Source organism: Hyla sarda, chromosome 2 (genome assembly GCF_029499605.1).
Source record: "Hyla sarda isolate aHylSar1 chromosome 2, aHylSar1.hap1, whole genome shotgun sequence".
Classification (NCBI taxonomy): domain Eukaryota; kingdom Metazoa; phylum Chordata; class Amphibia; order Anura; family Hylidae; genus Hyla; species Hyla sarda.
The window spans coordinates 232,092,396-232,164,484 of NC_079190.1; the positions used below are offsets into that span (position 1 = coordinate 232,092,396).

A 72,089-nucleotide genomic window follows, 5' to 3' on the forward strand; every position below is an offset into this window, starting at 1 on the left:
AATTTAAGCTAACGATACTTCTCATTTAACAGAATTAGTGAATGGAGCTCCCCACTCCGATATGAATATAGACTAATACTTCTCCTTCCTCCTGCATTTATCTCTGGGTTTGCTAACAAAAACAAATGGAAAAATTGCCTTAAAAAGCTTTGTGACAAAAAAACCACTCTTAAGCCTTTTGGTAAAAGTTGGCAAGTATATAATTTCTGTAATGAAATGCAGTCTTCGCAGGCGGTGGTTACAGTGTGAACATATCCCTGGCAGCGGTCAGGTCTGAAGCCAAGGTATAGAGCGCTGAGCACTCGGCGGGTCCTCTATGAGGAGAACGTTATCTGCGAATCATTGTCTGAGCTTTCTGAAGCCTCATTCAGTTTGTGCTGAGAACAGGACTCAACCATTTCCCGCATAGGGGGGCGCACTTATTTTCACTTACTGCCTTGCTCTTGTTTATGGTTCCGATTTCTTGACTATTGGACTCCCTGTTTATTTTTATATTCTTTGTGCTCTATTTTGTGCGGTAAACTCGTAAAGCCTGTGTATATGACATCGCTGTGACATATTGGATGACAACCCCCCTTCTCCTTTGTGGTGGGCAGTGCCTGCTCCCGGCTGGTCTGTAAGCTGTACAATCCGCTCAGCTGCTCCAGGGAGAAACACACAGTCAGAGACATCGGGGCTGCCTTACCGTACGCGCTCACCTGGAGGAACGACAACCGGTGCTAAGCAGGTTCTCACAACGACCGAGGGCGACCACAGCCCGGGCACAGCCGCTCCATACAGGTGCACGGCAGCGTCCATCCCGGGGCTCTGGAACATTACATCTTGACACGAGAACAGGACACCGGAATAAGGTAACACAGAGGTATAGCCAGGGAACGGGTGTCACGGAGCCGTATAGTTAACCCTGTCAGTGACGGGAGCCGGGGCTAGTTCCGCATGTGTATATAGGTAAACTTCTTCCCTTAGCCCTTCTCCTCATAGCCGTTCATACAGCAGCACCTCCGCCCGGTAAGCCTGTCCCAGCCGTCGCCGTACACCCCTGACATTGCTTGGTCCATATGAATTGGGAAGTGTAATACCCCTAGCATTGTGCATACATTATATAACGTGAATTATGTAATAAGGCATAGCAGAGAGGGCTATGGTACACAGCAGGGCTCCCCTGGCATCAGATGGGTGCAGGATGCCAATGCCTCTACTGGGTGTGTGCATCCTGGTGAAAGTGTGCTGGGTACATGTCACTTCATGGGGAGCAGCACTGCCAATGGTCTTCTTCATCACTGCTACATGGTGCACAATTCCAAATGTGAGGGCATCTCAGGGGTTAACCGGGTAATGTGCTGCCCATTTACTTGTGCAACCCTACCAAAGAGGAGAGCTAGCTCCATGGGCTCCCCCAGGAACCCCCTCTCCCTTAGGGGTCACATCTGCTGAGTTTGGTGTCCAGAGATCCTCGGCACATGCCAGCTGTGCTGAACAGCTGTACCAGACCCTGGGATAATCCGAGATCAGCCAGCCGGTAATGAATTCCCATCACACACAGGGAGGAGGTGACTTGTCTTCAGCACAGACATCCACCAATGGATCAGGCACTGGCCTCAAAGCAAATATACATTTGACTGTATATCAATACGTTATGTACTACTGTACACTCATTAGCAATATGCCGCTTAACGCCACCATGCTCAATTACCAAATGCTCCAGTCATAATTGGGGAAATTAGAGAGGTAGGCATATGTAGATACTTCCTTTTCCCAGATCCCGTTTGTGCCTACACACAGTCTGTGTATGAAAAAGGGGGATCAGCAGGGTACAAAGATGTTGTCTCTATCTCTGGTTATAACACTAAGCACTTTGCAACATCAGCAGCGTGCCTTGTGCTCCATTATCCAGTGGTCACATGTGGCCATAATATCAGGCCATGTGTAGATATAAAAAATGACAACGATGAGTAATTTACAAACATACAATGCACTCAAATACTTAAAGGGGATCTCCAGAGGGGGGTCCAAACTATGCCAATTGTGTGTGATATAAAAAAAATTTACTCTTTTCTTACCTCGAGCAGTCTAGCGGTACTTCCACTGTCCTGCTCCTGTCCCCCGATTCATTTGGCTTTCTGAGCTGCAGCGTGATTGTTGGGTCCTGGAAGCACCTGGGCACAAGGTGTCATACTGATGATCAGCAAATCGCTGCTCGCTGGCGGGACATTCGCTTAGCTGCAGTATGACACATTGGGCCTGGATGCTTCCTGACACCTCACGCTGCAGCTCAGGAAGACAATCGGAGCAAGACACTGGTGGCATTGGAGGTTTATTTTTATTTTTTTATACAACATACAGTGTACATAGTTCGGAACCCTTCTCCTGCTGGATAACCCCTTTAAGACCCTTCTTGTTTTTTCACAATCAAGTTTCCCCTATCATTCTGCACTTAATACCACATAATGAGAAGAATTTTTCTTAATTTAATAAAAAGAAAATTTTTATATGATTCTTAAAATGTAGCTCTGAGGTCCTCCCATTTCTCTTAATCATCTCTGAGCTGTTTACACTCCTATATTGAAGTCACCTGTAATAATTCAGGTAATTGGACCAGATTTGGAAAGACACACCCCTGTCTATATAAGGTCTCACAGCAGATAATGAATATTAGAGCAAAAATCAGGCCATGAGTAGGAAAGAACGGCTTGCAGAGTTCAGACAGGATTGTGTGGGGGCATAGATCCGGAGAACGTACAAAAACATTTCTGCTGCCCTGGAAGTTCTCAAGAGCACAGTGGCTTCAATTATTTTTAATCAAAGAAGTACTCTTCCTAAAGCTGGCCAGCCCACCAAACTAAGTAATTGGGGAGAAGGACCTTGGTGAGAAAGATGACCAAGAACCCAATGGTTACTCTGGCAGAGTTCCAAAGGTCCTGTGTGCAAATCGAAGAAACTTCCAGAAGATCAACCCTCGCCGCAGCACTCCACAGATCTTGGCTTTATGGCAAAGTGGTCAGAAAAAAAAGACTTTTTTAGTAAAAGACACAGGAAAGCCTGCCTAAAGTTTGCAAAAAAAAGCACCTGAAAGACTCTTTAAGAAGATATCAGGATTAAACTTTTTAAGCAGAATGGGGGTCGTTTATGAAGCATTTTACTCAGTTTTTGTTGGGTATATTTGGCAAAATCTCTAAGCGCAGTATGTTTTTTATTTTTATTTTTTTACAACTTTTTGTGCGACTTTTGTGTTCTTGTTTTTTCTGTGGTAGACATGTTTTGAGTTGTGTGTTTGTAGTGGTCAGGGATTTATGATGTGCAACTTTTTAGTTTGCCGCAAAGTTAGTTGCAACATGAATGAATGGAGTAAAAACATGTTCACCTACTCCACTTTTCATGAATACCCACCAATGTCTGTAGGAAACCTGCCAAATACCATCCCAACAGTGAAGCATGGTGGTGGCAGCATCATGTTATGAGGATGCTTTTTAGCGGCTGAGACAGGATTAAGGGAAAGGAGAATGAACTACAGTACGGAGTTATTTTTATGGAAAACCTGATCTAGAAATACCTGAGCTGAAGGTTCACCCTCCAACAAGACAATGGGGGAAAGTTATCAAAACCTGTGTAGAGGGAGAGAGAGTGGTGCAGTTGCCCAAAGCAACCAATCAGATTGCAGATCTTTTATTTTTAAAAAGTCCGCAGAAAAATGAAAGTGATCTGATTGGTTGCTGCAGGCAACTGCACCACTTTTTCTCTAAACAGGTTTTGTTAAATCTCCCCCAAAGACCCTAAGCACACAGGAGTGACTTAGGACCAATATACAGTTCAAAGAATAAAGCGGATGCACTCACCCAGGAATTCTTGCCAGATGAAATCTTTATTCAGTTATCCGTAAAACGGTGTAGCGGGTAGACGCAGAGGAGCAGCCTCGTTGCTCGGAATGCATTGTACATTTATTGCTTTACTGCCTGTAAAAACTATATAGCAATAGGCATGTGCCAATGTTATAAATATTTAGCATACTGAAAATGACCACAAACTGAATCACTGGGTTCTTCTGTACTGCCCCTGGAAGGACCAGACCGACCCTGACCCTAGATCCTGAGTGGATGTAACCTTACTCCTTTTCTCCTCTTCCAGAACAGCAAAGGTTTTATACTTCAATACACCTCATTTCTATTTATGTAGGGATTGTAAAATAAACTCACAGATTTCGTGTATAAATTCTAGTAGTCGGGTCACCAGTGCTACAGAAGCGCTGATACCTAACATTTCTTATGTACATTTTTTAACGTGGGCGCACATTTGTACTTTTCTTAGGTAAAGAGGTCTGAATAATTGCACATACTAAAAGGTATTGAGAAAATAGAACTGATGGGACTTTACAGCAAAACGCTATCATAAATTCTACTACACAAATAATGGGCCTTTCAGTTCTGAGTGGACACTTATGGAAACTCATATTTTTTTCTCCAAGTCCTTCCTAAACATCCACTCTCAAATCGCGAGAGCATACATGTTTACCACCAAAGGCTACGTAGTATTTTACATCATTGTTTGTAAGCCCAACTAAGAGTTTGCCTACACAGTGGAATCTGTGGTGCTGGAAATGAATGGAGTGCACATGTGTGACCATAGCTCCTTTCTTCTGGGAGATTAGGGACCCCTGTTTACAATTATACACTTATCTCCTACTCTGTGGATAGCAATTATACGCGTTATCGGTGGTGTCTGGAAGTTGCTCATCTCCTTAAGAGCGAAATATGCTTTCTTTCTTTTATTTAATGGCTGAGATGGGTAGACCAAACACAATATTGAGCAGACTAGATTAGCCAAATGGTTCTTATCTGCCCACACTTTCTATGTTTCTGTATCAGTTGGTAAATGAAGCATCAGCTGAACATTTCAGCTCTTTTTTTAAAATGCTCATACAACAGTGCCCCCCATAAAAGTCACAGCTTTTAACCCCTTCCTGCTCTGTGATGTACTATTATATCATGTTAAGTGAGGTGACCTTATAGTGTCACTAAGGGTAGGGTCACATGTAGCGCCTCTGCAGCGTATTTCAAGTTCAGGATTCACCAACGGCAGTCACGAGCGAGCTTCCTGCTGTGGCCGGGTCCGCTTGTAGCGGTGGATATTTCCCGCTGTGCATCTTCAACGAGCAGGCACAGTCTCCACAGCAGAAAATCAGCCGCTGCTAGTGGACACACACAGAGCTACCCAGCCACAGCAGGGAGCTTGCTCTTTTGGCTGCTGTTGATGAATCTGAAGCAGGAAATACCTACTCTCAAACTGTTTCTTTTTCAATTTTAGAATACAATCACAAAAAGACAGTAACGTATGAAAAGTGAAAGTTGTTTAAGGTTCATAGTGGACATTGTAAGCAACAGATGACCTGAAAGTATGTCAGTGGGATGGCATGTGCATAACAGTCCCACCACAACTGTACTATGCAACTAACAGATAGTATTTAAAAAAAATTGTATGATACTCCAAAATGGTACCAATGAGAACTACAACTCATCCCACTAAAAACAAGCCCTCACAAAGCCATGTTGGTGGTGAAGTAATTAAAGGGGTTATCCAGGGAAAAACTTTTTATTTATTTATTTTTTATCAACTGACTCCAGAAAGTTAAACAGATTTGTAAATGACTTCTATTAAAAAATCGTAATCCTTTCAGTACTTTTGAGCTGCTGAAGTTGAGTTGTTCTTTTGTCGTAAGTGCTCTCTGATGACACCTGTCTCAGGAACTGTACAGAGTAGAAGAAAATCCCCATAGCAAACCTCTTCTACTCCGTGCAGTTCCCGAGACAGACAGAGGTGTCAGCAGATAGCACTGTTGCCAGACAAAAAAGAGCAACTCAACTTCAGCAGCTGATAATTATTGGAAGATTTTTTAATAGAAGTCATTTACGAATCTGTTAAACTTTCTGGAGCCAGTTCATATAAAAGAGAAAAAAAGTTTTTCTCCTGGATAACCCCTTTTAATGGTAACCTGCAGCATAACACAGAGACAGACCTGCTGTTTCCAGAGTCAGAGGTATTCATGAGGGACCGCTAGCTGCACATACCAGCCCTGCCCACCCATTGATGATAGGAAGTTTTCTCCCTTGCTAGCGTCTCCTCATAAATATCTGTAACTCTTATACTTGACAGACTAAAGGAAACTGTATCTGTCGCTATGCTATGTGGCTCTCACATTGACAGGTTCCCTTTAAATTATGGCTCCCAGAATATGGTGACACCACACTTTTGTAGTGCAGTAGTAGTAAAATATAAACGGTATAAACTTGGTATTGCCATAGTAATTAGGGATCGAACTATATCGTTGTTGTTTTTTTTAGGGCCGATACCGATAATCTGTCGAGGTTAAGGCCGATAGCCGATAATTTATACCGATATTCCGGTATAAATTAATACCGATATTCCGGTATAAATTATCGACTATTTCTCTCTCCCCAAACCCCTCCCCCCGAAGCAGATCATTGATTTAAAGTGGGCGCTTTAAATCAATGAACTGTAGCGGCTTTTGCGGTGCCAGAGACCGCCGCCACCACTTGCTTCTCTCCCCCTGCCTGTATAAAGCCCCCCCTGATTTATGATGCCCCCTGTCCTGTGCCCCTCATATATAATGCCCCCTGAGGGTGCAGAACAGGGGGCATTATATGTGAGGGGCACAGGACATGGGGCATTATATATGAGGGGCACATGTCAGGGGGCATTATGTGGGGGCACATGATGGGGGGCATTGTATGTGAGGAACACAGGACATGGGGCATTATATGTGGGGGTCACATGACGGGGGGATTATATGTGAGGGCACATGACAGCCCACCCCTGTCATGTGCCCATATAATGCCCCCCCTGACTTATAATACCACCTGTCCTGTACCCCTCACATATATTGCCCCCTGGCAATTTTTAAGGAAAAAAGGGGGCTTCCATTTCTACGCAGTAGTACATTTTTCGGTAAAAATGACACCTTATCTTTATTCTGTAGGTTCATACGATTAAAATTATACCCTACTTATATAGGTTTGATTTTGTCGCACTTCTGGAAAAAATCATAACTACATGCGTGAAAATAAATACGTTTATAATTGTCATATTCTGACCCCTATAACTTTTTTATTTTTCCACGAACGGGGCGGTATGAGGGCTAATTTTTTGCACTGTGATCTGAAGTTTTTATGTGTACCATTTTTGTTACGATCGCTTTTTATTCTTTTTTTTTTTTTTTTATGGCATAAAAAGAGACCAAAAATACTCTATTTTGGACTACGCGTACACCATTGACCGTGCGATTTAATTAACAATATATTTTTATGGTTCAGACATTTACGCACGCTGCGATACCACATATGTTTGTTTTTATTTACACCCTTTTTTTTATTTATTTTTTTATGGAAAAGGGGGGGGGGGGGTGATCTCTAGGGGCTGTAACATTGCATATACTGATTGCAGGCACTGTTCAATGCATTGCCATAGGAATGCATTGATCTGTGTTTTCTGCACTTGATTGCTCAAGCCTAGATTTCAGGCTTGGAGCAATCAAACTGCAATTAGACAGCTGGGAAGCGATTTCACAGCGGCGGTCCCGAACAGCTCCGCTGAGCTAACTGGCAGTGTATTCTCCCGTTTTTAGACGGCGTCTAAAGGGTTAATACCGGACATCAGCCCGATCGGCGATGTACGGTATTAGCCGCGGGTCCTGGTTGCCTATAGCAACCAGGACCCCGCAAATACAAAGCGCGCTCAGCTTCTGAGCATGCTCCACAAATCGTGAGCAGGCCACAGGGTGTAAATATACGTCCGTGGTCGTTAAGGACGGACCCATTTTTTATACCTTTTTTAAAGGACGACTGTAGTGACTTTTATATATTCCTGTGCCCCGGCCTCAAAAATAAACAAAATAAACTTTAACCTTCCTACGTGCCCCCGTTGGTCCGGCACAGGCCTCACGGTCCAGCGGTGTAACCTCATTCATCTTCCTGGGGATGCCGCAGAGCCATCGGCGTATCACCGGCCACAGTGATGTCCTGCCCCGGCCGGCGATAGGCTTAGCCCACTGTCATGTAAGGAGCTCTGGCCGGCTTCTTACATGACAGTGGGCTCAGCCTATCACCGGCCGGGGCGGGACATTGCTGCGGCCGGTGATACGCCGACGGCTCTGTGGCGTCCCCAGGAAGTTGAATGAGGTTAGCGCTGCTGGACCGTGAGGCCTGTGCCGGACCAACTGGGGCACTTAGGAAGGTATGTTAACCCCTTAACGGTGAAGGACGTATATTTACGTCCTCCGCCGGCTCCCGCAATATGCCGTGGGGTCACGAGGTGTCACCGCGGCATATCAGGTCGGTCCCGGCGGCTATCAACGGCCGGGACCCACGGCTAATACAGGACATCACCGATCAAAGCTGACCACCGCTTCTGAAGTGAAAGTGACCCGGCTGTTCGGGACCGCCGCGGTGAAATCGCGGCATCCCGAACAGCTTACAGGACACCGGGAGGGACCTTACCTGCCTCCTTGGTGTCCGATCGACGAATGACTGCTCCGTGCCTGAGATCCAGGCAGGAGCAAGCTGGCGCCGATAACACTGATCACAGGCGTGTTAATACACGCCAGTGATCTGTGTAAGAGATCATTGTGTGCAGTGTTATAGGTCCCTATGGGACCTATAACACTGCAAAAAAAAAAAAGTAAAAAAAAGTGTTAATAAAGGTCATTTAACCCCTTCCCTAATAAAAGTTTGAATCACCCCCCTTTTCCCATAAAAAACTAAAACAGTGTAAAAAAAAAATAAACATATGTGGTATCACCGCGTGCGTAAATGTCCGAACTATAAAAATATATTGTTAATTAAACCCCACGGTCAATGGCGTACACGTAAAAAAAAATTCCAAAGTCCAAAAAAGCGTATTTTGGTCACTTTTTATACCATTAAAAAATGAATAAAAAGTGATCAAAAAGTCCGATCAAAACAAAAATGGTACCGATAAAAACTTCAGATCACGGCGCAAAAAATGAGTCCTCATACTGCCCTGTACGTGGAAAAATAAAAAGGTTATAGGGGTCAGAAGAGGACATTTTTAAACGTATACATTTTCCTGCATGTAGTTATGATTTTTTCCAGAAGTGCGACAAAATGAAACCGATATAAGTAGGGTATCATTTTAACCATATGGACCTACAGAATGTGTCAATTTTACCGAAATATGCACTGCGTAGAAACGGAAGCCCCAAAAATTTACAAAATGGCATTTTTTCTTCGATTTTTTTTCCTGTTTCGCCGTGAATTTTTGGGTAAAATGACTAATGTCCCTGCAAAGTAGAATTGGAGATGCAAAAAATAAGCCATAATATGGATTTTTAGGTGGAAAATTGAAAGCGTTATGATTTTTAAAAGGTAAGGAGGAAAGACGAAAGTGCAAAAACTGAAAAACCCTGCGTCCTTAAGGGGTTAAAGTTTATTTTTGAGGCCCGGGCACAGGAATATATAAAAGTCTTGCACTACAGTTGTCCTTTAATGACCAGGCTTTTTAAAAAAAAAAAATATTTTGACATGTTTCTTTAAATGGTAATAACTTTAGAACACTTTGTCTGAGCAGAGCGATTCTGAGAGTTTTTTCGTGACATATTGTACTTTATATAAGTGGTGCATTTTTGTTGACACATGCAGCATTTTTTGTGAAAAACGCCAAAATATTGTGAAAAAAATGGAAAATTTTAGGTGTTCACTGTGCGGTAAAAGTGATGTTATATTTATTCTGTGGGTTGGTACGATTATGGAGATACTCATTTTATATAGCTTTTTTTCGGTTGCCTTTTCTGAGCAAAAATTTTTTTTTCCTTTTTTTTGTGTTATTTTCCGACAGCCGTAACATTTATTTTACGTCCGACGCCATTGAGTGAGGACTTATTTTTTGCGGGACAAGCTGTACTTTTTATTGCTATCATTTTTGCAATACATGTTACCTTTTTGATTTTTTTATTCCGCTATTTTTATTCTGCTATTTGCACCAAAATTGGCGACTCTTGCGGTTTTTTTGTTGTTTTTTTACAGCGTTTACCATGCGGGATAATTTACAATATAGCTTTATAGTGCAAATCATTACGGACTTGGCAATACCTAGTATGTATATGATTTAAGGGGAATGTTTTGTTTTTTTCAATACAGGGCTTTTATTGGGAAAGGGGCTTTTTTTTTTTTTTTTTTTTACAGGTTATACTATGCTGCAATACATTTGTACTGCAGTACAATATGACCTGATGAACTGCACACACTACAGCCTGTTTGATCCAGCCCCTCTGTAGCCATACAAAATGCATGAGTCCTCTATAAGAATAACCACGGCTTTTAAGGAAAGTGATATTCAAATCCATAGTAAAGACTGTCATGTTTATTTCCTCTGATATCCCTCATTGCTGTGAAAGAAAGCGACATGTGCGTGTTACTTCCTTTCACAGCGCTGATCCTATCAGCAGAGTTTACCATTCAGTAGGGGTGGCCATTGCCATACAGTCATGGCAGCCACAGGAAGTCCTGATCTGCAAGTATTTTTCTACTATTCTATGATATGATGATATATGTCTGTATGTCCGCATTAGGGCCTCCCCCTGTTCAATGTTATTGTACATGCAGTCTGTCGCCTTGCGGCAGAGAGTTTCTTTGGAAGACTGCCTTCTGCAATCAGTTTGCCTTGTTAGGCCAGGGTAAACTGTGTTATCTCTTCATTTCTGAGCTGTGATGGAGTGAGCATAACAAATGTATTTAGCAGAATATTTATTTCTTCTGTCATGGGCAGATGGGAAAGAACCTCATTTCATGCTTAATACATCAAGTTTTAAGTGTGAAGACATTGCTCATATCAACTAGATTTCAGCTGTCAGTGTAAAAATACAAAGGCGTAATCTGATTGGTTATTAGGAGGACACCTCCACAATTCTGTAATTCTGCTGATTGTAGATGACTCCTATAGTGTCACATGTAGCATACCTGACTTCGGCTGTCCGGGCATGCTGGGAGTTGTAGTTTTGCAACAGCTGGGGGTACCACTGGTCTAGGTAGAGGACAGGAGCTTCTTCAGGGTCCTGTATAGTACACAAAGTGTCCCAAAAAGTAACATGGAGTCGCCCTCACCTGGTGTCCAAAGGAGCAGATAACCCTGAGACAGGTAGACTGTACATTTAATACCTCCCTGTACTGTAGGGGGCGCTACCAGACACCAGTCACTGCATGCACTTCAGTAATACAGGGGTTTTACCAGTGAATGCCCATTTTGCTTGGTCGGTTCTTCCGGCCATTGACACATTTCACAGATCTGGACTGTCTGTACATTGTTTGTTGAGTCTGGTTTCAACTTACAATGGTCCAGAATAGACCATTGTATGTTGAAACTATTGTATGTTGAGGCCGTTGTAAGTTGAGGGATCACTGTCCAAAAAAACTAAGCACAGTGCAATGCCTGTAAATCCCCACTCACATTTTGGAGGCATTGTGTGGAACTTAAAACTACAGCAAACCTATTTACAAATTTTCACCCACAATTTCAGAACTGCAGAACCATAGCAGAACCTGCTTGTAAAAAATCTAGATAGTTTTCCACCGCAGTTAAACTGAAGGTTCCATACAGCAGCTCATAAAAGAGGAACAATTGCTTATAGCTATACCTATTTATACAATTCCCAGGTGGACCCCAAGTTTAGTTTAGTTTACCTGGTACATCCCATTAAGTGTGAAGTTTTGAACAGAACGCTGCACATTGAGACTTATTTCTCAGTATAAAGCTTAGTAACTGACACAAATTCTACTGTCAGCTTTTACTTGTGAGATGACAGTCTGATCTCTATGGACTACACTGAGATAGTTATTTCCTAAGTCTTCTTACTTAATTATGGCCTTGAGTCTTTCATTTGTCTCGGTAGAGTGAGTTACAGATGTTCCTCCTTCCAGAGGAGTAATAAGTCATTCTTTACCCTTCTGTGGGATAATGATGATTGTTAAAAATGGAACTAAACTATCTGCCAGGCTTTAGAGGGAAGTCCCTTTGGATGTCATGAAAAGTAGAGACTGACACAACCTTCCGGATCCATGGCCAAATATCCACAGTACATTAGTGATTTCTGCCTTAAGACTAATGGCTACTGTCCTCACTGCTTAACTTGGGACCAGTCTATTTGTGCTAAAGGTCTTTCTGTCTCCAAGAGACAGGCCAACCTTCTTGTTGGTAGCCGAGGGTGGTTTTACAGGATTTTTATAGCCTTTGCTACTTGAGACCATAGGGCATGGACTTCTGGTTGACTCCATGAATTGAGGCTAGAGATTCATATATATTCATGGCCGTAAATGTTGGCACCCCTGAAATTTCTCACAGAAAAGGATTGCAGTAACACATGTTTTGCTATACACATTTATTCCCTTTGTGTGTATTGGAACTAAACCAGAAAAGGGAGGGAAAAAAGCAACTTGGACATAATGTCACACCAAACTCCAAAAATGGGCTGGACAAAATTATTGGCACCCTTAACTTAATATTTGGTTGCATACCCTTTGGGAAAAAAAAAACTGAAATCAGTCGCTTCCTATAACCATCAATAAGCTTCTTACACCTCTCAGCCGGAATGTTGGACCACTCTTCCTTTGCAAACTGCTCCAGGTCTCTCTTATTGGAAGGTGCCTTTTCCCAACAGCAATTTTAAGATCTCTCCACAGGGGTTCAATGGAATTTAGATCTGAACTCATTGCTGGCCACTTCAGAACTCTCCAGTGCTTTATTGCCATCCATTTCTGGGTGCTTTTTGACATATGTTTAGGGTCATTGTCCTGCTGGAAGACCCAAGATCTTGGACGCCAACCCACCTTTCTGACACTGGGCTGTACAGTGCGACCCACATTCTGTTGGTAATACTCAGATTTCATGATGCCTTGCACACGTTCAAGGCACCCAATGCCAGAGGCAGCAAAACAACCCCAAAACATCATTGAACCTCCACCATATTTCACTGTAGGTGCTGTGTTCTTTTCTTTGTAGGCCTCATTCCATTTTCGGTAAACATTAGAATGATTTGATTTACCAAAAAGCTCTATCTAGTTCTCATATGTCCACAAGACGTTTTCCCAGAAGGATTTTGGCTTAATAAAGTTCATTTTGGCAAAATATAGTCTTGATTTTTTAGATCTCTGTATCAGCAGTGGGGTCCTCCTGGGTCTCCTGTCATAGTGTTTCCTTTCATTTAAATGTCGATGGATAGTTTGCACTGACACTGATGCTCCCTGATCCTGCAGGACAGCTTGACTATCTTTGGAACTTGTTTGGGGCTGCTTATCCACTTTCTGGACTATCCTGCGTTGTTACCTTTCATCAATTTTTCTCTTCTGTCCACACCCAGGGAGATTAGCTATAGTGCCATGGGTTGAAAACTTAATGATAATGTTGCGCACTGTGGGACAAAGGCAAATCTAGATCTCTGGAGATGGACTTGTAACCTTGCGATTGTTATTTTTCCACAATTTTGGTTCTCAAGTCCTCAGACAGTTCTCTTCTCCTCTTTCTGTTGTCCATGCTTAGTGTGGCACACACAGACACACAATGCAAAGACTAATTGAACTTCTCTCCTTTTTATCTGCTTTCAGGTGTGATTTTTATATTGCAAACGCCTGTTACTTGCCCCAGGTGAGTTTAAAAGAGCATCACATGCTTGACACAATGTTATTTTTCCACAATTTTGAAAGGGAGCCAATAATTTTGTCCAGACCATTTTTGGAGTTTGGTGTGACATTATGTCCAATTTTTCCTCCCTTTTTTGGTTTAGTTCAAATATACTCAAAAGGAATAAACATGAGTATAGCAAAACGTGTGTTACTGCAATCCTTTTCTGTGAGAAATACTTCATTTTCTAGAAAGATTTCGAGGGTCCCAACATTTTACTGCCATGACTGTAAAATGTCCATTAGACCCTGCATTTGACATGATGTTTATTTACCCTTATGTGCCATGCTTTATTGTAATTACAACCTTCAGTGATGCCATTCCCTGATCTTTGGTATTGTAAACGTTTCAAAATGTTAATAAAAAAAATGGCCATTATAGCGCCTCTGCAAAGAGCTATATTGGAGACATAACTTAAACACACATATGACAGTAGCACACTACAAGTACTAATATATATGTATTTTAAATAGCAATATCGCTATAGAAAAAAATTTAAACTTCAATTTTTTTTTATAGCAGTATTGCAATTTGAAATACATATATCTTAGTACTTGTAGTGTGCAACTGTCATTTTTGTGTTTGTACTTGTATTTCAGCCAAGGCAGTGTGCATTTGCATATTTAAAAGTTATTTTGGATGTGCTGCCCTATTTTTTTTGTTTTTCTATAATAAGTGATATGCAGATGGAAGAGACATTATTATTTATTTTTCCATTGTCACATGTCTTAATGTTTTATTGTATGTCCTTGCATTTTGGCCTGTGCAGGCAATGGGAAAGCAGAACAGCAAACTCCGTCCAGAGATGCTGCAAGACTTGCGGGAGAATACAGAATTCTCAGATCACGAGCTGCAGGAGTGGTACAAAGGCTTCTTGAAGGACTGTCCATCTGGCATTCTCAATGTGGAAGAGTTTAAGAAGATCTATGCTAACTTCTTCCCATATGGAGATGCCTCTAAGTTTGCGGAGCATGTATTTCGTACGTTTGACACAAATGGTGACGGGACTATAGATTTCAGGGAGTTTATCATTGCCCTGAGTGTCACCTCGAGGGGAAAACTGGAGCAGAAACTCAAGTGGGCATTTAGTATGTATGACCTAGATGGCAACGGCTACATCAGCCGGGATGAGATGTTGGAGATAGTACAGGTAAATAAAGAATGAAAATGCAGTTTTAAAATCATTTTTTTTCTTTCTAAACAAGGGAAATGACAATGCGAGCAACAGCAAAGTGTTAAGGGGTCTGACCTAAGGATATGCCATCAATTGTATTAGCCCAGAAACTCCCTTTAATATATCAAAATTCATATATACAGTATTATGAAAAGGTAGATATGCACAAGCATGTGCTATGTGTGTTGGTTCTCCTTTAGTCATATACTAGGCATAGGAACATTGTATGTATATATATATGTGTATCTGTCTTTGTCTGCTCATCTATCTAGCTTCAAAACTGATGCCGGTTATAAACCATCGGCTGTATGAAACCACTACGAGAAGTCAGGCTTGTCTAATTTACTTACTTACGCTCCTCCAACTTTTCCATACAGCCCATTCTCCAGTAAAAATCCTTGCAGACCGTGCAAACCTATATACACCTCTACTGTAAACCAGTTATTTTCCCTATTATTATTCATATATTTTACCATGTAAACATAAATAGAAAGGATGAGCCAAGCCTTGAAGTATAAATTATGTGTTCAGTTGTAATAGGAAATAACCCTGCAGGGAAACAGCCTGTTTTCCTGGCTACTGATCAGTCTATCGATTTGACTTGATGATTGCATACTCTATATTGGGGACATTGTTTTTGGAGGGATGCTTACAAGGATAGTACATGATGCACTGCATAATGCAACATACATAAATACAATTTCTCCTGTGCAAATATTAATACTCACTGTATGCTTTGGAAAGATTTTTGCAGCCACAGAAGCAAAGGTTATTAAACTGAGCACAGAATGAATTGAAACTGCAGATTGATAGCTCATTTAATTAGATGTTAGTATTATTGCCCCAGATGCCTCTTTAATCATTTGTATATGGTACAGTACCCCTCACAAACCATATTTAGTTTGGTATAGAGCAGCAAATATTTTCAGTAAGCAGTCTTCTATGGGTGAGGTATGCATGCATGATTCAGGGCTCAGCTTTTGGCCTGACTTCTAACGTTATGCATGATTCCTGTCTGACTTCTGTTAATAGGCAATTTATAAGATGGTTTCTTCTGTAATGAAAATGCCAGAAGATGAGTCCACACCAGAGAAACGCACAGAGAAAATATTCCGACAGATGGACACAAATAATGATGGTACGTTGGAAGCACAGAGCTGTCCTTTCTTCATCCCAGCTACACGAAGTATGACCTGTCATGTTTGTGACAGTGTGTTTTACATAATGCCTGGTGTACTGTGTATGTGTTCAGAAACAAATGAGCTATGTTTTTTTTGCTCTCTAACCTGGGAAGGAACATAACATATTGATCTCTGCTACACATGCCATACGCTATGTCCAGTGTCATGCTTGCTCCAAAGTAGCCTTTTATTTTACACAGAAACTATGGAAGTAAACAGAAGCTGAGCTGCAGTCAGTACAACTCTGGCTGGCACCCAGTGCCTACATACATATGCAACACGTCACATGTTTTGGAGCTAATGTCGAAATTGACAACACTTCATCTGCAGCCACATTTATGGCATTAAATTTATGCCATAACATTTTAACTGGCAACATTTAAAGGGGTTATCCAGGATCAGATAATCAGAGCTGATTTCTTGAAGAAGGAAAAAAAAAGCGTTACAACTGTCTTCAACACCTTTTGTGTAAGATATTGCAGCTCTGTTCCATTGAAATGAATGGTAACAAGTAGAGATGAGCGAACTTACAGTAAATTCGATTCGTCACGAACGTCTCGGCTCGGCAGTTGATGACTTATCCTGCGTAAATTAGTTCAGCCTTCAGGTGCTCCAGTGGGCTGGAAAAGGTGGATACAGTCCTAGGAAAGAGTCTCCTAGGACTGTATCCACCTTTTCCAGCCCACGGGAGCACCTGAAAGCTGAACTAATTTATGAAGGAAAAGTTATCAACTGCCGAGCCGAGAAGTTCGTGACGAATCGAATTTACTGTAAATTCGCTCATCTCTAGTAACAAGTTGTAATACTGCACACAACCTGAGGACAGATGTGGTGGTGGTGCTTTGGAAAAATTATTAACCCCTTTAAGTATGAGTATGTAAGTATGTATGGTATGTTAATATAAGTAAAATATCCCAGGCAAAACACTTTGATATGCCAGTCTTGTTCTATATCTAATGCTATGTCTATTCGCCCCAACATATTATTTGCTCATATCGTTTCAGGTAAATTATCCTTGGAAGAGTTTATAAAAGGTGCCAAGAGTGACCCATCTATTGTACGGTTACTGCAGTGTGATCCCAGCACAGCCTCACAGTTCTGAGCCTTGTTGCAGCCTGGGAAACCTACTTTTCTTCCAGTGGCCGTGCCTCGCTTTTGCATAGCGGCATGTCCCAGATACCCTTTGGGCTGTAGATGGACATGAATGCACTGCCAACCAATCAGCCCATTTCCTACCCCCCTTAATTTATTACTTTAAATCTTGTATTATGTTTTATTACATGGAGTAACCATGAGTTGCATGGAGAATTTGGGCACAAGGGAAGGGTGGGGTGGGCAGTTTTAGGTGTGACCTTGGACCAGAGACACCTTGCAAGTTTAGATTTGCTGTAGAGTAATGGGTCTTCAGCTGTTCTGCTTTGTGGGAGACAAGGTGGTCTAGTGAAATGAGCAACGGTGGGTAATGGATGCACTAAAAGCAGGGAGTTACTATGCACGCTACTGATATATAATATATTTATTAGGGGAAGGGAGGGTAGATTATTAGTTTCCTATCTTGTTTAGAATTGCACTTTGCTATGTTTCCTTCCTCTCAATAGAGGGAGTGTAGTTTATCTAGTATCCTTTTGTTATGGCTAGGTTATCTGTGAATTTGATCCCGCTTCATTTTTCTACTAAAAGAATCAGCTCCATTAAAACATGCCAGTGTTTTCTGTAAACTCATTTTGAGGTATCAATAAATAAACAATATGCATTTCTTTCTTGTATATAACAAGTTTAGGGACCTTTACAAAACTAGAAGGCTTAAATGATGTGTACACAAGACCTAAAGCTACACTTGTTTAATTTATTTATTTTTTGTGTTTGAGTTTTTTGTTTTTGTTTTAAGTTATTCATTATGAACATGAACAATTGATATGTAAAAATGAAATCCTGACTGAAGTACACAAGAAGTGTCATTTTAGGATTACACAGTATTTTTTCTCATGACAGTTGAACCACTTGGTGGCACTACTGAACACAAGGCTACTACCCCCAATTTGTAGAATAAGGAGTGGATATGAGTAACAGACCAATTTAACAGATATGTTAGTTTGAGTGTTTTTGTTTGTTTTGCTTGCTCTATGTGCTTAACTATTGAGGCTGAGCGCATTCAGAAGTTCTTATGTATTCTTACCCATAGAAGGCAACTTTAAGACTTCAGTGTAGTGTGGAATGGCATGACTGTCATTATGCTTTGTTCTTTTTTTTAGCAGAATTAGCGAATTAGCTTTCATGTGTTGTAATACTTTTATTGTTGATATTTCTAACTGGACTTTTAAACCTGGATTCTGTCCACTTTTTACATGTCTTACTGTCTAAACATTATTCAGAGCTCTGTCCATGCAGACATTTCACCAGGAAGCAGGAGCCATACTTTTATTACTGTAGTTTAGTCACATTTTTTAAATGTAAGTTTTATTGCCCTCAAAAAGTAAAACAGGAGTCTTACAGATAGGATACCTTTTTAGTGGCTAGCAAAAATAAAAGAAATTATGGTAAATAGTAAGCTTTCCAGACAACTTAGATTTCTTCATGCAGCATAATAAAACCAGATGTTAGATCTGAAGAGACTTAGGGTATGTTCACACTACATAATTAGTGCGGAATTCCGCACGCTGAAGTGCGTGTCGTGATTCCGCGGTGTGAACTTCTAACAGTGTGAATGGGTCTTTTGCGGACCCGTTCACATTGCAGAATTTCCACGCCAGAGAATTCCGCCGCTGAAATTGATTCCCGCAAAGAAAGAACATGTTCATTCTTTGCACGGAAGTCCTTGAGCACTTCATAGCCATCAGTAGTCACGGCGCAGTGCCACACAGTCCTATGGTATCTCCGCTCGTGGAATTCCGTTCAAAATACGTAGTGTGAACATACCCTTAAAGAGAACCTGTGCCTAACCACATAAAATGAGATTGTGTTATCGTTTAATAGCTCAGTATACCCTGATCATACCTTATTACAATTTATTGATATGCCCTCCTGTTCCCTAGATATGTGGGTTTATAGTTTATCACACAATTCAGGAAATCGGTCAGATGGGTGTGAACTTAATTTTAATAATTGGATTGAATGACCGAGATTATACAGTCAGGAGGTGTGTATTAGGCATCCCCCCTAAATGTACAATATTAATATCCCTTAACTGTATAATCCCACCCATCACTTTATATTCCCTCCTATTTTTTATATTATGTTCACACCCATCTGATTCCCGGAATTGTCAGACAAATTACAAGCCTTCTTATCTCAAGAACAGAAGTTAATATCAAAAAAACTTAAAAAGGTGTGTGATCAGGGCATCCTAAGATATTTAAAAACCATATATTAATAAAATTGTTTTGGGACTTGGCCACACACCATCTTGAAGTTGTTGTTTAACATAATGGCCCTGATTTACTAAGAATGGAGTGTATGTTTCTTTGTGGGTTTTATTTCACTACAATTTTTTTTCCATGGTATTTACAAAGGCTTCCCTACATTTTGCACTTTTCCCTACACTTTGCTTTTTTTTTTTTTACACATGCTCTGATCTGTAGGAAACCTTAGTAAATTTTTCTGTGGAAACCTTAGTAAATATGTTTTTTTGTGAAAATGTCGGAAACATGCCCCTTTTCACTGCGGCCATGACCCTTTCCGGGGTTTTCTCGGTAAAATGGAGTTAGTCAGGCTTTTTCAATTCTGGCACAGATTCTGGCGCAGAAACCAACAAAACATGTCGGGTTTGCAATAGTAAATCAGGGCCAATGTCTTTTATTTTTGCTTGCCATTACAAGTTATCCTATCTGCAAGATTGTTATTACATTATTTCTCCCTGAGTGCAATAAAACTGGCTAACACAGTACCAAATTTTTTCTTTTGACTCCAGTCTGTTTCTTTCTAATAATGAGGAAAACTTTGTGGAGAAGTTCCTTTTCTTTATCGTTGCTATTCGTAAAAAGGCTAGAATGCAGCCTGCATTAGCTCTGTATTTCTGTGAATGTTCACAGCATGACTGCATCCATCTCTGTATGCAGAATGACTTTAGAGTGCAAGGATGCTCTGCATGAAGCTGTGAATAGTTGATAGTATTCTTATTTTATCGGCAATATCCTGCCTGAAGTATAAATCGGGATGACGTATTAGTGCACTAGCTGGCATTGTTTGCTTATGGCAGCTGTCCAGGTACCCAGTCATAGTCATGGATAATGGATTGTTTCTTCAGGTTCTGTTACTGTTCATCATGTTTTTAGGAAAGTGGTGAATATGGAGGAGGCAAGCCGTAAAGTCCAGCATTCAGCAATTTCTTTCACTGAAAAAGCCCAAAAACAGGGGGAGCACTGTTATCTTTTCTATAAGAAATAAAGTCTTGTATCCATGTCCAAATGCTGTCCTCAGTTTGCATCTCTGCATGCATCTCTTGTGTTTGAAAATGCACAAATCTGTATATGTATTCCTAGATCCCAAAATATTAAGGCTTTATATGAAAGTTCCATCCACTTGCATCTAAAATACGGGTCCATTTACTGCAGATGGGACATTTTTCCACAGGATCCTGCTGCAGATTTTGACATAGAGGCATGTCTTGGTATTTAACCGTTAGGGTTGCTGTGTATCCATTAGTCTTCGAATCTTCAAAGCCACTCACTATAGATAGCTGCGAAGCATTTCTTCCTCTACGCTTGCTCTCCTTTCTTCTAAAGGTGTCTGTATTCTGACCTACAAAAAGAGTTATATATTTTTAGAAGACAATAAACATTCTTAAACAGACTCGCCAGTGTAAAAAAAATAAAAAAAAATTGTATGAAACAATTGTGAAATTCTAAATTAAATTCGAAAATTATAATATTTGATCCTTCTGATATTTTATCTTACAGTCATGTGGCTCTGAGAACTGCCTGCATACTGCACTAGCACTGATAGACACTATGGTTACTTGATTGGGCATGTTTAACATACAAATGTCAATTTTCATTGTAAAACATTTTGAGGGCACATGAAACAGGAAAGCTGTAAAGTTACTTATATTACATTAAATTATATCATTTAAGTACAATGTGCTTTCGAAAAACATTAATGCCACAGCTCTTTTATAATTCTCTATTAATCTCTCTATAGACTTAAGGCCAGTAATTTTATTGTGTAACACCCCATTCCCACCTTGTGTTTATATCTGGTGAGCACAAATTAGACTATGCTTGTGACCAGCAATACTGATCAGTGCTATGCATATGCCAAGCACTGAACAGTAAAAGCAATCAAGATTGCTTTTTTTTTTTTTTTAAATAAATGTGAACAAGCCCCTCCCCTAATAATACATTTTCCCCTCTTCCGATTTTACAAAAAAAATTAAATCTAAATATTTGGTAATGCTGTGTGTGGAAATATTAATTATTAAAATATAATATTAATGATCTTGAACAGCGTAAACAATAGCCAAAATTGCTGATATTCGGTCACATCACATCCCATAAATAAGAATAAAAAGTAATCAAAAAGTCATATATGCAATAGTGGTACCGATTAAAAACTACAGATCACAGCGCAAAAAATGAGCCCTCATACAGCCCCATATACGAAAAAATTTGCAAGTTATAGCCAGTCAGAAGAAGGGTGATTTTAAACACCTTATTTTGTTTAAAAAAACTTGTTTTTTTAAAAGAACAGTAATAGAAAAGCATGTAAACATGGGTATAATTTTACCCCTTCCTGCCCCAGGCACATGCATACGTCCCAGCTGCTGACATGTTTGCACACATGGACGTATGTATACGCCCTAGCAATGTCCTGCACAGCGAAATGTGCTGCAGGAGATTGGAAGCAGGACCCGGCTGTCAAGACCAAAATCGCACCAGTCTCTGCAGCATTAACCCCATAGATGCTGTTATCAGTACTGATCATGGCATCTATGGGATTGTCATGGCAGCAGGAGGCCAGCTGATGGCCTCCTGTCTGCCTAGTACCGCAGTGGTCCAGCCATAGACTGGATCGGACATGCTGAATGTCAGAGTAATACAGACAGTTATACTGTGCTGCAGCACAGTATAACAGTTATAAAGTGAAAAATATAAAAATAAAATGTTTTTCCATAAATTAAGTAAAAAAATAAAATGCCCCTTTCCCAATAAGGCCCTGTGTTATCACTAAAAAAAACAAACACAAAACCTATACATAATAGGTATTGCCACGTTTATAATGACTTCTACAATCAAACGATAATGTTATTTATGCCGCAGAGTGAACACCATAAAAAGAAGCGCAGGGATTGCAAATTTTGGTCCAAAATGTAGAATAAAAAAGTTCAAAAGGTAGCATGTATCTCAAAAATGGTACCAAAAAAAGTACAGCTCGTCCTGCAAAAAATAAGCCTCACACAATGGTGTTGGGCAAAAAGTAAAAAAAAAAACATGGCTTGGTAAAACTTAAGGGGTTAATTGTATTGAACCATAGAACAAAGAAAACATGTCGGTTTTATCATAAAGTGCACTGCATAAAATGGAACTCTCCAAAATTGGGGTTTTCTTTTCAATTTTCCGCCATAAATAATATTTTGGTTGTGCCATACATATTACCGTAAAATGAAAGTTGTCATTACAAAGTACAATTGGTTGCACAAAAAACAAGCCCTCAAATGGCTCTGTGGATGGAAAAATAAGAGTTATGTGAGTTATGTCTCGTAGAAGGCGAGGAGGAAAAATGAAAATGCAAAAATGTATATCTCCTATGTCCTTAAAGGGCCAAAATGGGCTGTGTCCTTAAATGGGTACGGTCATTAAAATTATTTTTTTGCATATGATACAGCGGGTAAAATAAATAAGATTTGTAATTCACTCCCTGTAAAAAATATATAAATAAATGTCTTTTTATGGTCTTGTAAATCTGGCCACTATGGGTCTCCCTTCTGGTCCTGACTGCATTCCGTCTGCTCAAAAGCACAGACTTTTGTCTCCTGCTGGACTGGCAGGAGACCAAACTCAGGAAGTGCAGTCTGGCTATTGGCAGTTAATAGCACGCACTCTCTGCCTGTGTATGAAACCGGGAGAGTGAGTGCTCTTCACTCCCTATGGCCAGACCGCACTTCCTGAGTTTGGTCTCCTGCCAGTCCAGCAGGAGACCAAAGTCTGTGCTTTTGAGCAGATGGAATGCTTTTTTTTTTTTTTTTTTTTTTTTTTTACAGGGAGTAAATGACAAATCTTTATTTTACCTGCTGTATCATATGCTAAAATGTTTTCATTTTAATGTCAGTGCCCATGTAAGGGGTTAATGAGGTTATCCAGGATCATCATCACACCTGTCAACTTGTTTGCATTCACTTCAATGAAACTGAGCTGCAATACCAAATACAACCTGAGGACAGGTGTGGTGCTGTTTTTTGAAGATATCAACTCTGTTTTGTCTAATCCTGCATAACCTTTAATTTCACTCAACCTAACAGATTAAGTTTGCTTATAAAGTGGCTCTTGAGAAAACCCCTCTAAGGCTTACTGTGGTAAAGGAGTCTAAAATTAGAGATAAATTGGATATTTTATTCTAATGTTGCTTTTTCTGTAATCTACATCCAGTCTTCTCATGAGGTTGTAAGTAATTGAACTGCAATGGAGAGTGTGGCACATTAGGCTGGGTTCACGCTGTGGAATTTCTGGTGCAGCAGAGTCCCATTACTATCAATAGAATTTTTCCTGCACAGTACATACTATGGAAATTCAGCGGCAGAGCTCTTTGCAGCTGAAATGTATCCGCTAAAAGAATGAACTTGTTTAGAAATACATTGCCATCTATGGGGACCACCCGAATCTCTCAGAAATATTCCAGGCAGACGTTTTGTAGTGTGACCTAAGAGCTGTAACCCTAATGTCAATGGGCAGGTGTCTGTAACATGAACAGTTAGTTGCCTGGTGTGAACAGGTCTTAACGGTACAAATAGTTTATTTCTGATCAGTCTTTATAGTTAGTGTGTGTATGTACAAATAGATCAGTAAACAATAGACACATGATTCTTCATGTTGTTGGTGGCAGTATCTGTAATGCATGATTTACAAGACTTACTTTCTGCTGGGAGCTAGTCCCTAAAATTAGGGGGGGGGGAGGGGATTGTGGTTAGTATAAGTTCACTTACCTTCTTCCTTTTCTTGTGACACAGATGAACATCCATCAGCTGGAGTACTGTAAAGTAGCATTGTGCGCTGAACACCATTTCTGCAGCATCCAGTAGTATAGAGATCACCCAGAGGCATAATGTTGTGCTCTGTAAGATAAAACAGAAGGATTACTCAGGTACAGTAATAGCACTATAGTTTTCTAGGAGATGACATCTAGAACTGCAGTCTAAGACAATGACCTTGTAATCAAGCTGTGCTCCATTACTTACATAGATACGTGTAGGATCAAAGGGACATTGATGGGATATCTGCATAAGCTGCAGGTTGTTGGATGAACATGTAGACAACAGAGTTCGTCCTTCATTGGCCACAGTGATTATAACAGATACAGTAAGGCCTACCGTACAGGCTGCAGAGATTATTGCATTCATTATGCTGAGAACCACAGCTGCCCAGCGCTGCAAAAATAAGAGTGTGTCAGTGTGTATGAACACCATTACTGTATGATGTATGATGAAATATTAAACAGAAAAGCCATTTAATCCCATTAATCCTTCATTCGCAACCTCAAATAGTACCCATATGTCATATTTTCTTTCTCACCAAAGATGTGTGTGCCAGATAACGCGAGAGAACGATAGCCACAATTCCACAGGATATGCTCTAAAAAAAAAAAGGAACAATATGCATCATGGCTCTAAAACAACTAAATCATATACTATCTACTGTAGCATTAGTTAATGCAAGATACATCTTCTAATATGGTACACCGCGTATGGATTTCCAGTGTAGGGCTACAGAATAATCTTTAACAGTGAGTGACAGCTGCAGTCCACAAGACTGCATAAAACTTAGTTTATTGCTTTGGATTGCAATTGCGTTAAAATCAATAAGCACTATAAAAAAAATCACATCATATTCCTAGCCTAGATGAGAATTAAAATACATTCTCACTTCTAGTTACATAGCCTACAAAGGAAATCATTTACAATAAATCCAAGAAAATAGCTATATGCAAGCTATATGGTATAACATGGTTTGTATCCTGAGGGTCCTGTACAATAGTGCTGTTTGTATAGGTGTTCATTTTAAAAACTTGCACAGTAGTTCATGTATTTGTTACACATGGGGGATATTCTTTACATCAAAAACTGGTGTTGGTACACTGTCAAAATAGTCACAATCCTTTTTTTTTTTTTTTCCTCACAAAAAAAATAAATCTCATGTTTACAGAAAATTGTGCAAGCATATATTGATGTCCTTGCACAAATTTCTGTCTGTGATATGGATAGAAAAAGAACCCCAATATGCATACCTTGCAGTTATGATACAGTAGTTCTTAACTAGAGCCTTTTCAAACTACATTTCTCAGGTTCATGTATAGTAAGTGCTGCCACTAGAGGGTGTTTGCACAACACCTTGCTGTAAGACTAGTGAACTAATCGCAAAACACAAGTAAAATTGATAACCAAAAATATTGGCTAAAGTGTTTATCCCATCAGAAATTTTATTGCAGTTAATATACTGCATCAAGGAACCAGTTCTACACAAAGACTAGTTTCACACAAGCAACCTGGATACTGGGTTCTGCTTTAAATTACACTTTTGGACTTTGTAATGTGTTTTTAGATACATTACCGTATGCATTGGGAGATCTCCTGGCACATGGCACCTCGAATGTGGTATGAAAAGAGATGAACTGATGTTTTTTGTTTAGTTTTTTTGCCAGGTCCTTAAATGGGCACTTTCAAATCTAAAAACTTTTTATATGTTGTTACTCATGAAAGTTAAAGATCTTTTTTGTAATGTGGTTGTTAATATTTTTTAAAATAATTAACCCCTTAAGGACGCAGGGCGTACCTGTATGCCCTGAGTCTGCTCCCTTTCTATAACGGCATGGCCCTGTGTCTTAGCGGGCCAGGCCCGGCACCTAGCAACTGCCCGGACTCGTGGCTAATAGCGCGCGCCACTGATTAACCCTTTAGATGCGGCGTTCAAAGTTGATCACCGCATCTAAAGTGAAACTAAACTGCTCCGGCTAGCTCGGTAAGCTGTTCGGGACCACCAAGGTAAAATCGCGGCATCCCGAATAGTTGTAGGACATGAGAAGGGTCCCCCTACCTTCCTCCTGGTGTCCGATCGCCAAATGACTGCTCAGTGCCTTAGATCCAGGCAGAATCATCGATCAATGGTTTCCTATGAGAAACCATTGATCAATGTAAAAGATCAGTGTGTGCAGTGTTATAGCCCCCTATGGGAGCCATAGCACCACAAAAAAATGCGCTATCACAACGTGCGGAAATGTCCGAATTATAAAAATATATTGTTAATTAACCCCTTAAGGATGCAGGGTTTTTTCGTTTTTGCATTTTCTTTTCTTTCCTCATCACCTTCTAAAAATCATAATTCTTTCAATTTTGCACCTAAAATTCCAAATGATGGCTTATTTTTTTGCTCCGCCAATTCTATTTTGCATTGACATTAGTCATTTTACCAAAATATCTACGGCGAAGCGGAAAAAATATTCATTGTGCGACAAAATTGAAGAAAAAAGGCCATTTTGTAACACTTGGGGGCTTCAGTTTATACACAGTGCATTTTTCGGTAAAAATTACATCTTATGTTTATTCTGTAGGTCCATACGGTTAAAATGATAACCCTACTTATATAAGTTTGATTTTGTATTACTTCTAAAAAAAATCATAACTACACGCAGGAAAATGTATGTTTAAAATTGTCATCTTCTGACCCCTATAACTTTTTTATTTTTCAGCTTACGGGCCAATATGATGGCCGTGATCTGAAGTTTTTATCGGTACCATTTTTATATTGATTGGACTTTTTCATTGCTTTTTATTCCATTTTTTATGATATAAAGTGAACAAAAATACGCTATTTTGGACTTTGGAATATTTTTGCGCGTACGCCATTGCCCATGTGGTTTAACTAACAATATATTGTTATAGTTCAGACATTTCCTCACACGGCGATACCACATATGTTTATTTTTATTTACACAGTTTTTTTTTTTTTAAATGGGAAAAGAGGGGTGATTCTTACTTTTATTAGGGAAGGTGTTAAATGATCTTAACTTTTTTTTCATGGAATAATGAATAAAAAGCGATCAAAAAGTCTGAAACGGCCCCCCCCCCCCCAAAAATAAAATTTGCATTTTTTTCTTCAATTTTGTCGCACAATGATTTTACTTTTCCGTTTCGCCGTAGATTTTTGGGTGACATGACTGATGTCATTACAAAGTAGAATTGGTTGCGCAAAAAATAAGCCATCATATGGATTTTTAGGTGCAAAATTGAAATGGTTATGATTTTTAAAACGTAAGGAGGAAAAAACAAAAGTGCATAAATGGAAAAACGCTCAGTCCTTAAGGGGTTAAACTCAGATGCCCCCTAGAAAGAATAAACTAATATCAAAATGTAGCCCATTCACATATCTGTCCATAGAGGCCCCTATCGTGCAGAATGGTTCAGCCGTTCCTGCGCTATGCCCGCCCGAATTTTCCGTTACTTCCGGGTTCTGTGCATGGCCAGCGCAGTGTAAAAAACTACATCTCCCAGAATGCCCGCTCATCACATCTGATTGGCCGGCTGTGCAAGATAGGCGTTTGCTGAGCTGAGCCTATGCCAGCTCAGCAAACATGACAGACTCTCAGCACACTGACAGACTTTTTTTTCTCTGCCAGGCATCTGCAGGAGTGAGACAAAAGACAGACAGGGCTCCATCGTATAATACCGTTGTTGCACAGATAAATTATTAAGAGTGTTGCTCTTACCCCAATGGGTTACACTTCACCAAGTGCAACAATGGATCAAGGCGTAGATATAAATAAGGTGTCACTCCTCGTCCCAATAAAATGTGACAATAAACAGGTAAAAACTCCAGGATGTGGACAGGATGCACGGGCACTCGACAACCAGGTAACAGGATAAAAAGGTTTATTTTCCCATAATGCAACACGTAGCACAGCTGCTTCATCAGGCATAGTTGGGTGGGTTCACAGCACACTATATATAGTTCCATTAACCCTTTCAGATCATTCATCACCTGAAGGATTATACATTTCTAACATACCATCACAATAATAACAGATAATAAAAATATATATACCGTAATACAAATGGAACACCATAAAATATATATATGACAACCTCCACACAGAAGGAGAAAACATAAATGTGAAAATTAAAATTAAATAAAAATAGAGATGTTAATAATAATGATAAAACTTTTGAGCTTGAATACATAAGCAAATATCTCAAGAGAGAATACGCAACCCAATCTATAAATAAATATTATATGGGAAGTGCTATTTATTTATAAAGTATCGAAGTGCGCATCAGACACCATTCGATGCCCACAACGATACAAACTGCACCATGTGAACATGGACCAACCTGAACAGGTCCTATTCCAAGTACAAACAAAGTAAGAAATATTTACATTAATTTAAGAGCATTAAAAGGGGAGGGAGGGGGGGGGATACTCTTTATTTGTAGTGTCGAAGCGCGCATCAGAAACCGTCCCAAGCCCGCATCGACACAAACTGCACCATGTGAACATGGACCAAAATGAGCGGGTCCGGATCCAAGTCCGAACATAATGAAGAGAGGTTGCATTAGTTGAAAAGCATTTACTCCATTCAATGTAAAATGTTGAAGCGTGTATCGAATGAAATCGATGCACGCATCGGCGCAAGACGCACCATGTGAAAAGTGATCTAACCAAGTTTGAGGTATTGTAAATAACTCCAATTTATTAAAAAAGTGTGTATCCCATAATGAAAACATGGAGCATAACCATTTATGTGATATGAATATACTAAGAAAAAAATATGAGATGAAGGATTGCCACTAAAAATAGAAATTTTAGCGTCAAAATGTTATTTGGTATTTTCAATAATTTCATTCAATCCTGCTGGGGCTAAAGAGCCCAATGTAAAAATCCAGAAGGATTCTCTATTAAAGGAGTACTCCAATGGAAAACTTTATATGGGCAAACAAAGCATTAAATAAAGTTATATAAATTTCTAATGTACTTGCACTGTCCAGACTGAAAGGATCCCGGTGTTCTTCTTCTTTCTGCTGCTCACCGGAAGCTCAGTAGTTTTCCTTCATTTGATGACGCTCGACTTCTTATTCCGAGCGCTCTGCCGCCATCTTAGCCCGGTGACTCATACATCCCATGAGTCATCGCGGGCTCTGCCGGCCTCCTAGCCCGGAGTCGGCTACTCCTCCCGCAATTATATATTCATTTATGCTTGTTTGCTGAGCTGCCATAGGCTTAGCTCAGCAAACACCACCAGCCAATCTCCATTATAGACATGCGCATGCGCACATCGTTAACTCCGCTTGCCAATAACTGTCTTAGTTGTGCGCATGAGCACATCGTTCTCCGGCATAATCTGCACACGCAGACGTGGCTGAAAGCTCATTGGAGCTTCAGCTGCACGTGAGTAAGGATGTTTTTTTCAAATCTCGTGATATGAAAATGAGAGGGAGCGAAGGGGGCGTACTTTATTAAAATTTAGGAAGTGGGACTAGCAGGAGAGAAGCAGGGGGAGGGCAGGAGCTGGCCGGATATGATGAGTGGGTATTCTGGGAAATGTAGTTTTTAACCATGCGCTGCCCAGGCATATAACCCGGAAGTGACCGAAACTTCGGTCGGGCATAGCGTGAAAACGGCTGGGCCATTCCGCGTGATTTTAGGTGCTATGTGAAGGTATGTGAATGGGCTACATTTGGAGATTAGTTTGTTCTTTCTAGGGGGGCATCAGAGTTTTCCTTTAATCTCTGAAACCTATTTCTGGTTTGAGATGCAATAGTTTCAATGATCAAGTTTTAAAACCTTAAAATTGCTGTCATGGTGTAATGTTAGATGTCGAGATATACTGTGCAGCATAAATTTGTGCTGCACATTAAATCTGTGTTTATTTATGCGGGACCGCACGGTTTGTATCGTGCGGCCCACGTACTGCAAACCACAGATGCAGGTTAGCAAATATACAGCATATGAGCTGTCACAATTGTAGCAATCCCTCACCTCATATCTCACCATTCTATCTTCATTATAAAAAGTGTCAGAACCAAAATTAATCATCTGACAACACAGACATTTTTTATGGTTGCAAGGATATGTACCTCTAAGGTTGCTTTCACACTATAAAATTCATCCGTTTTAAAGATCCGTTTGATGTTCCATTATGAAAACCCTGAAAATGGGCCATTAAACGTCCGTTAGAAAATCCCATTATAATCTATGGGATTTTTACATTATCTGTTTTAATCCGTTATAGTCCGTTATAAATAACGGACGTTATTTTGTGACGGGAGAATGAACGGAAGAAGTAGTGCATGCACTATTTCTCCCGTTACTATCTTCTGTCACAAAATAACGTCCGTTATTCATAACGGACTATAACGGATTAAAACAGATAATGTAAAAATCCCATAGACTATAATGGGATTTTCTAACGGATGTTTAATGGCCCATTTTCAGGGTTTTCATAACGGAACATCAAACGGATCTTTAAAACGGATGAATTTTATAGTGTAAAAGCAGCCTAAGTTTAGTCTCAGGTTTGTCATTCCCTGGTGTCCGAACTGTTGGTAATGATCTTAATTTACTGGGGGCAATCAGGTCACGTAAATTATTCGATCTGCGGAAAGTTAAACTTGGTCGGGGGGGGGGGGTAACAATTTTTTAAGAACTGGATCATCCAGAAGGTTGCTTCAGTGTTTCTTCAATGTTTTTTTTGATGTTCTTAGTAGCACAATTGTAGTTAGTGATGAAGTTATATTTGAAATTATTAGCAATTTTTACATTTGGTGAAGTTAGATTATTACCTGTAGTATCAATCTGTTTCGATTGAACTAACGATACCTGATTCATTCCTTTTAACCCTATTAAAGGCATCGGACAATAATGTCTTGGGGTAACCTCTGTTTAAAAAACGCTGCTGTAGGGTTGAGGCTTGTTTATTAAAATCCATATCCAATGTGAAATTTTTCTCACTCGGAGATATTGGCCATACAGCACGTTGCGTATCCATACAGCACGTTGCGTATACAACGTTGCGTTATCAAGAGGTAGCGGGCAAACCGGTTGCCCGCTACCTCTTGATAACGCTACGTTGTAGCGAAACATGTTGAGGGGGGCAGAGTGGAGTTTTTAATAATCATGGCACTGCTGCTCCTTGCAATCTACCGAGTGTGACCTGCAGGCACACGGGGTTGCTCTAATATAAACACATCACAAATAGCAGAGATATCTGCGCAAGTAAATGACCTTATCAAAATAGCAAATAGAGAAAACAGTGCTATTTGTTTTTAAATAGTGTGTAGTATATAATAAAGGATATGGAATTTTACTTAAGTAGTATATGGGAAAACAGGTTTTTTTTGGATTCCCAAAAGGGAGTCTATAGGGATTTAAATAAACGAATTTAACCCTCCATATACTGGTCTATACCAGTTATGGTGAATCTCCCTAACAAACTCCTCCGCCTGTTCAGGGGACCCAGACCAAATAAAGAATAAATCATCTATGAACCGCCTAAAAAATAAAACATAACGGAAAAGGGGGGACTGTGCGATAATTAGGGACTCGAAACGCCCCATGACCAAATTGGCATAACTGGGGGCGAATCGAGTCCGCATCGCACAGCCCCTCCTCTGTCTGTAAATAATATTTTTTTTTACTTTGTTTGTACTTGGAATCGGACCTTTTCAGGTTGGTCCATGTTCACATGGTGCAGTTTGTATCGTTGTGGGCATCGAATGGTGTCTGATGCGCACTTTGATACTTTATAAATAAATAGCACTTCCCATATAATATTTATTTATAGATCGGGTTGCGTATTCTCTCTTGAGATATTTGCTTATGTATTCAAGCTCAAAAGTTTTATCATTATTATTAACATCTCTATTTTTATTTAATTTTAATTTTCACATTTATGTTCTCTCCTTCTGTGTGGAGGTTGTTATATATATATATATTTTTTTTTTTATGGTTTTCCATTTGTATTATATATATTTTTATTATCTGTTAATATTGTAATGGTATGTTATAAATGTATAATCCTTCAGGTGATGAATGATCCTGAAAGGGTTAATGGAACTATATATAGTGTGCTGTGAACCCACCCAACTATGCCTGATGAAGCAGCTGTGCTGTGAAACGCGTTGCATTATGGGAAAATAAACATTTTTATCCTGTTACCTGGTTGTCGAGCGCCCGTGCATCCTGTGCACATCCTGGAGTTTTTACCTGTTTATTGAGGCATCTGCAGGAGACAGATTGCAGGCAGGACCAGAAGGCGGACCCCTTATGGCCACATTTATAGGGGTTGATTTATTAAGTATATAAGGTGGGCCATTTATATGGATACACCTTAATAAAATGGGAATGGTTGGTGATATTAACTTCCTGTTTGTGGCACATTAGCATATGTGAGGGGGGGAAACTTTTCAAGATGGATGGTGACCATGGTGGCCATTTTGAAGTCGGCCATTTTGAATCCAACTTTTGTTTTTTCAATAGGAAGAGGGTCGTGTGACACATCAAACTTATTTTCACAAGAAAAACAATGATGTACTTGGTTTATTCTTTCATGAGTTATTTACAAGTTTCTGACCACTTATAAAATGTGCTCAATTTGCTGGCCATTGTGTTGGATTGTCAATGCAACCCTCTTCTCCCACTCTTCACACACTGACAAAGAAGATTTTGTTTAGTGATGAGGCAAACCTTTATGTGAATGGTGAAGTTAACAAACAAAACCACCGCTATTGGTCTGACACTAACCCACATTGGATGGATCCCTCCAAGACTGTTGGAACACAAAAATTGATGGTATGGTGTGGTGTATATAGGGTACAAAGATAGTGGGGCCATTCTTCATCAATGGAAACCTCAAGGCCACTGGATATGTGAAATTGTTACATGATGATGTGTTTCCCTCTTTATGCACTGAAGCTGGCACATTCTGGGTGTCAGGTCCAAGCATTCCTAGATGAACAGTTTCCTGGAAAGTGGATTGGTCGTCGTGGGCCAGTTTAATGGCCCCCAAGGTCTCCCGATCTGACCCCCTTAGACTTTTATATTTGGGGTTATCTGAAGGCAATTGTCTATGCTGTGAAGATACGAGATGTGCAGCACCTGAAACTACGGATACTGGAAGCCTGTTCTAGCATTTCTCCTGCGGTGTTGCTATCGGTGTGTGAAGAGTGGGAGAAGAGGGTTGCATTGACAATCCAACACAATGGGCAGCACATTGAACACATTTTATAAGTGGTCAGAAACTTGTAAATAACTCATGAAAGAATAAAGTTATGTTAAAACCAAGCACATCATTGTTGTTCTTGTGAAATTCCCAATAAGTTTGATGTGTCACATCATGATCCTCTTCCTATTGAACAAACAAAAGTTGGATTCAAAATGGCCAACTTCAAAATGGCCGCCATGGTCACCACCCATCTTGAAAAGTTTCCCCCCTCACATATACTAATGTGCCACAAACAGGAAGTTAATATCACCAACCATTCCCATTTTATTAAGGTGTATCCATATAAATGGCCCACCCTGTATTACAAAAGTAATTCAAATAGGCTAATCTATAAAATATAAATTTTTATTACTAATGACAGGTACCATTTAAGGGATTAAAAGGATCACCAAGGATTAAAAACATTTCCAATCTTGTCCTTTAGTTTGTGTGTGGTATTGCAGCTTAATTCCGTTGAAGAGAATGGAGCAGAGCTATAATACCACACAGCTCCTAAGGACAGGTGTGGAGTTGTTTTGGAAGAAAGCTATTCCTGGATAATCCCCTGTTGAGTGTATTCACACACACTGGATTACACTATGTATTTTTATTGCCTTGTAAAATCCTATGTGTTTGAATGCACCTTAAGGGGTGCGTTCATACTCGTTTATCTCCTGCTAATTTTCCTCAGCGTATTTGCTGCAGAAAATCCATAGCGGATTTTGCCACCATTGACTTTCATTGGCCATGGAAAATCCACAATAGTGGCAAATATGTAGGATATACACCCATGTGAACGTACCCTTAGGGTCTATTCGCACGTGCAGTATCCTGCGCATATATGATGCATAGGATTTGAAGCTGCAGAGTTCTATGTAATATAATTGACTGAACACTGCTTCAAATCTGCAGCTTCAAATCCTGCGCATCAAATATACACAGAATACTGTACATGCAAATATTCCCTTAGGGTAGGGTCACACGCCCGTATTTGCTGCTGCATGTTTTCCTACCCATTGAAGTCAATGGGTAGCAAAATCAGCAAATATGCAGCAAAATACGGCACAGGTAACCTTACCCTTAAGAAGTTTTCCCACGAAAACTATAAAAAAAGGCTACAATATAAACACATTGGTCCAGATTGATTAAATTGGAGTGATTTGCCTGTAGTATCCAATCACAGCGTAACTTTCCTATCTTAGCGAGCTTTGGTAAAATAAAAGCTGAGCTGTGATTCCCATAAATAAATCACACTGATTTGCCTTGTTATTCCTTAAACAAATGTCAGTACAATTCTAACAATGCAAGTTAGTTAGTCTGGAGGTTAAAGGGAAAGCAGACCTTACAAAGCTGGGAACTTGAGTTTAATGGCCACTGTAAAAACTTTTGATATGTTGTAAAGCAAGCAAAACCAATAGGTTTTGCAATTGCTTTCATTAAAACATTTTCAGTATTTCATACTGAAAAAGCCAGTCAAACAACTGCCGCCTGCATGCTTGGACACATACTAGTCCTGCTGTGTCCATGCATCATCACCATGTCATGGACACACTTCCTTGATTGACAGCTGTGAGTGCAGGGCCCACAGCTGGAGGAAAAATCCTCCCACTGTCAGCTTGTGTCCCGCTACTGTCAGTGAGGACAAGCTGGGAGTTGTAGTTTTGCTAATGCTAGGGAAGATGTGAGCAGACAGCATACTGAGGGAGGGGGCGGAGACCTGCACAGTGAGGCCACGCCCTCTCCCTTTGAGAGGAATTCAGACTAGTGAGCTAAATTAAAAGTGTAATAAAATAAATAAAGGTGCTAGACACATAAAAATTAGATGTACATGGTCAGGATTAGGTACTGAGTGTTATATTTAAAAAAAATGTTTTTTTATTGGATCTGACGGGTATGCTTTAAATGGGAAAAAAAACATAGCCACAATAGTGGCAAGATGGAAATTCAACAGTTATTTGGCAAAAATGTTGGTTGTTCACAGGCATCTGAGTGTAAAATTTGGTGCAAATATAAACAAAATTGAAAGCTTACATAGAAAACATAAGGTATATCAAAGAAGATGATGAAGCTTTAAGATAGGAAACTCAAGGTAAAAACTCCAACATATATAAAAGCCAAACAAACTAGCCACAAAGGTGATGCCAGAACTTTTGTAAGGCATTGTTCTAAAGAAACATGTAAATATGGCTGTCTGGAGAAAACAATCAATTTCTCCATTTAAATGCATAAAGAGTTACTCGGCAATGGGAGCGGTATACTCTGCCTCTAGGAGCGTGAACTATGACTAATCCCGACAGCTCTTCACCTGCCAAGTGGTGCTCACTGCTAGGCTGAAGCGGTGCAAGCAGGAACGGGCGGACAAACAACAAGGATTGTTGGCCCACAACGTGCTGACATCAGAGAACTTCTAAATAGGCATGGCCCTCCGTTTCCATAGTGACAGTAAACAATACAAAGACGTGACATAATAAAAGACGTCTCTAAAATCAAACTGCGGAAAAGGGGGAAATCACAGGAGTGCACATAATCAGTCTTCTTATTAAAACCCAGAGGACCTGTCGTGTCCAATCTCAGAATCCATCTCGCTTCTTTCTGCAACAGGATGGAATCTCTTTCCATCCCATTGTGGGCCGCTTCGGCCCTCTCCAACGCTGCAAAACAAATGTTTTGAGTCACCAGAGTGAATACATTGCATATGATTAATACATTTAGTAGCTCACACTCCAGTATGTAGGGATCGGATAAGTTCTCTAATGGGGTGAAAAAGAGGGTGCTCTGTTTTTCCAATATAAAACATATTGCAGGAACAGATTAATGCATATACAGTGTGTGTAGATCTGCAAGTGATCAACTGCCTGATCTGGATGTTATAACCTCCTAAGGATAGTTCTTTACATTTTTGCATTATAACCGCAAAACGAACAAGAGCCGCATGCATAATTTCCCTTTGGTCTCTGTTAACTCGCCAATTCTTATCTTTGTTTGTCTTTTTGTTTCAACATATCTCCTACGGTTTTGTTCTTTTTATAGGTAATTATTGTTTTTTGACTAAGAATGTCCTGTATATCTTCATCCGCTTGCAAGATGTGCCATTTATTGTAAATAGTATTACGTATTATGTTATTGAGAGGTGTGTTTTTAAATGAAAAAAAACTTTCCATTCTTTCCCTGTTTTTAGGTTTTACCAATTGTTTACTAGGAATTTTATCAGCCCTTTCTTTTGCTCTATTTATAAGATGTTCAGGATAGCCTCTTTTTTAAAAGTCTTTCTTTTATCTTTACATGTGTGTTATTAACTCTTTTTAATCTGATCATTTGTCCGAATGGTATATTTTTTCTCACTTGGGGGGTGGGGGGTAGGATGAGTCATAATGTTCGATGGCGTTTTTAGTGATAGTTTTTCTGTAACCTGAAGTAACTAGTACGTCATTTATCACTTCTATTCTGATGTACAGAAAATCCAATTGTTCACCTCCAAATACCGAGGTAAAGAGCAAGTTTACTGTATTTTTCTTTATTTAGATAATCTACAAAACTGGCAAATTCTTCCTCAGATCCATCCCAAGCCACCAGCAAATCATCCACAAATTGTAAGTACAATTTTTTTTTTGCTGATGTACGGATTTTTAGAGGTGTATACAAGATTGCTTTCCAGTACAGCGAGGAAAATATTAGCGAGTCAACATGAGGCAGGGGAACCCATCGCTGTTCCTAGTAACTGCCTATACCACTCCTCACCGTACTGGAAAGCATTGTTTTCAAGAATGAAAAGCAGAGATTCAACCACAAAATCCACATATTTAGCAGACTTCCCTGTCTCTTTCAACATCTCACAGACAGTCTGTACACCCGCATCATGAGGGATGCGGGTGTACAATCTCTCAACATCTATGGAAGGGAGTCTGTATCCTGCCTGCCACTGAAAATTCTCCAAAGTTTTAATTAGATCTCCAGAATCTTTTAAATATGAGGGTATCCCTTTTAACAGAGGTGATATTAGCCAGTCGATATAGCTAGACAAGTATTGTGTTGGCGAGCCGATCACTGAGACAATTGGACGTCCCGGGGGTCGACTCGTTGATTTGTGAATGTTTGGTAACATACCACTTAGGTTTTCTTGGATATCTGGGGAGGAGTTTTTCTGATGTATTTTTACTAATAATATTGTTCTCATAGGCTTTTATCAATAACGATCTTAATTTATCTATAATGTGTCTAGTAGGATCACCTCCTAATTTCACATGTGTCGGTATTTTTTAGTTGTTTAAATGCTTCCTCATTGTAATGTTTCTTATTCCACAAAACAACAGATCCTCCCATATTGGCTTGGGTAATTAGAATATCCTCTCTTTTCCTCAACCTCTCTAGGGCTTCTTCTTCTTCCTTAGAAATATTCAAATGAGACTTAGGATATACTAAAGCCTATACTTCCCTAATTACCGATTTGTGAAATAAATCAATGGGGCTTCCTTGTATAATAGGTGGATTAAAGACAGATGGATTACCTCCTTTAAACCTCATTAATAGCCTTAACATCATACAAATCTACCTCCAATAAATCTGATAACATCAGCAAGGTATTAATATCCTCTTCCCCAAATTCTTTAGGTATACAAAATCCAAGAGGACCAATATGGCATTTCTTGTCACCCTCTGTTTTAGATGCATTTTCTTTATAAAATTTTTCGTATTCCTCTATAAAAGTCCTCCCTAAAACAAGTCAAAATCCTCTGCAAGACCGAAGTTAAAGGGTTACTCCGGTGCGTACACATCTTATCCCTTATCCAAAGGATAGGGGATAAGATGCCTGATCGCGGGAGTCCCGCAGCTGGTAATGCCCGGGATCATGCACGCGGCACCCCGTTTTTAATCAGTGTCCGGAGCGTGTTCGCTCCGGGTCTGATTACGGTCGACCGCAGGGCCAGCGGCGTGTGACGTCATGCCTCCGCCCCAGTGTGACGTCACGCTCCGTACCTCAATGCAAGCCTATGGGGGGAGGCGTGACAGCTATCACACCCCCTCCTGTAGGCTTGCATTGAGGGGCGGAGCGTGACGTCACACGAGGGCGGAGGCGTGACGTCACACGCCGCCGGCCCTGCGGTCAACCGTAATCAGACCCGGAGCGAACACGCTCCGGGCACTGATTACAAACGGGGTGCCGTGTGCATGATCCCGGGCGTCCCCAGCTGCGGGACTCCCGCGATCAGGCATCTTATCCCCTATCCTTTGGATAGGGGAGAAGATGTGTAAGCACCGGAGTACCCCTTTAAGTCCTTTGTTTGGTAACCTTAACATGGAATTATCAAGCTTGACATAAGTAAGATTGAAGGGGTACTCTGGCCCTAAGACATCTTATCCCCTATCCGAAGGATAGGGGAGAAGATGTCTGATCGCGGTCCCGCCGCTGGGGACCCCTGCTATCTCGCATGCAGCACCCACCTTTGCATTAATCTGTACCTGCAATATGTTTTATATTGGAAAGACAAAGCGCCCTCTTTTTCACCGAATTAGAGAACATGTCCCATCCCTACATACTGGAGTGTGAGCTACTAAATCTATTAATCATATGCAATGTACTCACTCTGGTGACTTGAAACATTTTTGTTTGGCAGAGCTGAAGAGGGTCGAAGCGGCCCACAATGGGATGGATAGAGATTCCATCCTGTTGAAAAAAGAAACGAGATGGATTCTGGAATTGGACGCGACAGGTCCTCTGGGTTTTAATGTGAAGAATGATCGATTATGTGCCCTACTGGGATTTGCCCCTTTTCCGCAGTTTTATTTTAGAGACGTCTTTTATTATGTCACATGTCTTTGTATTGTTTACTTTCATTACGGAAATGGAGGGTCATGCCTATTTAGACGTTCTCTGATGTCAGCACACTGTGGGCTAGTGGAAGCGTAGACCACGCGAAATGGCACCGTTGCCTGCAAGACATCCCCGTTGTTTGTCCATCCATTCCTGTCTGTTTGCGCCGCACCTTATGGAATAAGAATAAAGTATCAAGTTTTATGCCTATGGTGAGTGCCCAGCATTCTGTTCTATATACTGTGTTAATTTTGCCATTTACTTATCATATGGGTTGTATGTTAAGTAAAGGGCCAGGGGAAATGGAGATCATTACCGCAATAAATGTACTTTATCTTCAGATTCTCAAATAATTACATACAAAACTTTAGAATCTTCTCGGGACAAAAAGTATATATTCACCCTAGGAAGACCTGTCGTTTCGGTAAGAGCTTTGCATTACTAGCCGATCATCTAGCCAAGCCATGAGGTAGTGATTCCTGAAACATTGCGTTGGGGCTCACAGGTGTTACGTTATGTGCTCCGGCCACACACGCTGGCTGTGAGCGCATGGTCCCGTTACCTGCTGCTGCCGGCAGGACTAGGATTCGCATCGCTGGACACGCCCGCGTGCGAATCCCAGTCCGTCACTCACAAGGTGCTTCTCATGCCCCCCCTTCTCTGCTCCGGCACCAGTGTCCCCTTCTTCTATGGCGCGCACGAGCCGGAGCTTTAAGATCTGCCACACAGGTCCAGCGGATCCTCATCCACCGGTGTTCCTGTCTTCTGAAACATGAGTGTTACAGTAAGATCCTGCCATGGATCCCGCCAAGGTACCCCTGCCTGAAGTCGCGGATCTTCCCTCCATTGTGATACGTCAGTCTCAGCAATTGGCCCAACTGTCTGCTATGATACAACAGCTTTTGGCCTTGCAACATCAGCAGCACCCGCAAACTGTCCCACTCCCTCCTCCAGCTCCTGCAGTCTTCTGGCTCCCAGCTACATCTACTATTACCCTCTAAATATGACAGTGATTCCAAGTTATGCAGAGACTTCGTTACACAGTGCTCCATGCACTTGGAGCTCATGTTTGAACTGTTTCCGACGGAATGTACTAAGGTGGCCTTTGTTATTAGCCTACTGTCTGGAAAAGCCCTGGCCTGGGCTGCACTCCTTTTGGGGCCACGGTGATCCTGTAGCTTCCAACTTGATGGCTTTTCTGGCAGTATTTCGCTGTGTCTTTGAGGAACCCGTACATGCCTCTTCTGCTGAGATGGCTTTTCTGAACCTATGTCAAGGGAATTCTTATTTTGGTGACTACACGGTTCACTTCCGCACTCTAGCCTCTAAACTTGCATGGAATGATGAGGCCTTGTGTGCCACATTCAAAAAAGGACTGTCTAGCAGGATTAAAGATGCCCTGGCTGCACGTGATCCTCCTTCTCTGACTGAACATATCCACTTGGCCACACGTATTACATAGTTACATAGTTAGTATGGTTGAAAAAAGACATACGTCCATCAAGTCCAACCAGGGGATTGAAGGGAAGGATGTAAGGGGATAAGGGAAAGGGATGTAGTTTTATAATTCTGCATAAGCATTAATGTTATTTTGTTCCAGGAATGTATCTAACCCTGCTTTAAAGCTGTTAATTGTTCCTGCTGTGACCAGTTCCTGAGGTAGACCGTTCCATAAATTCACAGTCCTCACGGTAAAGAAGGCGTGCCGCCCCTTTAGACTAAACCTTTTCTTCTCCAGACGGAGGGAGTGCCCCCTCGTCCTTTGGGGGGGTTTAACCTGGAACAGTTTTTCTCCATATTTTTTGTATGGGCCATTTATATACTTATATACGTTTATCATATCCCCCCTTAAACGTCTCTTCTCAAGACTAAACAATTGTAACTCCTTTAATCGCTCCTCATAGCTAAGATGTTCCATGCCCCATATTAGTTTAGTCGCGCGTCTCTGCACCCTTTCCAACTCCGCAGTGTCCCTTTTATGAACAGGCGACCAAAACTGAACAGCATATTTGTCACGATGCCGGCTGGCAGGTAGTGGATCCTCTGTGCCAGAGAGGGATTGGCGTGGACCGTGCTAGTGGACCGGTTCTAAGCCACTACTGGTTTTCACCAGAGCCCGCCGCAAAGCGGGATGGTCTTGCTGCGGCGGTAGTGACCAGGTCGTATCCACTAGCAACGGCTCACCTCTCTGGCTGCTGAAGATAGGCGCGGTACAAGGGAGTAGGCAGAAGCAAGGTCGGACGAAGCAGAAGGTCGGGGCAGGCAGCAAGGATCGTAGTCAGGGGCAACGGCAGAAGGTCTGGAAACACAGGCAAGGAACACACAAGGAACGCTTTCACTGGCACTAAGGCAACAAGATCCGGCAAGGGAGTGCAAGGGAAGTGAGGTAATATAGGGAAGTGCACAGGTGATTACCCTAATTGGAACCACTGCGCCAATCAGCGGCGCAGTGGCCCTTTAAATCGCAGAGACCCGGCGCGCGCGCGCCCTAGGGAGCGGGGCCGCGCGCGCCGGGACAGAACAGACGGGGAGCGAGTCAGGTAGGGGAGCCGGGGTGCGCATCGCGAGCGGGCGCTACCCGCATCGCGAATCGCATCCCGGCTGGCAGCGGGATCGCAGCGCCCCGGGTCAGAGGACGTGACCGGAGCGCTGCAGCGGAGAGAGTGAAGCGAGCGCTCCGGGGAGGAGCGGGGACCCGGAGCGCTCGGCGTAACAGTACCCCCCCCCTTGGGTCTCCCCCTCTTCTTGGAGCCTGAGAACCTGAGGAGCAGACTTTTGTCAAGGATGTTGTCCTCAGGTTCCCAGGATCTCTCTTCAGGACCACAACCCTCCCAGTCTACTAAAAAAAAATTTTTCCCTCTGACCTTTTTGGCAGCCAAAATTTCCTTGACCGAGAAGACGTCCGAGGAGCCGGAAACAGGAGTGGGAGGAACAGATTTGGGAGAAAAACGGTTGAGGATGAGTGGTTTGAGAAGAGAGACGTGAAAGGCATTAGGGATACGAAGAGAAGGAGGAAGAAGAAGTTTATAAGAGACAGGATTAATTTGACACAAAATTTTGAAAGGACCAAGATAGCGTGGTCCCAACTTGTAGCTAGGGACACGGAAGCGGACATATTTAGCGGAGAGCCATACCTTGTCTCCAGGGGAAAAAACGGGGGGAGCTCTTCTTTTCTTATCCGCGAACCTCTTCATGCGTGAAGAAGCCTGTAAGAGAGAATTTTGGGTCTCTCTCCATATAATGGAAAGGTCACGAGAAATTTCATCCACAGCGGGCAGACCAGAGGGCAAGGGGGTAGGGAGGGGTGGAAGAGGGTGACGGCCGTACACCACGAAAAATGGGGATTTGGAGGAAGATTCAGAGACCCTGAAGTTATACGAGAATTCGGCCCATGGAAGGAGATCTGCCCAGTCATCCTGGCGGGAGGAAACAAAATGTCGCAAATAATCACCCAAGATCTGGTTAATTCTTTCTACTTGTCCATTGGACTGGGGATGATATGCAGAGGAAAAATTTAATTTAATCTTGAGTTGTTTACAGAGAGCCCTCCAGAATTTAGACACGAATTGGACACCTCTATCCGAGACAATCTGCGTAGGCAACCCGTGAAGACGAAAAATGTGTACAAAAAATTGTTTAGCCAACTGAGGCGCAGAAGGAAGACCAGGAAGAGGGATGAAATGTGCCATTTTGGAGAATCGATCAACGACCACCCAAATAACAGTGTTGCCACGGGAAGGGGGTAAATCAGTAATAAAATCCATACCAATCAGAGACCAAGGCTGTTCGGGGACAGGCAGAGGATGAAGAAAACCAGCGGGCTTCTGGCGAGGAGTCTTATCCCGGGCACAGATAGTGCAGGCTCGCACAAAGTCCCCAACATCCGTCTCCAGAGTCGGCCACCAATAGAAGCGGGAGATGAGTTGCACAGATTTCTTGATGCCCGCATGACCTGCGAGATGGGAGGAGTGACCCCATTTGAGGATTCCGAGGCGTTGGCGTGGAGAAACAAAGGTCTTCCCTGGAGGAGTCTGCCTGATGGAGGCAGGAGAAGTGGAGATCAGGCAGTCAGGTGGAATGATGTGTTGCGGAGGGAGATCAACTTCTGAGGTTACTGGGAACCGGTTTTAGACAGTTCTTGGAACAAGAGGACCCCCAACTCTTGATCTCCCCAGTGGACCAATCCAGGGTAGGGGAATGAAGTTGAAGCCAGGGAAGTCCAAGGAGAATTTCCGAGGTGCAATTGGGGAGAACCAAAAGTTCAATCCTCTCATGATGAGATCCGATGCTCATAAGAAGGGGCTCCGTGCGGAAACGTATGGTACAGTCCAATCTTTCATTATTTACACAATTGATGTAGAGGGGTCTGGCGAGACTGGTCACCGGGATGTTGAACCTGTTGACGAGAGAGGCCAAAATAAAATTTCCTGCAGATCCAGAGTCCAAGAAGGCCACAGCAGGGAAGGAGAAGGCAGAGGCAGACATCCGCACAGGCACAGTAAGACGTGGAGAAGCAGAGTAGACATCAAGGACCGTCTCACCTTTGTGCGGAGTCAGCGTACGTCTTTCCAGGCGGGGAGGACGGATAGGACAATCCCTCAGGAAGTGTTCGGTACTAGCACAGTACAGGCAGAGGTTCTCCATACGGCGTCGTGTCCTCTCTTGAGGTGTCAGGCGAGACCGGTCGACCTGCATAGCCTCCACGGCGGGAGGCACAGGAACAGATTGCAGGGGACCAGAGGAGAGAGGAGCCGAGGAGACGAAACGCCTCGTGCGAACAGAGTCCATATCTTGGCGGAGTTCTTGGCGCCTTTCAGAAAAACGCATGTCAATGCGAGTGGCTAGGTGAATGAGTTCATGTAGATTAGCAGGGATTTCTCGTGCGGCCAGAACATCTTTAATGTTGCTGGATAGGCCTTTTTTGAAGGTCGCGCAGAGGGCCTCATTATTCCAGGACAATTCTGAAGCAAGTGTACGGAATTGTACGGCATACTCGCCAACGGAAGAATTACCCTGGACCAGGTTCAACAGGGCAGTCTCAGCAGAAGAGGCTCGGGCAGGTTCCTCAAAGACACTTCGGATTTCCGAGAAGAAGGAGTGTACAGAGGCAGTGACGGGGTCATTGCGGTCCCAGAGCGGTGTGGCCCATGACAGGGCTTTTCCGGACAGAAGACTGACTACGAAAGCCACCTTAGACCTTTCAGTGGGAAACAGGTCCGACATCATCTCCAGATGCAGGGAACATTGGGAAAGAAAGCCACGGCAAAACTTAGAGTCCCCATCAAATTTATCCGGCAAGGATAAGCGTATCCCAGGAGCGGCCACTCGCTGCGGAGGAGGTGCAGGAGCTGGCGGAGGAGATGACTGCTGAAGCTGTGGTAGTAACTGTTGTAGCATAACGGTCAGTTGAGACAGCTGTTGGCCTTGTTGCGCTATCTGTTGTGACTGCTGGGCGACCACCGTGGTGAGGTCAGCGACAACTGGCAGAGGAACTTCAGCGGGATCCATGGCCGGATCTACTGTCACGATGCCGGCTGGCAGGTAGTGGATCCTCTGTGCCAGAGAGGGATTGGCGTGGACCGTGCTAGTGGACCGGTTCTAAGCCACTACTGGTTTTCACCAGAGCCCGCCGCAAAGCGGGATGGTCTTGCTGCGGCGGTAGTGACCAGGTCGTATCCACTAGCAACGGCTCACCTCTCTGGCTGCTGAAGATAGGCGCGGTACAAGGGAGTAGGCAGAAGCAAGGTCGGACGAAGCAGAAGGTCGGGGCAGGCAGCAAGGATCGTAGTCAGGGGCAACGGCAGAAGGTCTGGAAACACAGGCAAGGAACACACAAGGAACGCTTTCACTGGCACTAAGGCAACAAGATCCGGCAAGGGAGTGCAAGGGAAGTGAGGTAATATAGGGAAGTGCACAGGTGATTACCCTAATTGGAACCACTGCGCCAATCAGCGGCGCAGTGGCCCTTTAAATCGCAGAGACCCGGCGCGCGCGCGCCCTAGGGAGCGGGGCCGCGCGCGCCGGGACAGAACAGACGGGGAGCGAGTCAGGTAGGGGAGCCGGGGTGCGCATCGCGAGCGGGCGCTACCCGCATCGCGAATCGCATCCCGGCTGGCAGCGGGATCGCAGCGCCCCGGGTCAGAGGACGTGACCGGAGCGCTGCAGCGGAGAGAGTGAAGCGAGCGCTCCGGGGAGGAGCGGGGACCCGGAGCGCTCGGCGTAACAATATTCCAGGTGAGGCCGTACCAATGCTTTATAAAGGGGGAGTATTATGTCCCTGCCCCTCGAGTCCATGCCTCTTTTGATACATGACAATATCCTGCCGGCTTTGGAAGCAGCAGCCTGACATTGCATGCTATTCTGTAGTCTGTGATCTACAAGTACACCCAGATCCTTCTCTACCAGTGACTCTGCCAGTTTAATCCCCCCTAAGACATACGACGCATGCAGGTTATTAGTACCCAGATGCATAACTTTACATTTATCCACATTGAACCTCATTTGCCAAGTGGATGCCCAGACACTTAGTCTATCCAAGTCATCTTGTAACTTATGCACATCCTCTATAGACTGTACCGTGCTACAAAGCTTGGTGTCATCTGCAAAGATAGAAACAGAGCTGTTAATACCATCCTCTATATCATTGATAAATAAATTAAACAGCAGCGTTTTGCTGAGAGGCAGGAAGAACTGTGCTTAGAGAGGGAACCTGGTCAAACACTGAGATATCCTCGCCTGGCACCTTTGTTTCAACATCCACTTGTACATTTTCCTGCGCCTCTTCTGAAGAGGCTATGCAAGTGGATCGTTCCCGTCTAATGCAACAGTAGAGATCACGACGACGCAGTGAGAATTTGTGTTTGCATTGTGCTTGCCCAGAACACTTCCTCAAAGACTGTTCTGTTCTTCCACAGTATCCGGGAAAACGCTCGCATAGGAGAGGCGCCTCTAGGTGTGAATACCATCTCTCCTCGCTTGACCATTTCTGTACAAGTCTTTGCTTCTGCCAAGTCTTCCTTCAGCGCGACTGCATTTTTGGATTCTGGATCTGTAGGTGACTTTATTTTGATGCTTCTTTCGACCACAAATATCATCTTCCTGTTACTCGGCTTGCCAAGCCTTTCTTCATCTTCTCTGTTAATGGACAAAATTTGGACTGTAAGGTGCAATTCAATACTGTGCCTCTCGTCATGCAAGTGAGTGTCTTGCATAAAGAAAAGATTGAATTCTATGTACTGCCTTACTGTACTTCTGAGGTTCTTCTTAGCATTCCTTGGGTCCGACATCACTCTCCGCAACTAAATTGGAGAACTGGAGAAATTATTCGCTGGGGACAGTTCTATCAAAATCTTTGTCTCAGTCCAGTCCTTTGCCTGGTCTGCCTGTACCTTGCCAAGATTTCTCTGACGTATTCTGCAAGAAACAGGCTGAGTCTCTGCCTCCACATCGTCCTTACGACTGCCCTATAGATCTTCTGCCTGGTACCACTCCTCCTTGTGGAAGGATATACCCAATATCGGTTCCTGAGACCAAAGCCATGGCTGAGTATATCCAGGAGAATCTCCAAAAGGGATTTATCTGTAGGGAAGAAAGGCTCACTTCGTCCATGTATTGACTACAGGGGACTTAACAAAATCATTGTCAAGAACCGTTATCCACTACCTCTTATCGCAGACCTTTTTGACCGTCTACGTGGTGCCAAGGTCTTCTCTAAGTTGGACTTATGTGGAGTGTATAACCTCATTCGTATCTGCAAGGGAGATCAATGGAAAACGGCCTTCAATACTCGTGACGGACATTTTGATCATCTCGTAATGTCTTTTGGTCTCTGCATTGCTCCAGCCATTTTTCAAGAGTTTGTCAATGATATCTTCGGTGATCTTCTCTATACCAGTGTTATCGTATACCTAGATGACATCCTGATCTTCTCTTCCAACTTAGAGGAGCATCGTACTCATGTTCGTCTGGTTCTTCAGCGACTACGGAAGAATCATCTCTACGCCAAACTGGAGAAATATCTGTTCGAGAAGTCTAGTCTTCCGTTTCTTGGCTACATTGTCTCTCATCGGCACCTGCAGATGGATCCAGATAAATTGTCTGCAGTGTTGGATTGACCTCGTCCTTCGGGCCTACGTGCTATTCAACGCTTTCTGGGATTCGCTAACTATTATCGTCAATTTATCCCTCGTTTTTCGTCCTTGGTTGCTCCAATTGTGGCTCTCACTAAGAAGGCTTCTAATCCTAAATCTTGGCCTCAAGAGCCTGAAGAGCTCTTCTCCCGTTTAAAGTCTGCATTTGCCTCTGCTCCCATGCTTACAAGACCGATCCGGGGAGGTCCTTTGGTTTGGTGGTTGATTCCTCATCTGTTGGAGTGCCAAGGGCAAGACTGTAACTTGAGGGTTCTTCTCCAAGACCTTCTCTCCTGCTGAGAGGAATTACTCCATTGGAGATCGTGAACTCCTCGCTATCAAGCTAGCTTTGGAGGAATGGCGACATTTATTGGAAGGTTCTTCTCATCCGGTCAGCATCTACTCGGGCCATAAGAATCTTCTATACCTTCAGTCTGCTCAGTGTTTGAACCCCTGTCAGGCAAGGTGGTCACTGTTCTTTTCTAGGTTCAACTTCTTCATCCACTTCCGTCCAGCAGACAAGAACATCAGAGCAGATGCTCTCTCCAGGTCCTCTGACGTCACTGGTTTATACTCCACACCTAGGCATATTATTCCTCCTGACAGTTTGATTCCTGCCACTCCTGCCGAAATTCAGCAAGTTCCTCCAGGAAAATCCTTTGTGCCCACCAGATTGAGACGCAAGATACTGAAATCTGGTCATGCTTCCTTGACAGCAGGACATCCTGGAATGCACAAGACTCTACTTCTAATCTCCCGGTACTACTGGTGGCCCCATCTTGAATGTGATATTTCTGATTTTATTTGTTCCTGTAAAACTTGTGCCCATGCCAAAACCCCTCGACAGAGACCTGCAGGACTCTTACAGCCTTTACCCATTCCGGAGTCTCCCTGGTCCCATATTTCCATGGATTTCATCACCGATTTGCCACCATCTCATAATAACATTTGGGTCGTTGTAGATCAGTTTTCCAAGATGGCTCATTTCATTCCTCTACCAGGTTTTTCTACTGCTCCACAGCTGGCAAAGTACTTCTTGCTGCATGTCTTTAGTTTACATGGACTTCCTCAGCATATCGTTTTGGATCGTGGTGTGCAGTTTGTCTCTAATTTCTGGCAAGCCCTTTGTAACCATCTGGACATCAAGCTGAACTTCTCCTCGTCCTACCACCCTCAGTCCAACGGTCAGGAGGAGAGGGTTAATCAAATCCTTGAGACTTATCTTTGACATTTTGTTTCAGCTCACCAAGAAGATTGGGTGAACCTTCTCCACTGGGCTGAATTCTCTTATAATCATAAGGATTCCGAGGATTCCTTTTTTGTTGTCTACAAACTTCTTCTCCCAGTTTCCTCCGGTGTGCCTACTGTTGATGAGCTAGTCCGTGACTTCTCCACCATCTGGCAACAGACCCGACAGTCATTATCCCAGGCTTCTTCACACATGAAGGCGCAAGCTGATAAAAGTAGAAGACCTCCTGGTGACATGGTGTGCCTTTCATCCAAGTACATCTGCTTCAAGATACCCTATTACAGGCTTGATCCTCGTTACCTTGGTCCCTTCCAGATTCTATGAAAAATTAATCCTGTCTCCTACAAACTCTGTCTACCTGCTACATTATGAATTCCCAATTCCTTCCACGTCTCTCTCCTCAAGCCTCTTGTCATAAACCGGTTTTCTCAAAAGAATCTTGTCCCCACACCTGTCTCTTCTGATGTCTACAAAGTTAAACAGATTGTTGCCTCTAAAACCGTGAGAGGTAAACAATTTTTTTCTGGTTGGCAGGGAGGGTTACGTTCCTGAGGAGAGACCTTGGGAGCCTGAGGAGAATATCCTGGACCGTGAACTTCTCTGGAGTTTTCTGAGCCGTAAAAGGAGAGGGAGACCAAAGGGGGGGGGGGTACTGTTATGCAGTGCCCGCATGCGAATCTCAGTCCATCTCTCACCAGGTGCTTCTCCTGCCCCCGCCTCTGCCTCTCTGCTCCAGCACGCGTGTCCCCTAGGGAGCTGGCGTGCCGGAGCTTTAAGATTTAAAGGGCCAATTCGCCCATTAGTGTAGTACACCTGTGGCTCATTAATAAATTCCTCCTCCTCCCACACTTCCCTGCCGGATCTTTGTTGCCTTGTGCCTGAGAGAAAGCATAACAGAGTGTTGCCTTGCTGTGTATCTGATCCTTTGCTCTGTGGCCTGACCTTGCTTCTCTACCGCCTGCCTACTGACCTCCTGCTACGTCCTGACTACGGTACTGTGCCGCCTGCCCTGACTTTCTGCTATCCTGACTACGAGCTGCCTTATCCCTCCTGTGCCTCGCATCTCCTCAGCTGCCTGTGTGGTCGAGCCATGCCAGGGGTAGCGAACTGGGTGCCGCCTGCCGCAGCAAGTCCATCCTGCTTTGAGGAGGGATCTGGTGAAAACCAGCGGCACCTTAGACTCCGCTCCCTGGTATGGTCCGAGTCATCTGCCACACAGGTCTAGCGGATCCACATCCACCGGTGTTCCTGTCTTCTGAAACGTGAGTGTTACAACAGGCATGTGAGTTCACATATCCTGTCAGGAAGAGAGGCTGAGAATGTAATGCTCTTGCTGAAGCAACATGTCTTCATAGGATGCCGGATCCATGGTTTGTTTTTCTTGACTTGAATATATATTTTTTGTACTGAAAATAATATAAAGATTTGTATGGAACTATTAAAGAATCTGAAGATAATGTACAAGAGTAATTGCAAATTTGCTGGCTATTTCTTACTGTTGTCTAGAGTAAAGGGGAGCCTCCAAGTATTACCCGTTTTATGGATCATTACCTCAATATTTTGGACACTGTAAGGAATGTGTGACATTAATCTAATTGGTACGTCCTGGAGAATTCCTGTTCCTTTGAGCATTTGAACTGTAACTAGGGGCACCATTTGTGCAATGGTATCCACAGAGCAGATGAATGGAACTTTACTTCATGTAAAAAGCATAAAATATCTCCTACATTATCCAGCCCTGCTAGAAGAGTTAAAAACCTGCTTGAAATGGCTTAAAAAGAGTTATCCAGCATATTTTTTATTTATTTTTTTCGCATTTTGCCCAGGCTGCCACAATAAAAATAATAAACTTTAAATTACCTTTCGCAGTTCACCCATGCTGCTAGAATCAAACTCCCGTCCTTCGGCAATGGCCTTCATTTGGCTTTTGGGGCCCAAAACGTCACATTGCATTCAGCTATTCGCTGGCCGCATGATAGGTTGAGCAGCAGTGTCATGTAATGGGCCCAATACCCCTACCTAAGGCCATTGATTAAAATTAGAATCAATAGGGAACTAAATTGGGATCCTGCTTCTTTCTCATTCTGGTTATTGGCCCTTATTTTAAGAACTGGTTCTGGAGAAGCCAGGAAAAAATAGTTGGATCATACTCCTGCCATAAGGCAATGTGCATTATTCAGCATTATTCAGTGACTGAACATAAATATACAATTCTCTGTGCCTCAAAGTGCGTAATGGGGCTAAATAAGAGCAGAAACGTGTTGCCAAATATCTCTGTAGAACCCAAGGATACTAAATATGTTTAGATATCACACCCAACCCCAGAGATGGCCTGTTTGCAATAACAAATGCCTATCATTATTAAAGCCTGCAACATACTTAAATAATGAGACTGAGTAATAAAAAACACCTAAAATAGCACTAACACCCTAAATGGCTCCTATTTATATTAGTCACTCAAGCAACACCTTGGAGATTTTGAATGTCATTGAGTCTGCTGGCACAATAGACAATAGGAAATATCTTTTCACAAGAGTTGGTTCATTTCGTGTGACATTGTCCCTGATTTTCCTAATATGACCCGACCTGCTTTTGTCAGGTTGTTAGCCACATTGTAGCGCAGCTTGGAATAATTCGACGCATTGCCCCACAAATTGTACCTGCGCCAGAATTTGTGCCTCATGCACCATAATATACCTATAAACCTGAAAAATGTGAAATAGGGGTGTGTTTGGCCAGAAAATGGGCATGGCCAGCACAAAAAGGGGTGTGTTTTCACAAGCCCATCTATTTTCTATTAAATTCACACAAAATCCTGTAAATAAATGTCTGGAAATTCTCACCAAGTAAAAGCTGGTCAGAACTTTTCAGACCTGTGAATTCTCATAGTAAATAGAGAGAAAGTCTGCAACAACATTTCACACTAATACAAACTAAGCATTCTAAGTAAATCAGGACCATTGTACCTACTAATAACTGCCATTGCTTTACAGCTTTGATGGTTCTATTGTAGTTTCAAATAGGTTATTCTTTGTGCCTAATTATTATTACATCTAAAAGTTACTATCATTGAGGGGAAAAGATCACCTTCAATCCGAATCAGTGATATAACTAGCTAGAACATTTCATATAATTTTACATTAAAGGGGTAATCCGTTTTTTTTTTTTTAAAGTATCCCCTCCTCCGTAGCACACCTCGGACGTTAGGGACCAGAGCACTCAGGGGGGAAAACCAGGCCCCATTCTGGAGATTGCAGCGGGTCCCAGTGGTTGGACCCCCGCAATCACACTTATCCCCTATTCTGATGAGACATTGCTTTTAAAATCATTGGCCCACATTTACAATGTAGTTGTGCCTGTTTCTTGACTTAAAAAAGTCACAAATCATGGCACATACTATATTTGTTTAAAATGTGTGATTTTTCTAATTACATACATAAAGTTAAGCTTACAATTTGGCTGTATAAGGGAATTATTAGAATCATTTTCAAGTCATCAAGTAAGCCAAACATCTAGCTATTGTCCCAAGGGTATACAATGTATTAGGCAACTGATTAAAATTTCCACTTGATAGCAATCACCCATTCATACAATATTTCTATGGGTGTACTGCCTAAAATACCCTTATGTATGCTGCTCCATGTTAATAGACACAGCTTAATGGACACAAATGTTTAAATAAAGACCTGCTGTATGGAGAATCCCTCTAATTAAAGACAACAATGTTAAGTGATATTTTTATTACATTTCACAGATTTCAAGTTTTTTATTTCTATTCGTTCTGTGAGGAGGAAATGGAAACGACAACCACTTCGGATGCCAAACTGACTTGCATACAGTAACATGTCTCAATTAATGGAGGACTTTATAATAATTAAAAAATAGCTATGATTTAAAAAAAAAAATACCTTTAAGATCTTTCCATACATTATGCTGAAATCTGATGCTTTTTTTTCTGGTTTTGTTCGGTGACCCCCTAAAAACATTTTATTCCTGCGCTCTTGCTTTTGTATGGAAACCTTTCATGTTTTTAACTTTTAAGACTTTTGTCTAATCCTTTATTTTTAGAAAGGTCTTTTAACAAATGATGGGTTACAGGTGCCCCGCTTCCAGGACCCGTAGCAATAAATCAGTAAGCATAGCTGTTGTTTTAACTGTTGATAACTTGTCAGGATAAGCTATTGTGTATGTGTAAATGAGGCACAGCACTATATCTGAACATTATGTAATTAGTATATGGCTTTTCACATCAGATTTCTGCTCTGTATGTTCCATCTGTAATTATCAGTTATCACTGAGCTTCTGGACAGAGCCTAGCCTTTATAACAACTTTCATACACAACCCACAGACACACAAGGGGATCTCCATAGACTTGTATAGGCAGCATTTAATCGGATCTCTCACTGAGGTGCTAATCCGTTTTGTAAGCACAGGACGAAATTGAGTGGTTTTTATTTTCAAAGTGAATAAACGTTTAGGGTAGTGTGGACCGTTGGTAAAACATGCGACTCGCCCTATAAGTTAAAGCACAAAAACAGATAACTCCCAACCTTCCTACACATTTCGGTCCCTACACTGACGTAATCAGAGGCGAAACGAATAGTAAACACAAACAAATGCCACTGTAGAAACAATAAACACAGGTCTTCCATGAGATACAAAAAGATCAACAATAACTGTGGAGTCCTGGGTAATGGTATAAATGAATAAAGAAGGTATTTATCAGGTCATACAGCCTAAGGTGCATATTAGTAATATCGTGTAGATAGCCATGTTCTATGACCTGATGAATAATTATGGCCAGAGTATTAAAGGGGTACTCCACTGTAAAAAAAAATCTTAAAATCAACTGGTGCCAGGAAGTTAAACAGATGTGTAAATTACTTCTATTTAAAAATCTTTATCCTTCCAGTACTTATCAGCTGCTATTTGCTCCACAGGAAGTTCTTTTCTTTTTGGACTTCCTTTCTGTCTGACCACAGTGTTCTCTGCTGACATCTCAGTCTGTCTCAGGAACTGTCCAGAGTAGGAGCAAATTCCCACAGCAAACCTCTCTTGCTCTAGACAGTTCCTGACATGGACAGAGGTGTCAGCAGAGAGCACTGTGGTCAGACAAAAGAAATTCAAAAAGAAAAGAATTTCCTCTGTAGTATGCAGCAGCTGATAAGTACTGGAAGGATTAAGATTTTTAAATAGAAGTAATTTACAAATCTATTAAAAATATATAAATTAGGGCTCAGGGTTTTGGAGGAATGAACAAATTATATGGTATATTAAAATAGATATTTATTGATATACTAAGATAATGATAATATAATAAGATAGTGGCGTCTGCGTCTCACAGGGCTCTTGTGAAGGCGCAGCACCAGCTATTAATACCTAGGATATTAACACTTCACAATATATAATATAAATGCGTTAAAATATGTTAAAATATAATAAGATATATTAAGACCACCATACAATTAAAAGTTCATATAAAGTCTCTGATTGAAAAATAGACTGTGCAGGCAGGGATGTTTAAGTAGGAGAGTACAAGTTCATCCACAATTATCACTTCTCTCCTCTCTCCAAAAATTGTGCAAATGTAGCAAATTCCAGTTCAATATCTGTAACCAGTAGCAACCATAAAAAAGTTCTAGTTAAATGTCAGTAATCAAAGTCAATAACCACTGGTAACCATATAGTAATGGTGCCTGCAGTAATGCAAATTCACAAATTTCGGTTGTATGTTAGTAACCCATAGCAACCATTCATTAATAACCGGCTGCGGCAATGAATCACAATTATACAGGTTTGCAATATGTTCACACGTTTGCTAATAGCAGAAAGCCGGCAGATGATTTTCAAGTTAAACACTTGTATGCTGTAACTGTTGCGATATTAACAATACAGTCATATATCTGGATACTTTGTATCTCACCACTCCCGGGCACTGATACGCTGGACTTCGCAGGGATGCTGTGATCTCCTCCAGTTGCGCGATGAAATCCTGTAGTGCAATATCACTGGGTGGCTCTCATAGCATGAGACAGCATCACCGGAGACTCGGCCGTCTCCCACGGTGGCAATGCTAAATGACAGAGGGCTCCGGGTGGTGGTCCTGCAGCGGTTCTGCAGGTAAGTATATTATAATTAGTGTTGAGCGGCATAGGCCATATTCGAATTCGCGAATATTCGCGAATATATGGACGAATATTCGTCATATATTCGCGAATATTCGCATATTCGTTATATTCTCGTTTTATTTTCGCATATGCGAACATTCACGTATGCGAAAATTAACATATGTGAAAATTAACATACACAAAATTAGCATGCGCGAAACTTCGCATATGCGAAAATTAGCATATGCTAATTTTCGCATATGCGAATTTTCGCGCACCAGTCTCACACAGTAGTATTAGAGCCTTCTTTACACCACACAAGCTGGAAGCAGAGAGGGGTGATCACTGTGATGTGTACTGTGAAGAAAAAAAAAAAAAAAAAAAAACGAATATTCGTAATTACGAATATATAGCGCTATATTCGCGAAATTCGCGAATATGCGATATTCGCGAATAATATTCGAATTGCGAATATTCGCGAGCAACACTAATTATAATGCCGGTGGCGTCCTCGTGGCAATCTCCTGTGTTGGGTGCCAGGTGATTGACAATTGTCTTTCCCGGTGACGGACTGCTGGTTACTGAACTGGGGCTGTATAGGCAGGTAAGTTGGTGGTCTCAATAGTTATTTTTGGGGACGCTGGACGCGTTTCAGGACTGTGTCAGTCCTTTCTTCAGCAGCTATAGCTACCCATATCTATAGCTGCTGAAGAAAGGACTGAGACAGTCCTGAAACGCGTCCAGCGCCCCCAAAAATAACTATTGAGACCACCAACTTACCTGCCTATAAAGCCCCAGCTCAGTAACCAGCAGTCCGACACCTGGAAAGACAATTGTCAATCACCCAGCACCCGACACAGGAGATATACGCGCCTCATTGCCACGAGGACGCTACCGGCATTATAATATACTTACCTGCAGAACCGCTGCAGGACCACCACCCGGAGCCCACTGTCATCCAGCATTGCCACCGTGGGAGACGGCCGAGTCTCCGGTGATGCTGTCTCATGCTATGAGAGCCAGCCAGTGATATTGCACTATGGGATTTCATCGCGCAACTGGAGGAGATCGCAGCATCCCAGCGTATCCAAGTCCAGCGTATCAGTGCCCGGGAGTGGTGACATACAAAGTATCCAGATATATGACTGTTTTGTTAATATCGCAACAGTTACAGCATACATGTGTTTAACTTGACAATCATCTGCCGGCTTTCTGCTATTAGCAAGTGTGTGAACATATTGCAAACCAGTACAATTGTGATTCATTGCCGTGGCCGGTTATTAATGAATGGTTGCTATGGGTTACTAACATACAACCGAAATTTGTGAATTTGCATTATTGCCGGGCACCATTACTATATGGTTATCAGTGGTTATTGACTTTGATTACTGACATTTAACTAGAACTTTTTTATGGTTGCTACTGGTTACAGATATTGAACTGGAATTTGCTACATTTGCACAATTTGTGGAGAGAGGAGAGAAGTGATAATTGTGGATGAACTTGTACTGTCCTACTTAGACATCCCTCCCTGTACAGTCTATTTTTCAATCAGAGACTTTATATGAACTTTTAATTGTATGGTGGTCTTAATATATCTTATTATATTTTAACATATTTTAACGCATTTATATTATATATTGTGAAGTGTTAATATCCTAGGTATTAATAGCTGGTGCTGCACCTTCATAAGGGCCCTGTGAGACGCAGACGCCACTATCTTATTATATTATCATTATCTTAGTATATCAATACATATATATTTTAATATACCATATAATTTGTCCATTCGTCCCAAACCCTGAGCCCTAATTTATATATTTTTAATAGTTCATTTTTTGACACCTTGGGTATAGGTGTTAAAATTGGGTAGCCCGGGTTATTTTGGCGGTTAGATTGACAAGAGCCTCTCCAACTCTTTTTGTATTGTTATATTAATTTACAAATCTGTTTAACTTTCTGGCACCAGTTGATTTAAAGATTTTTTTTTTCCAGTGGAGTACCCCTTTAAACACAATGCAGATGAGATAAGATTGATGTTTAATTTATACTTGTGTGCAATGTATGCCTGCTCATATATACAATGCATTTGGAAAGTTTTCCATTCACTTTTTTCACTCAATAGCCCGTAAAGAGAATGTAAAAATAGAATTTTAGAATTTTTTTCAATTATTTAATATAAAAATTTAAATGTAACTTTAAATGGACAGACCTTTGCTATAACACTTGAAAATGAGCTCTGAGACACAGTCTAGACAACACACAAGTGTCTTAGGGAAAACTCTGTAAATGTCCTTGAGCAATCCATCCAAAGTCATTATTTAAACTCAATCGAAAATCTCTGGATCTGAAAATGGCTGTTCAGCGATGGTCCAACCCAACCTGACAAAGCTTAAGAGGATCTGCTGAAAAGAATTGCAAATCTCCAAAACTATGCACACGACCCTCGACTGTAGGCTGTAAACTTCAACTTAGTGCTGAGTAAAGGGTCTGAAAACTTAGGTTAATGCATATTTTTGTTTTTCCTTTTCAATAAATTTGCAGAGATTTCTAAAAAAAAAAAAAATTCACTTTGTCATTATGGGGTATTGAGTGAAGAATGACGGTGAAAACTTGATCAATGTGAAAGCATTTGAAAACTTTTTCAGAAAGCACTGTAGTGTCTAAAGTTAGAAATTAGACCACAATATCTAGCTGTACTATATACACAAGCATTTGGGAGAAGTACATAAGCCAGTCCCAGCAACCAAGTCCTGTGTGTATCTGAATACTGGGAGGACTTAGGCCCCAGGTAAGAGTCCTAAAGATGACTGCTTAGGTGAAGCCTAGTTTTGTGACACACTTCCTTTAGCTTACCAGAATTGCAGATGCCACAGCAGTGATGTTTGTAATAGAATACTGTAGTGATAAACTGTCCATTAGTTTAGCGACATGCCTCAGAACCAGTCCATGGACTATAGCTCCAACTATAAAATTAAGGTGCCCAATTACAATCAGTGCCAGGCCTTGTTTCATCAGAACTTTTCCAAACTGTGTGTTATCCAGAGCCTCTGTGGAAAGAAAGAAAAATGTGATATATGCAGAACATATATTTAAATAGCACATACTCTCAAAATTAAAGGAACTCTCTTATTGGTATTTAAAAATAGAAATTATTTATCAAGCAATTTAGACAGGGTTTTTTCTTCTAAATTTGTTGCATCAAAAGTCGCAGGCCTGTCCCGTGCGACACTTCCTGTGACATTTCATATAAAACGTAAAATTTTTATTAATACGAAGTGATCTGATTTAGATCACTTTGTGCACAGGTAACTAATTTATAATGTGCAATGTTTTAGCGAAAAGTCGCATGGACCATATTTAGAAGAACTCACAGGGCAATTCAACCCTGCCCTATATGTCTCCAAGAGACAATTGTATTAAGGTCCATGCGACTTTTAGTACAATTGTCGCACGGCCTGCTGCTGCTCTGCAACATTTAAACAGAGCAGTTCAGAGGGCATTCATCAACGTCCATGTGCCATTTGATAAATCTGGCGCATGGACGCCACTTTGCCAGCAACTTTTTTTAATCTAAAGTGAACAAAAACCAAGTTCACTTTGTTTTGTCTTATTGTAACGTCATCCTAATTTTTCATCCTTGCTTTGTTAGGGCTGTACCTTTTTTTTTTTTTTTTCATTAGCAGAGCCCTATGAGACCTATATTTTGCGAGACAAATTGTACTCGTCACTAATTTACTATAAAACATACTGAGAAACAAAAACAAATTATTGTGGAATGAATTGAAGAAAAAACTTAACAGAATTGACTTTGTGGTAAAAATGACATTCAATTTAATAAGATTTATAAATTCTTTTAGTTTTACTTTTTTCTTTTTTTTCTTTATTTATTTGAAAACTCAGGAGGGCGCCAACAACCAGGGCCCATGCCCTCCCCATACTGCACAAGTAAAATGCAGATACAGCATAGGAAGTGCAAAAATACAGGTTAATGAGGTGGATAACATAGGAGTGCAAATCCAGGAAGAAGGCGCAAAACGTGACAATGGATGTTTTACGATTGAAAAAATAATCAGCATTGCCAAAATCTGACTTTTTTTTCCCTATGTTTAACTTTAATTATGCAAGAGCTAATCTTTTTGTGGGGTAAACTGTAGTTTTTATTGGTACCCTTTTGGGGTCCATACAACATTTTAATTCATGTTTTCCGGAAGTTGAGATGACAAAAAACTGCAATTTTGGCACTGGGCATTTTTTTTTTCTCTGATGACTGGGTGGGAAAGATGACATTTTAACACTGGATTCACACACAATGGGGGAATTCATAAAGAGAGTATGTGCATGTCTTTTAACCCCATTCATTTGTGGTGGAAACTGTGTTGATAAATATGGTGCTGATCACATTTTTTTACTACAGTACTCCACTTTGTATGGTGTGGTAAATTGCAACTTTTTTGTACAACTTTTTAACCTGTATGACAAAATGTGCGACTTTTTAACCCCTTAAGGACTCAGCCCATTTGGACCTTAAGGACTAAGACAATTTTATTTTTACGTTTTCGTTTTTTCCTCCTCCTCTTCAAAAAATCAAAACTCTTTTATATTTTCATCCACAGACTAGTATGAGGGCTTGTTTTTTGCGCGACCAGTTGTCCATTGTAATGCCATCACTCACTTTACCATAAAATGTATGGCGCAACCAAAAAAATACTATTTGTGTGGGGAAATTAAAAAGAAAACCGCAATTTTGCAAATTTTGGAAGGTTTTGTTTTCACGCCGTACAATTTATGGTAAAAATTACGTGTTTTTTATTCTCTGGGTCAATACGATTAAAATGATACCCATGATTATACACTTTTCTATTACTGTTGCGCTTAAAACAAATCGCAAACTTTTTAACCAAATTAGTACGTTTAAAATCCCCCTATTTTGAAGACCTATAACTTTTAAATTTTTCCGTATAAGTGGTGGTATGAGGGCTAATTTTGTGCGCCTTGATCTGTACTTTTTATTAATACCATATTTGCTTATACAAAACTTTTATTAAATTTTTTATACATTTTTTTGGAATAAAATGTTATAAAAAAGCAGCTATTTTGGATTTTTTTTTTCCGTTCACGCCGTTCACCGTACGGGATCATTTACATTTTATTTTTATAGTTCGGCGATACCAAATATGTATATAAAATATTTTTTTTTACACTTTTTGGGGGTAAAGTAGGGAAAATGGGACAATTTACGTTTTTATTGGGGGAGGGGGTTTTTCCCATTTTTTTACTTTTTTACTTTTTTTACTTTTATTTTTACACTCATAGTTCCCATAGGGGACTATTTATAGCAACCATTCTATTGCTAATGCTGTTCAGTGCTATGTATAGGACACAGCACTGATCAGCATTATCGGTCATCTTCTGCTCTGGTCTGCAGGAAGGCAGATCAGAGCAGAAGACTCCCGGAAGGCAGCCGAGGAAGGTGAGGGGACCTCCGTCTGCCATGCAGGATGATCGGATCGCAGCGGCAGTGCTGCGTGCGATCCGATCATCCTGTTAAGTGACCGCGATGCTGCAGATGCCGTGATCTGTATTGATCACGGCATCTGAGGGGTTAATGGCGGACATCCGCGGGATCGCGGGTGTCCGCCATTACCGGCGGGTCCCTGGCTGCGATTCACAGCCGGGACCTGTTGCGCATTATGCAGGCATCGCTACGATGCCCGCGGTTATGCTCAGGACGTAAATGTACGTCATGGTGCGTTAAGTACCACATCACCAGGACGTACATTTACATCCTGCGTCGTTAAGGGGTTAATGATGCTGTCCACAGCCAGTTTTGTATGCCAAGTCAGGGCTGGTGTAGATTTGCTCCTCAGTTAGCGCAGTTGCACCAGAGGATTCGCCAAACTGAAAAGTAGCATCACACATTCCTGACCATTGCATAATATCAACTGAAATCACTGCTTGGTGTGTTCTTTTAGAAAAACCTTGTAAATGGAAAGTTGCAAAACCATGGTGCAAAAAAATCACTGTGCCAAAGAAAAGCACCAAAGAACAGCAAAAAAAATGGGGTAAAACTATTCATAAATTCCCCCCAGCAGCAGACTGCAGCCATAAAAAGACTAGCTCAGGAGGGTGGGGTCACTAAAGCAGAATCCGATTGGCCTTGTGCCTGCAGCTTCTGAATGGACAGAGCACAACACTAGAAATCTGGCCAGGTGCGATTGTTACAATTTTGGTCAGTATTTTTGGTCAAAACCAGGAGTGGAACTGACACAAAGTAAAATTACAGTATAATTGAAAGAGTTGCAGCTTTTTCTGTGTTTTGAACCCATTCCTAGTGTTTACTAAAATACTGACAGCCTAATAGTTAACACATTTTCAGATGCTACAATTAAGTGAATTCTTCATAGTTATTATTAAATATGATGGATAGGATTTTTGTAACAAAATGTAACCCTCTTAAAGGAAAACTGGCAGCTTGCTCACCCCGCACTAACCAGCAGTACTGTGACACTGACAAGTTTGATGCCTACCGTGCCCAGATCCGCCCAGCCGAAATCTTCATTTTTCCGTATAAACTAATTAGGTGCTAACTGGCACAGGCAGCGTAACTGGCACTCTGACGTCAGCGGCCGCAGCGCCGCCCAGATCATCAGTATTCCTCCCAGTATTCAGCCAGTACTGCTGGTTAGTGCAGGGGGAGCAAGCTGACAGTTTTTCTTCAATGACACAGCCCATTTTATCCTTAGAAGTAAAGAAGATCCCGGCACACCAACTTCTTGCTGAAGATAAAGCTTTTTTTCAAGCATATATTACATAGGTGAACGCCTATGTAATATATATTACCTATGTATATATTACCTTATCTTCAGCAAGAAGTTGGTGTGCCGGGATCTTCTTTACTTCTATTGGATTTACCCCGTCCCTGGCCCCCGCCCTTATTACACAGTGCCTTCCTAATTATTCTTTGGATCATTTTATCCTTAGGATTTAGACATTTCCTTTGTTGTGTTTTCGTTTTTCCTCCTCGCATTTATGAGGCATAACTCTTTTTTTACAGAGTGCACTTCATGGTAAAAATGAATTGTTATTCTGTGGGTCAATACAATTAAAGCGATACCTATTTTTACATTTTCTATTATTTTATTATGCTTTGAAAAAAAATTCAACTTTCTAAAAAACAGAAGTATGTTTAAATTTGCTATGTTTTGAGGCCTATAACGTTTTCATTTTTTGTATACCAGGGCTCTTTTTTTTTTATTGGGATCTGTACTTTTTATCAGTTCCACCTTAGCGTATATATGACTTTGTGCTCATTTCCTTCCATTTTTTGGGGGGATGTGATGTGACCAAAAATCTGCAAATTTGGACAGTTCACCCCCCCTAAAGTTTAAGCAATTTGCCATACATTATCATGACCATTATATTTTAATAGTCAGACCTACTGGTGCGTTAAGTACAAGGGCAACAAGATGGGCATTTACATCAATTGACCTTCAGGTTAAAACAAACAAAAAAATTAATATTTTTAAAAGATTTTTTTTTTCTTTTTGTACTCTTGGCTGAATGTACTAGGAGCAGGGGCGGACTGACACCACTCAGGGCCCCCAGACCAAATAAAGCAAGGGCCCCCAGTAAGACTCCACCCCTGGCCCCACCTCTGCCCCGCCCCTATTACCGCCCAGTATGTATATGAATATTTGCCATAGAAAGGAATAGGGGGTGCAGTGCGCTTGAGGCTATGGGGTACTTTGAGGGATGGCAATGCCAATCCCCTTAACTACACCAAGTGCCTTGTGATACCCAGTCCAACTTGGCTCCTGCCTCTACTCACCTTAACTCCTTAAGGACACATGACGTACCGGTACGTCATGTGTCCGCTCCCGATCTATAACGCGGGGCCCGTGGCTAATAGCGCGCTGCATTGATCGCGGTGCCGCGTGCTATTAACCCTTTAGACGCGGCGTTCAAAGTTGAACGCTGCATCTAAAGTGAAAGTATGCCGGTTAGCTCAGGGAGCTGTTCGGGATAGCTGCGGCGAAATCGCGGCATCTCGAACAGCTTACAGGACAGCTGGAGGGTCCCTACCTACCTCCATGCTGTCCAATCGCCGAATGACTACTCAGTGCCTGAGATCCAGGCATGAGCAGTCAAGCGGCAGAATCATCGATCACTGGTTTCCTATGAGAAACCAGTGATCAATGTAACAGATCAGTGTGTGCAGTGTTATAGGTCCCTATGGGAGCTATAACACTGCAAAAAAAAGTGAATAAAGATCATTTAACCCCTTCCCTATTAAAAGTTTGAATCACCCCCTTTTTCCCATAAAAAAAAAAACACAGTGTAAATAAAAATAATGGCGTACGCGCAAAAAAATTCCAAAGTCCAAAATAGTGCATTTTTGGTCACTTTTTATATCATGAAAAAATGAATAAAAAGCGATCAATAAGTCCTATCAATGCAAAAATGGTACCGCTAAAAACTTCAGATCACGGCTGAAAAAAATGAGTCCTCATACCGCCCCATACGCGGAAAAATAAAAAAGTTATAGGGGTCAGAAGATGACAATTTTAAACCTATTCATTTTCCTGCATCTAGTTATGATTTTTTCCAGAAGTACGACAAAATCAAACCTATATAAGTAGGGTATCATTTTAACCATATCGACCTACAGAATACAGATCAGGTGTCATTTTTACCGAAAAATTTACTACGTAGAAACTGAAGCCCCCAAAAGTTACAAAACAGCAGGGTTTTTTTTCAATTTTGTCTCACAATGATTTTTTTTTCCGTTTCGCCGTAGATTTTTGGGCAAAATGACTGACGTCATTACAAAGTAGAATTGGTGGCGGAAAACATCTATATGGATTTTTAGATGCAAAATTGAAAGAGTTATGATTTTTTAAAGGCAAGGAGGAAAAAACTAAAATGCAAAAACTGAAAAACCCTTGGTCCTTAAGGGGTTAAAGGGATACGCCGGTGGAAAACTTTTTTTTTTAAGAAAGTTAAACAGATTTGTAAATGACTTCTATTAAAAATTCTTAATCCTTCCAGTACCTATTAGCTGCTGTATACTACAGAAGAAATTCTCTTATAGTTGGGATTTCTTTTCTGTCACGACCACAGTGCTCTCTGCTGACACCTCTGTTCATTTTGGGAAATATCCAGAGCAGCATATGTTTGCTATGGGGATTTTCTCCTGCTCTGGACAGTTCCTAAAATGGACAGATGTGTCAGCAGAGAGCACTGTGGTCTTGACAGAAAAGAAATCCCAAATAGAAAAGAATTTGTTCTGTAGTATATAGCTGCTAATACGTACTGGAAGGATTATAAAATTTTAATAGAAATAATTTAGATATCTAGCAAACAACAGAGCACGTACGTGCACTCACCGCTCAGTGGAGACCATTGTGTGTAGAAGTCCGGTAACGGGAAGCTGGATCACAGCATCAGCGCAGGTAGAATGGCGCTCGGAGGCTATGCCAGCAGTTATGCACGTACATGCGTGCTTCTTCCTGCCTCAAGTGCGTGAGGCCGGAAGAAGCACGCACTTACGTGCGAAACTGCCGGCGTAGCCTCTGAGCGCCATTCTACCTGCGCTGATGCTGTGATCCAGCTTCCTGTTACCGGACTTCTACACACAATGGCCTCCACTGAGCGGTGAGTGCACGTACGTGCTCTGTTGTTTGCTACTATTGATACTGCATACTTTGTGTATGTGCACCCCGCAGGAGACATAGAGTTGGTATGCTGAGGCCGTGCTGACATCCAGGACAGGTGTAGTTTGCCTTTTGTGTGCCCCCCCCTTCCTATCTCACTGTTTGAATAATTTACATATCTGTTTAACTTTCTGGCACCAGTTGATTTAAAAAAAAAGTTTTCCACCTGAGTACCTGCCTTTCACTGCTCACTACATGATGGCACAGTCAGATACTGTATATAACTCATATCTCTGACTGTGACATCATATAGTGAGTGGTGAAAGGCAGGTAGAAAATAGCAACCAGTCCATTTATAAGCCACACACTTTACTTTTTTTGCCTCTTGCTTGGGTGAGGCTGAGACCTCTTAAATTTATTACAGAATTAGCACAGCAGCACAGAGTATTTCTGGAGAGAACTATAGTGAGTCAGACTGTCTGCCTAACTACAGTCCCCGTCAGAAATACTGTGTTGCTGGGAAGCCTACTCCATCTTCTACCTGCCTTTCACTTCCCTCTACATGACGGCACAGTCAGAGATATAAGTTGTATTTCACATAAAACTTATAAGTCAGACTGTGCCGTCATGTAGGGAGCGGTGAAAGGCCGGTGTTACGCCGAGCGCTCCGGGTCCCTGCTCCTCCCCGTAGCGCTCGCGGCATTCACCTTCTCGCAGCGCCCCGGTCAGACCCGCTGACCAGGAGCGCTGCATCAATGTTACCGGCGGGGATGCGACCCGCGTAGCGGGATGCGCCCACTCGCGGTTCGCATCCCAGTCACCTCACCTGTCCTGTTCCCCGACGGCTCTGTCCCGGCGCGCGCAGCCCCTCTTCCTAGGGCGCGCGCACCGGCTCTCTGCGATTTAAAGGGCCAGTGCGCCACTGATTGGCGCATGGCTCAATCAGCACTCACACCTGTGCCCTTGTTATAAAACCTCACTTCCCCTTCCCAGCATTGCCGGATCTTGTTGCCTCAGTGCCAGTGAAAGCGTTCCTGTGTATGTCCCAAGCCAGTGTTCCAGACCCTCTGCCGTTGCCCCTGACTACGATCCTTGCTGCCTGCCCTGACCTTCTGCTACGTCCGACCTTGCTCTTGCCTAATCCCTTGTACCATGCCTGTCTCAGCCGTCAGTTGGGGTTGAGTCGCTATCGGGTGGAACAACCTGGGGGTTACCTGCCGCTGCAAGTCCATCCCGCTCTGCGGCAGGCTCTGGTGAAAACCAGTAACCCCTTAGACTCCATTCCCCTTGTACGGCCCACGTCATCACACCACTGACACAGAGGATCCACCACCAGTATCCTCACAGTATCCGGATCCTGACAGCCGGTAGAAGATACATACAACTGTACAATTCATAAGCCACCCACCTGGCCAGGCTAGCCTGTTTTTGGGTCCATGCAAATGTCGACTGAGAAAGCCGGCAGAGAGATCAGGGTACTTCAGCAGGGCTCTGTGCACTGAGGACAAGCAGAGCTCTGTACACTGAGAGGGCTCCATACACTGACAACAAGCAGAGTTCTGTACACTGAGGACAAGTGGGGCTCTGGACACTGAGGACAAGCAGGGCTCCCGGACACTGAGGAAAGCAGGGCTCCTGGACACTGAGGACAAGCAGGGCTCTGTACACTGAGGACAAGCAGGGCTCCCGCACACTGAGGACAAGCAGGGCTCCAGCACACTGAGGACAAGCAGGGCTCCAGCACACTGAGGACAAGCAGGGCTCTGTACACTGAGGACAAGCAGGGCTCCCGCACACTGAGGACAAGCAGGGCTCCAGCACACTGAGGACAAGCAGGGCTCCAGCACACTGAGGACAAGCAGGGCTCCAGCACAATGAGGACAAGCAGAGCTCCCGGACACTGAGGACAAGCAGGGCTCCCGGACACTGAGGACAAGCAGGGCTCCCGGACACAGAGGACAAGCAGGGCTCCCGGACACAGAGGACAAGCAGGGCTCCCGGACACAGAGGACAAGCAGGGCTCCCGGACACAGAGGACAAGCAGGGCAGGGCCAGGTGCACTGGTCTTCGGCGGCAGCTGTAAACTCTGGCACTTCCGGATGTGAAGTTCACGTGACCTAAGCGCCGCTCCCAGGCAGCCACTGCGGTTCTCTTACAGGGCTGCTGTGGCTGTCTGGGAGATGCGACTCAGCAGCCAGTGACATCGTTCCCCGCCGGCTAAAACACAGCGGTCGCGGTGCCGGGCCCGGGTGTCACGGGCTGCGGGCAATTAAAAAAATGTTTTTCATTATTTAATGTGACAGGCGGCGGACAGCGCGGGCCCTTTTCCCAGCTGGGCTTTCGGACGAGGGCCGATTGGACCGGCCGGTCAGTCCACCCAGACTAGGAGTACTGAGATGGAAGGCCAAGGGGCCTTCACTAGGCCCCCAACTGCACTCTTAACCAGCTGGCACAATACCATCACAAGGGAGGGGGTTGATGACAAGGGCCATCCCTCTCTGTATAACTAACTAGATTCCACAGTTGCTATTGACCTAGCCTATAGGGAACTAAATGGTTGGAATCAGAGATTTCTCTAATCCCAGTTACTAATGGCAGGTGTCAGCTGTAATACATAGCTCTATTAAAGTGTTTTTAGCATGGAGTGATCGTGTTTAAACAAGAGTTCTGTTAATATTTTATGCCTAAGCAAATAAAAGTTATATTTTATTGAAAAAAAAAAAGACTCGTTATGTTATGAATTCTCACTGCTGATTGCCCGTCAATCCAACAGGTGCTGGGCATTTTCCTTAGAAAATGAAGATGCAGAGATTACATGGTTTTAAGTGGTGAGCTATTTGAGATGTGTGCACTTTATATAACAAAGTGTGAAAGTGTTGTAAATATTTAATTTTCATCTTTAAAAACTTCAATAGGTGCTGCACTGCAATATTAGTTACATGCTCTCCCTGTATTGTTTTTACAGACTTTTCCAGCTGAAATGATAGGCATGTTATTCACAAATTACAGTTATTCAGAAATCTTATAGATTTTCACCACCAGCAAAAGAGTACAGCCTTCTCTAACAGACCAGTAAGTGATGGGAGATGCATAGAGTTTTGTCTGTGTGTGTTTGCATAGAGTTGCTTTCTTGCAGGTAAAATGGAGCTGTCATTAAATTGATGACAATAATAATAATTAATAATAAAATGAGATGGCTCTGCTTATAATATCTCAGTCTGCACAGCAAAGCTGACAAGTGAGCTATGCAAAACAGGAAATATTAGCTTATTATTTACAGTGTAAAAATTGGAATATTTCAGAACTTTTTATATACATTTAGTCACATAAAATATGATTTCCTTTTTAACAGAAACTAAACAAAAAAATATAAAATTTCACTGCTTGAGTATACCTACTCATTACATCCAATATCTTTTGAAAACAGATTAATGACCAACATGATTGCCAATACCACTACCACAGCTGATGTCAGTCAGCTTACTTAGCCATGTGAGTAACAAATCTTTTTAGTTATGTAAGGGTACATTCATCTTCAATATTACTATATGACTAGGTACATTTGCTGATAAAGGAGAAGCCTCATGGAGACGTATTTGTGGCGATTATGCCCGGGCTGCCAAAATATAAAGCAACAAATGGAAGTCACTTGCTGACGCTCCCTCAATGTCCCGGTATCACAGCTTCAGACCTCTCCTGCTATCTTCTTCCTGGTTGTCCATGGTCAATGCATAAAACTGTTGCTCAGCTTATTGCTGGCCGCAGCGATGTCCCACCTTAGCCGGCAATAGGCTGAACGGCAGTGTGATGCATTATGCCAAAGCGACCAATGCATCACACGCTACACAGTATATTGCCAGACAAGGTGAGACATTGCTGCCGGCAATGAGCTGAGATGCAGTGTGATGCATTGATCATGGGCAACCAGGAAGAAGACTGCAGCAGAGGACTGGAGCAGTGATACCAGGACACCAAGGGAGCTGCATCAGGTTAGTCCCATTTGTTGCCTTTTATTCTGGCAGCCCAGGCATAATAGCTGCAAATATTTTTCCATGAGACTTCTCCTGCCATCACCTTTGGGTGGTATGATGGGGCCAAATTAGTACTCACTCCCAGCAGACACAGATATAAGTATCAGCTGGTCAGACTTTTTCACCTAACAGTAGGGGATAACACAATGATTTGTATTTACTTGTGGTTTTATGGTAGGGGTTAATGGCACATTCCTTCCCCTTTTAGCTTTTAATTCTATCCCGATACTAACTTCCTTTGTATTCCTTTTCTAATGCAATAGTAAAGCCCTCCTGAACAAGCCCTGCATGACACTGGCAAACACCATTTGTTAAGTAATAATGGTATCCCACCAAGAGAATGAAACAGACATTGACAAGTATTGATGGAGGGGATGCAATCTCTTAGCTTTCTTATTCCATTTGTTACAATGAATAAGTATTGCCTTTACAGGGGGTAAAGCTTACTAGAATGTAAGGTTGTGGGGGGGCAGAAGTTGTATAAGGTTTCAAAGCAGAGTAAAGTATTGTTTTTTAAAATCTTTCAGCAATTTTCTAGTCACCTACAAAATTAAAAGATTAAATAGGAACATCAGATAAGATCTGTGCAAAGCCTACACGCATCAGTACCTAAAGTCACAGACCAAAACACTCTGGTGTATAACCTACAGTCATGGCCGTAAATGTGTACACCCCTGAAATTTTTATAGAAAATGAAGTATTTCTCACAGAAAAGGATTGCAGTAACACATGTTTATCTTTGTGAGTATTGGAACTAGTCCAAAAAAAGGAAAAAAAGCTAATTGGACATAATTTCACACCAAACTCCAAAAATGGGCTGGGCAACATTTTTGGCACACTTTCAAAATTGTGGAAAAATTTGATTGTTTCAAGCATGTCATGCGCCTTTAAACTCACCTGGGGCAAGTAATAGGTGTGGGCAATATAAAAATCACACCTGAAAGCAGAGAAAAAGGAGAGAAGTTAGCTTAGTCTTTGCATTGTGTGTCTGTGTGTGCCACACTAAGCATGGACAACAGAAAGAGGAAAAGATAACTGTCTGTGGACTTGAGAACCAAAATTGGGGAAAAATATCAACAATCTCAAGGTTACAAGTCCATCTCCAGAGATCTAGATTTGCCTTTGTCCACAGTGCGCAACATTATCAAGAAGTTTACAACCCATGGCACTGTAGCTAATCTCCCTGGGCGTGGACAGAAGAGAAAAATTGATGAAAGGTGTCAACGCAAGATAGTCCGGATGGTGGATAAGCAGCCCCAAACAAGTTCTAAAGATATTCGAGCTGTCCTGCAGGCTCAGGGAGCATCAGTGCCAGCACGAACTATCTGTCGACATTCAAAGGAAATGAAACGCTATGGCAGGAGACCCAGGAGGACCCATAAAAAAGCAAGACTATGTTTTGCCAAAATGAACTTGAGTAAGCCAAAATACTTCTGGGAAAATATCTTGTGGACAGATGAGACCAAGATACAGCTATTTGGTAAAGCACATCATTCTACTGTTTACCGAAAATGGAATGAGGCCTACAAAGAAAAGAACACAGCACCTACAGTGAAAATATGGTGGAGGTTCAATGAAGTTTTGGGGTTGTTTTGCTGCCTCTGGCACTGGGTGCCTTGAATGTGTGCAAGGCATCATGAAATCATGAAATGCCAACAGATTTTGGGCCGCACTGTACAGCCTAGTGTCAGAAAGCTGGGTTTGCGTCCGAGATCTTGGGTCTTCCAGCAGGACAATGACCCCAAACATATGTCAAAAAGCACCCAGAAATGGATGACAACAAAGCGCTGGAGAGTTCTGAAGTGGCCAGCAATGAGTCCAGATCTAAATCTCATTGAACACCTGTGGAGAGATCTTAAAATTGCTGTTGAGAGAGACCTGGAGCAGTTTGCAAAGGAAGAGTGGTCCAACATTCCGGCTGAGAGGTGTAAGAAGCTTATTGATGGTTATAGGAAGCTACTGATTTCAGTTATTTTTTCCAAAGGGTGTGCAACCAAATATTAAGTTAAAGGGGTACTCCGCCCCTAGCATCTTATCCCCTATCCAAAGGATAGGGGATAAGATGTCAGATCGCGGGGGTCCTGCTGCTGGGGACCCCTGGGATCTCCGCTGCAGCACCCTGCTATCTTTACTGCACAGAGGAAACTCACCCTGTGCGTAATGATGGGCAATGCAGGGGCCACCCCCTCGTGACGTCATGGCCCGCCCCCTCAATACAAGTCTATGGGAGGGGGCGTGGCGGCCATAACGCCCCCTCCCATAGACTTGCATTAAGGGGGTGGGCCGTGACGTCACGAGGGGGCGGAGCCGTGATGTCATGATGCTACGGCCCCTGTATCGCCAGGCATTACGCACAGAGTGAGTTTGCTCTGTGCAGTAATGATAACGGAGTGCTGCAGCGGAGATCCCGGGGGTCTCCAGTGGCGGGACACCCGCGATCTGACATCTTATCCCCTATGCTTTGGATAGGGGATAAGATGCAAGATCCAAGATCCTTTTTAGGTTTAGTTGCAATGCACACAAAGGGAATAAACGTGTATAGCAAAACATGTGTTACTGCAATCCTTTTGCAATCTGTAAGAAATACTTTATTTTCTTGAAAAATTTCAGGGGTGCCAACATTTACGACTATAACTGTGTGTGTGTGTGTATATATGTATATATATATATATATATATATATATATATATATATAGCAAAATTCCAATGGGAAGCAAAACAGCGGCACTCCAGCAGTTTCAAGAAGAAAAGTTTCCTTTATTCACCCATATGGTGCTACGTTTCGACCCACTCAATGGGGTCTTTATCAAGCATGCTTGATAAAGACCCCATTGAGTGGGTCGAAACGTAGCACCATATGGGTGAATAAAGGAAACTTTTCTTCTTGAAACTGCTGGAGTGCCGCTGTTTTGCTTCCCATTGGAATTTTACTGTTCATTGTACCTGTTGGTTGGAGCCGGCTGAGCACCCGCATTGATATACTATAGCTTGAAGCCTTGTCACACACACATATATATATATATATATATATATATATATATATATATATATATAAATCTCAATAAACTAGCTCATCGTCTGCCTTGGCAGTACAGCTTTTGATGTACTGGACAAGTCTGCGCTCAGCTGGTCCCTGGGATAGCCACTGATACTTCAGTTTAATGTATGTACCTTGGCATACTCTTACTTCACTCACTTTTATTATTGATAATTGTTAAACAGCAACATGACGACTAGTGGCAGAAATTTCCACAATTCTGCTGTGTGTGAACATACCTTAATGGTAAATTCCCACTTTGAAGTCATATAATTCTTTTTTGTGACTTTTCTATGCAAAAAAACATGTCCATTGAGTGTGAATAGACCATTAGGTATAGTTTGTAACTTGACCACTGACTCTAAGGCCATGTTCACACATCGGAATTACCGTGCCGGATTCTGCATTGCAATCCGGCACAAAGATTCCGATGCAGCAGAGTCCTGTTGAATTCAACGGGATTCTGCTGCTCTGTGCACACAGTGGAATTTCCTTTCCTGATGTTTCTGGCACGGAAATTCCATTTTCTGTGTTTGTGCAATAAATAAACACGTTGAGATGGCGCATTCCTGTACGGTCCTAGCGCCGGCATATAATGTTGGCGCTCTGCAGTGTCCGAAATG

General features: G+C 42.0%; 2 protein-coding genes across 2 annotated transcripts; one reads left to right on the forward strand and one right to left on the reverse strand.

The window, feature by feature from the left end:
• The first annotated feature begins 473 nt into the window (after nucleotides 1-473).
• On the forward strand, nucleotides 474-17,807 carry HPCA (hippocalcin). Its single transcript, XM_056556571.1, has 4 exons — nucleotides 474-851; nucleotides 14,465-14,845; nucleotides 15,902-16,007; nucleotides 17,055-17,807. Exons 2-4 carry the CDS (start codon nucleotides 14,468-14,470, stop codon nucleotides 17,150-17,152), a joined length of 582 nt encoding a protein of 193 aa, XP_056412546.1. The 5' UTR covers nucleotides 474-851; nucleotides 14,465-14,467; the 3' UTR covers nucleotides 17,153-17,807.
• Nucleotides 17,808-17,953: 146 nt separating this feature from the next.
• Nucleotides 17,954-35,806, reverse strand: TMEM54 (transmembrane protein 54). The gene is made up of 5 exons (XM_056556572.1): nucleotides 35,753-35,806; nucleotides 24,771-24,830; nucleotides 24,437-24,625; nucleotides 24,185-24,313; nucleotides 17,954-20,787 (listed from the first exon to the last, which is right to left on the reverse strand). Exons 3-5 carry the CDS (start codon nucleotides 24,596-24,598, stop codon nucleotides 20,716-20,718), a joined length of 363 nt encoding a protein of 120 aa, XP_056412547.1. The 5' UTR covers nucleotides 24,599-24,625; nucleotides 24,771-24,830; nucleotides 35,753-35,806; the 3' UTR covers nucleotides 17,954-20,715.
• Between the last annotated feature and the right edge of the window lie 36,283 nt (nucleotides 35,807-72,089).

Excerpts from the sequence above, each read along its gene's own strand:
- HPCA (XM_056556571.1), top strand. The coding sequence starts at position 14,468 with ATGGGAAAGCAGAACAGCAAACTCCGTCCAGAGATGCTGCAAGACTTG. Across the intron at positions 14,846-15,901 it reads AGATGTTGGAGATAGTACAG|GCAATTTATAAGATGGTTTC; the intron begins GTAAATAAAGAA and ends TTCTGTTAATAG. Across the intron at positions 16,008-17,054 it reads GATGGACACAAATAATGATG|GTAAATTATCCTTGGAAGAG; the intron begins GTACGTTGGAAG and ends ATATCGTTTCAG.
- TMEM54 (XM_056556572.1), bottom strand. The coding sequence starts at position 24,598 with ATGAATGCAATAATCTCTGCAGCCTGTACGGTAGGCCTTACTGTATCT. Across the intron at positions 24,314-24,436 it reads TTGATCCTACACGTATCTAT|AGCACAACATTATGCCTCTG; the intron begins GTAAGTAATGGA and ends TTTATCTTACAG. Across the intron at positions 20,788-24,184 it reads GTCACAAGAAAAGGAAGAAG|GTCAGAATACAGACACCTTT; the intron begins GTAAGTGAACTT and ends CTCTTTTTGTAG.